General features: G+C 44.4%; 3 protein-coding genes and 1 pseudogene across 3 annotated transcripts in view; 2 read left to right on the top strand and 2 right to left on the bottom strand.

The window, feature by feature from the left end:
* Positions 1-19,310, top strand: part of LOC119401711 (cyclic AMP response element-binding protein A-like) — a 258,911-nt gene extending 239,601 nt beyond the window's left edge. The window contains exons 7-10 of the mRNA XM_037668640.2: positions 257-325; positions 2,443-2,539; positions 4,383-4,429; positions 6,734-19,310. Coding sequence (XP_037524568.1) covers positions 257-325; positions 2,443-2,539; positions 4,383-4,427 — 211 coding nt within the window. The 3' untranslated portion in view covers positions 4,428-4,429; positions 6,734-19,310. The remainder of the gene's footprint in view (positions 1-256; positions 326-2,442; positions 2,540-4,382; positions 4,430-6,733) is intronic.
* An 8,444-nt stretch (positions 19,311-27,754) lies between these two features.
* LOC119401710 (3-oxoacyl-[acyl-carrier-protein] reductase FabG-like) lies at positions 27,755-45,787 on the top strand (annotated as a pseudogene).
* A 539-nt stretch (positions 45,788-46,326) lies between these two features.
* On the bottom strand, positions 46,327-47,438 carry LOC119403144 (achaete-scute homolog 4). Its single transcript, XM_037670091.2, has 2 exons — positions 47,058-47,438; positions 46,327-46,523 (listed from the first exon to the last, which is right to left on the bottom strand). Exons 1-2 carry the CDS (start codon positions 47,271-47,273, stop codon positions 46,332-46,334), a joined length of 408 nt encoding a protein of 135 aa, XP_037526019.1. The 5' UTR covers positions 47,274-47,438; the 3' UTR covers positions 46,327-46,331.
* A 21,033-nt stretch (positions 47,439-68,471) lies between these two features.
* The window catches only part of LOC119403143 (uncharacterized), a 7,629-nt gene continuing 4,011 nt past the window's right edge, over positions 68,472-72,089 (bottom strand). The window contains exons 4-6 of the mRNA XM_037670090.2: positions 71,505-71,621; positions 69,731-69,843; positions 68,472-68,627 (exon numbers count right to left, since the gene is read on the bottom strand). Coding sequence (XP_037526018.1) covers positions 68,472-68,627; positions 69,731-69,843; positions 71,505-71,621 — 386 coding nt within the window. The remainder of the gene's footprint in view (positions 68,628-69,730; positions 69,844-71,504; positions 71,622-72,089) is intronic.

The raw sequence follows: 72,089 nt of genomic DNA, 5'->3' as shown, positions 1-72,089 counted from the left end.
AAAACGGCGAAATAGGCTTGTAACAAGGGCAAGTACACTTGTCATTAAATTGCTCCTAGAATGAGATATATTTCATGTTTGTCTGTTCTATGGATAGAAGGATGACATAAGGTGGAAGGAAATACACCTACTAAATGTTTCACTACTTCACTTTGGACAGTAATTTCAAAAAAAACCTTACCGAAAATGAAGTATACAATTTTCCTTGTTTCATCAAATCAGTGCAAATAATTTGTTTCCTTGTGTCCTTTCACAGGGTGGAGACGTTATTAAGTGAGAACCAAGAGTACAAGAAAAAGGTTGATGTCTTAGAGAGCAGCAACAGGTAAGCATGGAAAGCATTTACGATTCGTTTATTTATTTGCTGTATTGAAGATTACATAGAGCTCCAATGTATTACTACATTCCAAACTGCAGTGTACAAGACACTGAGTTTGAAAGGGCCAGTAGTACTATTTGTCTGTCCTGATACCTGTCATATGCAACAACATATGCAATCTCTCATATTCGCCGCGAGATCGGGCTACAGGTGGCAGCACCGTTGCCGCGCTAGTGTGGATAGGCGGGGTCCGGCGCGTATACAAACGCGCACAACAGCGCTTCGTTGTGAGCGATTTGACCGGATTTACAACAAAATGCGTTGACTGCAGCTTTCTGGTAATGTGTGCGCTCTTCATTCTCAAATTAATGCACGAAGCGCGCCGAACGTTACTATTACTTGTGAGAGAAGCGCATTCTGCCAACGAACGTGGTTGCTCGCCTTCGGCAACAGTCGGCGTTTTCGCAGTGGATGACGTTTTCTTGTTGGTTTCCTTGTACATGTTTAGCTTGTGTTCCACCTTCTACGCACTGCTGTAGTGCGACTGAATTAAGTATTTACTTCTTGTTCATCTGGATAGCCCCAACAAAAAGAAAGCCCGTATTCCTGCACGATGAGTTCAAATAGCACCATGTGCACTGCGTGATCAAATATTCATCCACATTTCTTATTCAGTTCTCCATGAAATGTAGGACAGTTGATAGATTTACTGAGGAAAGCCTGACAGCGCTTTAACGCTACGGAGACGTTTAACACGCACACGCTTGTTTTTATTCCAGTAACAGTACACAAAGGTAACTGTACAGCACGGAACTTTCTCCGACTGATTACTTGCACGACAGTAATGGAACTTAGGCCCGGTTATTTCACGGGACCAAAGTACGTTTTTTTCATGCGAATAATCTCCGTTGCCTTCCGTCAATCTACTATATAACAGCGCAACACAGGCGCTCAAGATAATGTAAAGAAAAAAAAGATGTGGTTTCGCGTGAAATTACTACGACATAAATGTAAAGTACGCCGTTTGGATTAATTTTGACCATCAGTACTCTTTAACGCGTACCTTAATCTAAGTAAACGGGTGTCTTTGTATACATTTCGCCAGAAGTTACATTTGCGCAAGGCAACTCAGTTTTGCGATTTCCGTGTCATTCCATTTTCTGTTCTGTTTAGGGGACAATTTAAGTACCGAAGTGTGGGTCGTGGCTTGACAGAAATATTTCTCTGCAGTGGGACCACGGCCGTACACAAGTAAAACTCGTCGCGTAACCTATGAACGAGAGTCCTGAAATTTACACCTAACCACAACGCGCAAGTGCATGAGAGCCTTTTTTTTTACCACCGAGCCGCTAAAAGGCTATATTCACGCGAGATTTAATACTTCTCAGCTTTAGGACAAAGCCAAGTGCACTTTGCAGCGCGCTTGGACCACAGAGCGGCACCTACACTGATATGACTCTCGTGAACGGACGGCACGACGAACACACTCAGCACTCTCGACAAGTGCACTCACCGATCTTATTACAGTACATATACAGCCGATTGAGGCCAAATGCTTCTTTACATCGTGTTAGGTATACCTACGAGTGGTTAAAGTTGCACTAACGCAACGAAACAAACTGCCTTTTGAGGACCTGCGTGACGTACCCTCACATGCAAACACAACGTGGCTAGCAGACGACGCATGGAGCAATCCACACTAGGCGCGGTTCAGCCAGAAGCCGCCAGGCGGCGAGTCCGCTCGATCTCGCGGCCAATAACAACACATCTGTCATATGTAACAATGTAATGTAGTATGTAATGCGTATGTAAAAATGAATGCAAGGAGATGTGTGATTTTCATAGTTTATCCTCGAATGCTCAAGGATAATTTATTGAGCAGAATGAGACAGTTAACTCGGGCACTAGTAGGTACTATAGGATCAATATCGCGGCCTGCATATGGTGGAGGTACAGTTAACTGAGGTCTTTTTTATATATGCAGGCAAGCAGGAATAATGATGATAATGACCACAGCAACGATCACCATTCAAAAAGGAACACAAATTGACTTTTCTGTGCAAGCAAGTTTTACTTGTGTGTTACTGGCATGGCTAATTCGTGTATTCCATTTTTCCTCGCAGGTCACTGCTGTCACAGTTACAACGGCTCCAGGTATTACTTGGGAACCAGACAGTAAAGTCAGAGAACCGATCGGCAGCGTCCCGGTCATCGACAGTCGTAAGTAGTGACACATTCATGATTATCATCAAAGTACCATTTGATTGAGGCACGCCGTAGTGGACGACTGCCGCATAAATACGGCCACCTTGGGTCTTTTAACGTGTGCCTAACTCTAAGTACACACCGGTAACTTTGCCCTTCGCCCTTTTAAATAAGGCCGCTGCGGCCAGGATCGAACTCACTACCTCCAGGTTAGCAATGCCATGGTCATAGTCGGCAGCAACAGCATTACCACTGGGTGATTTTGACGAATAATATCAGTTATCTACTGTGCCTCGAGTTGACTATTTCTTGAAAGTTGATTTCATAGAAGCGCATTAAATGACAGAGCTCCCGAAATACTACAAGCGGTATTGCGATTTCTCACATTTAGCTATCGTAGCATATGTATAAGTACATTTATGAAATTTCAGCCATTTAGCTAGGAAATATTGGGTTATAAACATAATGACTTAGATACTTTCAGTTTCATTGGCATTTTTAGGAGTATATCAAGCAACTTAATTTCAAGGAAAGCTCTTTGGCTACTGCTAACCTAGTTGCCAATCAATTTCAGCAAAATTTATCTGTTATTCTCTTATCTAGCAGTCCAACTGCCTTTCTTTCATGTATGCCTTTCAGAACACCAGCTTTTAAGCACAATGATCAATCTATATATCTAAACCATATTAGCGAACTAAATAAAAGTTCAGTAAACTAATTGTGAAGTAGCGCGATGAAATTATCCCTCCCACTGTGCATGTTTGTACGCCCATGAGGACCATTTAGCGCTCATACAACTCTTTTACGGATAACATCCATATGGTCAGCGTTCTTATCTTCGCAGTTTTAAATCATTCGAGGTTAGGTTAGTTTCTACTCGTGCGCAGAGCTAACACACTTCTTTTCAAAGCCAGGCAGCTTATACAGGGTGTTTCAGCTAATTTGCATGAAGTGTTAAAAAAACATATGCCCGACGCATTTCGAACTGGCCCAGTATTGTTCTGAGCCATCTGCAGCACGTCATATTTTTTCCAATCCGCCAAGCTCGGGTAATTAACAAGGATTTCTTAATTAACTTTTAAAATAGCAACTCTAGCGAAAAAGCCTTCAATGCAAAAGTTGCAACACTTGTTTAGAAACGTCAAATTATTTCATCTATGCTAGCATAACTGCCCTGTTTAATTTTCACAACCTTTCTTTAATGTATGCAAAATTTTACAAATACTTGGCGCAAGTTAGCTGAAACACCATCTATATGCGTTTATGAAACCTTGTCTTGGACTGCCAGGTTTCTGGTTATCCTGGAAAAGCTTTGATATGCAGTTGGTATTGCTCGCCTGGACGTTACAGTGATCGCATGTCGCGTGCTTGCATTATTGCATGTCGTCATAAGCTAGATGAAATATTTCACTCGGAAACCTCGTTTCCATGATCTCATGTTTAATGGGGAACATGCGTCCAAATCTAAAAAAGGTGTAGACTGTCTATATTTATCATAAGGGAAGCAAAAAACGATGGCACATTCGCAACACACAAAGAAAGAACTGCACACGACGAGGAGCTGAACTGAAAGCTGAAGGTTATTACATAGATCACAGTGCTTTCACATAGATCACAGACGCTAGGTGCATGGAAGGCCACACCATCATGTGCAGCCCATTTATGGTTAGACCAAGTTTGTCGAGCTCATATATTTGGCTGTAAAACAGAAGTGAAGAGAGCGATAAATTAACCACCAGTTCTGTCTGCAGCACTGTCATTTGTCATTACTATTCTTTGTTCCGAACTTCCCCAAAGCCATGTCACATGTGTGTGACACACGTGCTCAGAGTAACATATTGCTATGCGTTCGTTGCAGCAAATGGACTTCGAGACCGACGACGAGCCGGTGGACATAATTTAACTGTGAGTACTTGTCATCTGCCACGATAACAATCTATATAATTTAACAGCCCTGTAGCAAGACGAAAATTAATGCCTGCCTTTTAAGTAGGACTATCATTACGCTGCTTCCAGTGACGTGCACGGTCGTCTACTTGTCAAGTTCTCTGTGAAAAGAAAGCACAACGAAAAATATTATGGTTGCATTCATATATATGCGTGTATATAAACATGCATGCTACCTAATATTTTATCTTTAAAATGGCATATGGACATAACTGTTGGTGCTGTTAGTGAAAGTGCCAGAATCACGAAAGTGTAGTCTGTAGTGAAAGCTCGGCTCTTAGCGAAAGCTTCGGAACTGCGCATTTAACAACCCATCACATCAGTGATGTTATCAGTGTCCATCTATACTAGAATTTGCCAGCCCACATACAGTTCTTATGTGTAAGTTCATTGTCAAAGCGTTCGCACTAGATCAAAGTTCTCAGATTAGACATCGGTAAAAAGAATATAATATTTGGTCATATACTTACATGAAGCCAGTCCTCCAACTTCAACGGCTGAAGAACAGTGTGCATATTTATATATGTTTATACGAACTAGCTCAGCTTACACTGCTCCTAAGTAGCCTCAAGCTTTCATCTCTGCAAGCATGTTTAACATTATATATTCACTGCAGCTTACTAACGAAGATGAAGAAAGCTTCAAGTCGAACTACCTTCACCTCCCTCTCCTTGTGCTCGTTTGCAATCACTGTTTAATAATCAGCATAAGTTCGTACTAACAAACTCAGTTTACCCAGCATCTGTGTAGCTTCAATCTTTCATTTCTGCAAGTATGTTCAATATACCATGATTTCTATTTTAATGTAATGAGGAGGAATGAACTCTACATGCGATACTAAATGCCCTGCAGGATACACGGTGTCATTTTTAGTCTAGGTGGTATTACTTCACAACGCTGTCATACTTCACACGGGCTACCCACAGACAATGTCATATGAAGGTGCCAGTTTTCGGGACTTGTATGTGAAGTTTGAGTTTCCAACTGCATTATCATTGATTAGGTGTGATCTCGTCTTTCACTGCAGAGGACACCCTACCATTTTCAGTCGTGGTAATATTACCTGACGTAGCTGTCATACTTCACATAGGCTACCTACAGACGAAGTCAAATGAAGGTGTCAATTTCTTGAACTTCTATGTGAAGTTTGTTACAACTAAATTATCACAAGTTAGGTATGATGTCATGTTTTCTTGCACTGCAGAGGGCACCCTACCATTTTCAGCCTTGGTGGTATTGCTTGACATAGCTGTCATACTTCACACAGGCTACCCACAGACAATGTCATATAAAGGTGCCAGTTTTCGGAACTTGTATGTGAAGTTTGAGTTTTTCAACTGCGTTATCACAAATGAGGTGTGATCTCATGTCTTCTTTCACTGCAGAGGACACCTTACCATTTTCAGTCTTGGTAATATTACCTGACATAGCTGTCATACTTCACAGTCGGCTTCCTACAGACGAAGTCATATAAAGGTGGCAATTTCTTGAACTTCTATGTGAAGTTTGTTACAACTAAATTATCGTAAATTAGATATGATGTCTTGTCGTCTGGCACTGCAGAGGGCACCCTACCATTTTCAGCCTCGGTGGTTTGCTTGACATAGCTGGCATACTTCACACGGGCTATCCACAGACGATGTTATTTAAAGGTGTCAATTTTCGGAACTTGTACCTGAAGTTTTACTTTTACAACTACATTATCATAAATTAGGTGTGATGTCATGTCTTCTTACACTGCAGAAGACTCTTGGTGGTAAATCTTGACATAGCTGTCATACTTAACACGGGCTATCCACAGACGATGTCAAATAAAGGTGTCAATTTTCGGAACTTTTTTGTGAAGTTTGAGTTTGCAATTGCATCATTATGAATTAGCTGTGATGTTATTATTATTATATAAAGCCTCTTGAACCATTTTCAGTAACGGCAGTAATGAGCGACATAGCTGTGTCGTACTTCATATGTGCTACGTGCAAATGAGGTTGCATGAAGATGCCAATTTTTCAGAAACTTGTGAGAACTTTGAATGTCGTAAATTTCGCAATCACATTATCATAAATTAGGCTCGATGTTATGCACACCTATCATGTCTCACATTAACTTTTCAAAAATTTCATAAGGCAATGTGATATCGATGATCGGCCGCGTTATTAATGACAAGGCATTGAGGCATGTGTTGCAGATTATTAAGGGCCACTAACTGTTACACTCTTCGATCATGATTTGACTAACGCACTTCGTTTCTGCGCTTTCTTACAGCTCACAGTCGCCCCAGCCGTCAACTTCTGTTCTCCGCCGTGAACCGCTGGAATCCAAGCCAAGCCATTGTGAGAGTGCGACACACCTTCTTCATGAATGATGTGTTTGGACGCTAGGTTTTTTTTTTTTTCGCGGCTTTCGTGCTGGAACCAGCGGTGACGTACCAAGTGCCTTTCGTCGGAGAAGAGCCTTCCTACGCCGGCTACACTTCGCGTAGGGACTGTTTCTTTTCATCCACACATCGCTCGGGTTTATTGCAATTTGTTTTACCGTTCCGTGTACATTTTTCTCCTGTTTATTTCCTACGGTGTCTCGATGTTTCTATGGAGGCCGCCAACCTCGCTAATCTGGCTGCGCTAGTTTTGCGTATAGAGCTCTTGTCGGCTGCGAACTATGTTCGTGCACGACACCAGACGACATGCATGGACACGTCAACAGACGACGTGTACCAAATGCGAGCAGATGGTGTGCACTACAGCAAACGACACGCATGGGCACGTCGACAGACGAAGTGTACGAAGTGCGAGCAGACGATGTTTACCATGAGCTATCAGACGACACCGCTCGCGGAACCGTTTCTGCTTGTTGTAGCAGACGAAAAAAAAAAACCCAGGCAGTGCCAAAACAAAGATGAGAACAGAGCAGCGAAGTTATTTCTTTTCTTGTCACAGTCTCTCGCTATCAGTTACCATTTTTTTTACAATTCCCTCAAGTTACCAACATTTTCCTTCAGCGCTCAAGCGACACCTATGTTTAGAGGAAACTTCTCGATGAACGTTGGTTGAAAACGTCTCGTGGAGGTTATACAGTCCACGTGTTTAATTTTTTTTTTTTTTTGCAAAGCCGTTGCCTTGATGGCAATATTTCGTGGAATGCATTCCTTTTGTTTTTACTTCATGCGCGACACCCCCATCAAGGCAACAGTGTGGATCATTTTCAATATATATTGTTTTCTTTGTAAATAGCTGCATACGCCCTCATTGTTGCTAAGAACGCTAAAAGTAGTAAAGACGACCACCAAAGTTATCATCGGCGTTCTATTGCAAGATGATTGACGCCCCTTCCTGCAAATGTGCCTTTTTTCTCATTTTTTCTCGTTATCTTGTACCTAAATTGTCATTGCGAGTGTTTCACTTTTTTATGTTTTGTGCAATAGCTCGTAGAGCTAAATGAGACATTCTGAATATTATCGATGCCTCTTATTTTGAACATTTCATGTTCACCTTCCGGCATTATGTGTTATACTGTACTTTGTTTTTCCTTCCTTATGTCGCGATCATAAATGTTCAGCTTTTTTGTTAATGTTCTGGATTTTTTAGGGTTTTGGGAACACTTTTTTCTTCTTTCACGTCGTTGCTTGACTCTTTCTGTTCTCTTTACTTATGGCGATTATTTTTATTTCTCGGAGCTCACATTCCCGATTTTACGATTTTTTTATTGCGTGTCGAAAACATGCAGTAGGGTCCCCACATCTCCTTTGAGATGGCTGACTCCCGAAAAGCTAGTTCAATCAAATTCACATTTCTTTTTAAGACCGGCTCATCGAAGGAACAGTTCTCCAGAGCAGCTCAACAACGAAATCCTCATGTCACACATGCTCCCTTAACGCAGCAAAACCCCGCGCAGCGGTAGGGGGCGAAGCATTTGTGCTCAAGTTATTATTCCCTCTCTTGTAAAAATTCGGCATTAGGTTTCTGGCGATGGCCTCCAAAGAAGAGCATTTCTCGAAACGAATATTTTGCTTCCACTAGCCTCGGCCAAGTCGCTTGTTCTGGACCTTTTAAACTGTACTTTCCGGGATATGGCAATTCTTCTCGTGAAGTTACCCATTTAGATAGTACCTTTACTTGTTCACACGTGATGACGATAAGGTTTGCTGACGAGAGCACGTTCTGCCATGATATGCTGCAGCACTTTTCAAGAAACAAGAGAGGAACGGGATACTTTTTTCGACTAGTCCATAGCGCACAAAAAGAGAGAATCATTATCAAATATCACTTATATCACACACATGTGTTACTCTTCAACCTTGTTCTTTTTTTATTTCTGTGTGTTCATAGATTCCTTTAATCGCGCATTATTACGATGGAATGTTGCAATAGATGAGATCGTGTTGTTTCTCCCAGAGGACGCGTATGCGTGTGGCAAAGATCATTTCGACGTGGGCTCACATTTTTTACATGGCATTCGCACTTTTTTCACTTACTATTCTCTCCGTATACCTTTTTTTTTGCGAGATTTCTCTAGCTACGAAAGAGTGGACGCGAACTCGTTTCTGTTTGCGCATGCGCTGTATGATGTGCGAGGTGTTGAAGACAACAAGTGACGCTAACGTCAGCCAACAGGCTTCCATCGGAACATTTGTGTTCAGAAACGCGAACATTGCGTTCTGCAAAGATGGCGGAGTTGTTCGTCCCACCACTTCGAAAGATATCTCCCAGAGGCATCTATGAGATTTTGGTGCACGTGAGAATGTGAACTCCACCGGGAAAATCTCAACAAGGCATACAAAAAAATGTCCTGTGAAGTTCTGTGTGCTTCACGAGGTCGCATCGTGCTCAACTTTAAGGATCAAATGCCTCATCATTTGAAAGAAAAAATACCAAAAAAATGTTAGTGCTTGTAGTATTTATAATTTCGTATAAAAAATAGACTGGCAGCTATTTAACGATCACACATCAGTCGTCACATATTGTGGCCAGTGTATTATATAGGCTGCTCACAAATAATTTATTGTCATCGAGCGAAGAACATTGTAACATTGGTTTTCACTCCGTTAGCGTCGCTTGGTGCCTTCACTGTAATGAAGTCGTATGGTGATTTTCATTTTCTGTCGATTATCGGGCAAATCGATTTCTTTGTTTGAGTGATTGCGGTATATATTGTGAGTCATTCGTGAATGTGCCCTTCACAGTTGAACTTCTTTGTCAAAACCGCCATCTGTATCGAAATTTGTTTCATAGTGTAGCTAGGTTTCATACGTTCCTTCGAAGTATGCATCGTGATTAGGGAAATTTAACAATATGCGAACACTGTCGATTTCGAAAAGATGTCTCCATATGTACGCTACTGATTATGGCTTGAACTATACCTTCGTGAAACCGTGACATTCGATTTTGTATCACAAGCGCGTACGCACAGAACGGCCATTGTCATTTCTCGTTACATCATTTGCATCCATATGAATCTGTTACTCATTCCGTATATAAATTCTTATTCTAATACAGGAAGTTTGGATGTCGAGAGGCGAGATCAAAAATGTTTGACTGGGCTTGAAAAAATTTGCGTCCGCTACATACAGTGAATGCCTCGATGAAATCGCCAGCACTTCTGTACATAGAATAGCAACTGCAGCCATTTATCGATAGTACATCCTTGACACCTATACGAGTCTGCTAATCACCCATACATAAGATCTTATTCCAATATCGGAAGTTTGGTGGTTGAGAGGCGAGATCAGAAATGTTTGTTTTGGCTTGGAAAAAGCTTTGTGCACTACGTACACTGGATGCTTTGATGAAAGTGCCATCACATCTGTAAGATCTCGCATAGTCCAGCAATTCCATACTCTCCGTAAGACTCCCTCGAATGGTCTTCAAAATTTGATATATCAGTTTACTACGTCATTGTCCTCATTTATTCTCCACATCATTAAGAGCATGAAATATTTTTTTTAAATGGTAGTGATTTGTTAAACATTGGCTTAGCAAAGTAACTATGTCCGTTGTCGTGTCAGCCTATAGGATTCTCGAAATAGTTTGGAGGTTATCATGTCCACTGAAGGTGAGCATGCTCGTGAAAGCGTCTAACGCTCATTGTTGACAATGCACGGGAAGTGTGACCTTGCTATTGGAAAATTTTGCGTTATTATCAAATACCGTTTCAGCCAAGGTTAACAAAAAAAACGATTGTTTGTGGCTATGAAGTACTTCCATTCATTTTTTCTCCAAGTGGGTCCATTCGTGTTAAGCTTTTTTTTTGCTTTGGTCGGCTAGTCGTTGCGATTGATATATCGTTCTGAATTTCACCAAGAAAAAGAATATTTTAACAATTCAGTAAAATTGCTCCTGCCTCCAACATCTTCCAGGCTCTCTTTCGTAAAATGTAATCATTTGTTCCAAACCATGAGACCTGTTTATTGCTTTTTATCAAATTCATTGCAAAATGCATCCTGGCTTTCTTTCCTTTTTTTTTATTTCTTACCCTCTTTTTGTCGTTAACACCAGGCGGTACGACTGTAGCGACTACGTTGGTGACGTCGTTTTAGGAATTCCCTGCGCGTTCCTAATTTTCGTACCTTTTATTTGCTCATCAAGTCCGGCGCCACGTGCAATTATGTGACAACCTACACCTGCTTTGTAGCATTTCTCTTCTGACTGTTTCATTCGCACGCTCCCTTCGTGCAAATCACGTTTGAACTACACAGGATAATCCGCTGCGATTTCGATCCGGCGCTATTGTTTGTGAAAGTATCTAAGATTATATTTATACCTCGTGAGAATTCTGAAGCTCAGTAGCCGTTATGCAACGGCGGCTTGAAAAATTTCCCAGTTAACAACGTTTCGGATCGTTCAGAATCGTCACACTGTGATTATCGCGTTGATACGACACGGATAATGTTTTCATTATAGTTGTTGACCACAAATCTGAAACCACTGAATCGCACTTAAAATGTTAACACAAGGAAATTGTTGTAATCGTAATTTCAAGCTCTTGTCGTCAGCATCGACAGAACCTGTGATCAGAGCGCGTTGTTATATGAAATCTTTGGCGACGAACCTCTAGAAAGACATACATAGGACTTCTTATTCTTCTGATACTGTGGTTTCACTCTCGAATAACAGCCCATAAAATTTGCTAGTCTCGAAAGTGACATTTTTTGCTAGATGCGCTCCTCGACAGCACTTTGACATATTCCTCTATTTCTTTTACATGCACACACATCTCTCTTTCTCTCTCTCAATGTTAATTGCTCACTTCTACGAGTTTCATAAGACTCGTTTCCGTACGGGCAGGCTTATGCAATCGTGTGGCCATGCATATTTAGAAGGGTAGTTAATCGTGGTGTTCATGGTGACACACCTTTTTACGTTTCCTTTATCTCGCAAGTGCAATGTTTTTGTTTTTTCCGGATTTTGTGCAAATCGTGCATTTGATGCACGCATTACTCAGCGAAATACGCTGCTTTGTCGAAACAAGTGCCTTTCAGACTTTCGGAATTTGAAAAAAAAATGTACCGAAACGGGTGTAAATTGTGTAAACTACGAACCTCTGCGATTTAAAAAATTGACAAGCAACGTATGTTTAATGCAACACAACTGAACACTAGTTGCTCCAGACACCTTGCAGTCACGAGTCCAACCAGAATTTTTTGCCTTGAAGGAAATACAAAATTTTAAAGTGTTAATAAAATGTTACTTTGGTGGTGTCATCTCTGTTAAACTCAGTAAGTTGTCAGCTTTTGCTGACTTGGGGATGCTTAAAAAGTCTCGAAAGTGGCAATCCTGTTCCAAGTCATGATCAAATTTGCTAAAGTACCTTCATAAAAAATTCTTTCGCGCCACTTCAGTGTCGGCACTGTTTCCGAATGCATGAAGTGTTAATTTCAGCATTTCGAGAAAAAATTACATTTTCAAAGACGTACCGCCGATTCTTTCCCATATTGATAAAACTGCTGAAGCCTGAGCCGTAGTTTGTAGCATTGCTTATATTGTTGCGAGTAGGAAGGATTTCTCTCAGTAGTGGGCTGTCAGTCAGTGTGAGAGCTAAAGCTGACACTCCTAGAGCGAGCTTGCATTGTAAGCTTAGAAATTGTAAGGTCTTTAAACTTGTGTAGCTTACACTTAGAGGGTGTAAGATTAGAGAGCTTACACTCTCCAAAGATCACGAACTCGCTACAAAAGCCTGATATATTAGAACTGTATTCTAATATAGCATTGTCACTACGTTATTAAATTCTTGATGATAACCGCAGACTTCAGAGAGTCACTTCGCTTGAGTCTGACTGTTTTGTTTCTTTATATCACAAGGTTGCTTATTCCGGATTTGCTTTTCAAGATAGGTGGCAGATTCACATGGCATGATTCTGTAGAAAGAATGAAGTGTCAGTTATTCTGGAGAGTCTGAGAACACACTGAAATGCAGCTGAAGAGTGACTTTTGTCAAAGGGGTCTGGTCGGTAGCTTCGCGCCGTTAGACTTCAGCAACAACATTCTTTCAACTGTGGCATATTTGAATTAACATTACTTCAAACTCTATTAAGTGAACAACGAATGAAATCACAACGTACCTAATGAACGACATTGTCATAGGTACCTTTCATATCATTTGATGTCTCAGCGCCGATGACTTTGACAACAAGGCTTTGGCAAGTTGCTTTGCACTACATCAGCGCATCGACTTATCTAGGAACAATCGCGATAACTCTGTGCTTCCCTTGTCTCATCTCATTGACCAGCCTGTCGTTTGATATTTATTGTGACGACCCGTCATTAGACATAGCCCGGGAATACAGTAGAAACTTCCAAAACATATTCAAAATTTTCGTTATTCATTGAAATTCTCAGTCCTGTTGAGTAAACGTAGATACCTAGCTGGCACATTGTAGCAGCTGTTGCTTTGCACCGTAAAACCCAACGTAACTAGCCATGACGTACGAAAACATGCACTTGGTTAAAAATGCACTTCACTTAAATGCTGTACCATAGTTCGGGTTACTCCCCTATAAATGGACATATATTTATTATCACTATTGCGATATGAGGTCAATGTACTTACGTCTTATGCACTTCAATGCAGTTTTCGCTCTCTGATAGTACATTTGAAACGATAGCATTTACAGACCTCGTCGTCTTGGTGATCTCGATGGTGCCTTGGTGACTTCCCATGCGCATGTAAAAAAAGAGGCGGAAAATTTATAGCCTGCATATTTTCTCTAACATTTAGACGGGACATTTTTTTACGAAGACGGAGGACAATTTCTGTGCAATCTTTTTAATCGCCGATCCGTATATCTATTCTGAACGAAAATGTCTCCGCGTCACCTTTTATCTCACAGCTTTGACTCAGTGACCGCTCATGTATGTCGCGCATGTTTATTATGAACATCCTAAACTCTCGGCCCCGAAGTTCCCTGTAAAACTCGAACGACTGAAGCAGAAATTTCGCGCGCCTTAAGATTCCGCAAGAACTTCGCATGCATGTTGCTTTTTCTGCACGCCAGCATCCCCTAAGAACAAAGGGAGTTCTGGCTACACCTCGCTACAGGTGTTTGGTGTTTGCCTCCTGTTTGCCTCCCTCTTGCTGCAGTTTCCGTGCTTCTCCTGGTGATCTGCGTTCACCTTGCGCATGCTCAACAAACCCTCGCAGAGCTTACGGAAGTGATGCAGTATTCTGGATCAGTTCGTGTTGTCGTGTGTAGACTCTGTATGGGGATGCAATGAAATATCGTCCGCAGTATTAGCAAGGGTAGAAAATATAGTTGATTGGTGGACGAGGGTGTGTTTCAATCAGCAAAATGAGTCGCCAGCACTTCTTTCTGTTGTTACAGTGCACTATCTACCTCCAACGTTAGGCTTGCAATTAACACTTGACCCTTAGTTACCAGGTTACGGGTTCAGCTAACGAGCAGTACAGGTCTAATTATAGATTTATAGGAGTCGCCTGCGAAGGGCAACTGCAAGTGAAGTTTGAGTTTCGCTAAATTGGTTGTAAATTAAACGCAGCTTTTATTCCGTCTTTCTCACCACACCTTATACAAGCACTGTACTTGCTGTGGTAAGTAAACTTAAACTCAAATTAATATGAGGTCTCTCTCGAACAGTCTCGGCGAAGCATGCGTGACTGGTGATTATCTATTTTCCTTTAACAACAAACTTTAAACAGAACCTCAAGAGGTCATGAGACCGCTTTGTAGTGGGTTGACATGACAGTAATCCTGCAAATAGCCTCGGAGATTCCCAACACTCCACGCTAGTTTTAGGATCACAGAGACCGTGCCGTGGCACCTCGCTGGCTCTCAACTTTCCGAAAAAGAGAGCTAGTTGGAGAATAAACTTTGTTAAAAAGACGTGCGCCCAGGATTTCTAGTTGTCGATCATTTTAGGCATCCTGTAATCGAACTGTTTCCTACGGCTTTCGTATTTCAATATTCATGCTCTTTCCGAGGCTTTTTGTGCTGTATCAAAGAATATTTCGACCTCGAAACTTTGCACTGAGGCTGCCTATATCGACGCCTGTCTGAGACTAAGAGATCTATTCTGGTCATTGTCGGATTCCGCCATGTTGGCAAATCCGCCATCTTGTCAGCTCCGATTGGTTCAGAGGGTTGCTACGGCATCTATGAATGGCTCACAGAATTCGCCAATATGGCGGAATTCGACAGTGTCCAGTAGGCACCCTAGGCGTTCTATGCTATCAAAAAACTTCATTGCAGTTGGCCTTCGAATGGACTAGTGATTATAATTATCTATAACTATACCCCGGTGCCATGTGCAGTACATGACAACAGCTAATCAGCTGAGTACAGAAAACGTTGCTGTTGCCTTCAGAGTGCTTAAATAGCTTGTAGCCAGCTTATCTTACAGCCTTCATCGCAACATTCTGCACATTCTCATGTAGTCGAGACTGCGAAAGGAAGCTAGAATGAGCGAACTAGCATACTGTACAGGCGAGCCTTTTCTAAGCTCCGTAATGACGTCGGGTTTTGTACAGATTTCTGCAAATGTTATCGCCGACGTACTTTCTAGATTGCATTATATGATAGCATAGAGAAACGTGTACATACGGTTATAATGTTTCTTTTTCCGTCATGCCTATAACACCGTTGGGATAGATGTATTATCTGTATAGATATTAAACAGAGTTGTATCCGTATCATGACGTATAATAGAGAAAAAAAAAACGATATACATTATGTGCTAGCGTCGTGCAACATATCAAACTTTACAACATAGCTTTTTGAAGCTGTATACAGAAAGCTCATTGTACAGGTGGTTGTTTTCTCGAAGAAAGAAGTTTGCTGCTCTATTTTAACTAGCTTTTGTCTTTAGTTCGTAGTTCTAGGGCTTCCCGCTTGTGGCACTAGTTCTGTAACACTCGGAAGAGTTAAGCACTGCGCTGTAGTTTTTTTACGCTCCCAGAAGCTCGGCTGGCTCAGCCATGGCTCCTTGTGAGCTCTGAAACGTTGTGTGTACAGGCAGTTGCCCGCCCACCTCGAATTTTATCACTGTAACGACGAGTCGTGGACATTGATATAACTTCGTGTCTTATTTATTCTTTATTTTTCGCTCGAAATCCTCGATGCGTATATTGAAATCCCTGGAGCAATCTTTAGCCTCGTTATTACAGTTATTTTTTCCAAATGTCTCGCATAGGAATGGTTAGAATTGTAGACAGGGCACATTTCTACAGGGCCAGTTGTATTGGTGGCTGACTCTAACTGCTTCGGTGTATTATGCAAGCGCGCTTTCTAATGTCTTAGATGCAATTACAGAGCTACTTTTAGTGCTCTTACAGGCAACGTCATTGTTATATCGACAGTAAAACGTATTATTGAACCGCCATTGTTGTTCAACCCTCGTGAACTCGCGTCTACAGATCGTAGCTAGTCTTCTCTCGCTTTGGGCCTTCACACCGTACCTGTATACGACGTCACAGTCCAGTCGCTCTGACCTTTTTTGCAGCTGAGTGTTTCATAAACTGTAGTGGAGACTTTATTGTAAATGGTAATTTAGAAGGTCATTAGTTAAAACATGGCCATTTTGAGGAAGCCTAGCTCGGGAGAGCCTAGCCCAAGTTTCGTTTTAATTGCTGTTAAAACGATTGCACGTTTTGGGAAGTTTCTTTTGTCTCACAACGGCGATCGTCATCTGACTTTCTTGCGTTTTCCTTCTTGAAGACTCTGCTCATATTTCTATCAAGAATGCTTTTTCATGTCAGAATGCAAGCTGTTGGTGACCTCAGGGGGCTGGGCGCAATACTCATGACTATTGTTGTGGGACAAAAAATACACCCAATATGGGGCAATTTTAGAGTGTATTCGAATACGTACGAATCGTAAAAGCAATTTTATGAGACAACAGCCGGAATAATTTGCTGTTCAGAGATACTGTACAAATCTAGGGGCTCTAGGAAGCAGAATTCACATGTGAACCCCGGCCTGAAATATTTTTCTAATTCTCAAAAACCCGTAAGTTCCAAAAAAAATAAAGCACGAAGCTTGCAAGCCCGAAACTGCGCCGAAAAGAAATCTTGTAGACCGGCATCCGTTGCAGTTACTAAAGCAATCAAACTTTCGCATGGATTTATGTGAAATTGTTTAAATGCTTACGAGGACGTAGCAGAAGTGTAATTGAGAAATTAGTGGTATAAATAGAACGCCGTATAAAACATCAATGAATACCTTTGTCTTCTTTAGATGAATCATTAGGTGCAGTTTGCAAAATTTAATATCGTTTTTTTTTATCGCCGAGTTGGATTTGCTAACTTTAAATGAACTATTTTTGCATCGCTACTTCCAAACATATTTCGTTTTAAAAAATGATGGGCTCAATTAAAACATTAGTATTCCTAGAATCCCTAGACGTTAAGTGTTTCTTTTAAATAGAACTTCGTCAAATTTAGCGAAATTTCAATAAAACTTCCTCTCGGGCTAGTTGGTGTTGCATCCCAGACGTCCTCTGTGCACTGTCTTCTTCTCTTCTCAGCCAGTTCGTTCTTTTTCTTCCTGTTTGCGCTAAAAAAAATATGACGTCTGGGTTAGCGAAATTTGATTGCTGCAAAAAAAATTTGTAGATCCCGTGTACTTAGAAGCTCCCGAGTTAAAGTTACCTCTTTGGAAGGAAAAAAGAAGAGTGTATTTTACGAAAAAATAAAAGCAGTTTACATCGAAGACACACGAAATCACGACGCCTTTAATACGAGGCCATTGTTTTCACGGTGCTCTTTTTCACACACTTTTAAACGCGCCTATAACTTCTGTTTTATTTTCATAGTGCTCTATTTTTGTACTTTCGCATCATACAACACGATGACACGTAACAGCTGTGAACGCATGCTCTTAACTTGCAACAAGAACCCGTCTGGACACCCATTAAGAGAAGCTTGCATCTCATTTATTTTATATTTTTTGTTAAATACGGAAAATGAATACTTGTTGGCGTTTTCAGTCTTTTACCATGATTTCACGCTTCAGGTACTTATTGTCTGAAGCTCGACGATGGCGTTCTAATGTATTTTTAGTAAGTCGTGAATTCACGACAATGTTTTGAAGCCATTTACGAACCAGAACTGAACGGGATGCCTACAAAGTCGCCATGCGTTTCTGTAAATAGTTCGTTTCATTTCTTGTTGCTAGACGGCGCTGTCGGTTTGCATTTTTATTCGCTGGGCACTTATGCAATGTGTTGCATACGCCACTGGTAGCCAGTAGATCTGGTGTGCTTTGCTGGTCGCTTTTGTCTAGTGAAACAAAAATACAGATATATTTTAAATTTAAGAAGCTCCGTATTCTTCGCAGCCGAGTTCTCCAGACGGAGCATGTCTATGGGACATATGGTAATTGCGCTCAGGGATACACTTGCTGGTTTATTTAGAAATGTGGAGCTCAAGAGATATTTCTATCAGCACTGTGCAGAATAAATTGGTAATGCTTATTGAAGCCAGTGTTAGTTGGACCACCTTGCGCAGGATATGATCAATTGGACATCACTGGGAGAGGCTTTCGTCCTGCAGTGAACGTAAAGACGACGATGATTATGAGTCACAGTCTGGTGTCCATCGTCTACCAGTGACGTGAACACCTTGACGCTTCGGCAAAAGACAAACTTCACAGAACATGTCGAAATTTTGAAGTGTTGTCGGACAATGCTTGTGTTAAAGAACTCCGCTGCGAGAGTGGCACATGGGCTGTGAAAAGTGCCGTGGACAGCTACTCTCTGGTGCCTTCTTTCCAAAAAGTTGGCGCATAAATTCCGTTGCCCATTCAGCTGCCCATTCAGATGCAGCCGAATATAATGCCCGACTGTTGCTCGCGTTGTTTTTTTTTTATTCTCAGCGCGTTTTCTGACAGCGAACTCTGCTGTCTTTGCATTAATTTGTGCGTTGTCATCGTACCGACTAATCTTGTCTGGGAAAGCAGGTTGCGCGCCATGTTGTGCTTTCCTCAATCGTTAAACACGAGCCTACACATGCCCCGTCATGCCATTGCGAGTCATCGATTTTACATGTCACTTGAGTGTATGTGTATGTATGTACGAATATATGCATGAGTGTCTTGGTGTGTGTGACAGTGAGTGCATTTTGATGCAAATGAGAGTGTGTTGACCAATTCTCTATTACCTCTTTGGGGGACCAGCTTTTTTTTCTTTCTTCTCATATATCTTGTTGCCATTGCATCGACAGAGCGTTTATGTTTCCTATAGACGCGTTTGTTTCTCCGTTTTATTATTATTCTTTGTTATGCGCGAACTGTGCACGTTATTTTTTTCCTCTATCTCAAGTGGGATGTGCACAATTTTTTCCCAATGTGTGTGCATGATGAAATACATAAGAATATATATGAAATGATATGCCCGAACTGCGTTGTCCTGTCTTCTTTTGCAACTGCACACAATTTGCAACTGACTGCAAGTGTGAATCAAGCTTTTTCGTATAAAATTCTGGGCAGCACAGCACAGTGGGAAGAAACACGAGACGCATGTGAAGCACGACAGTGTTTGACAAAACCATAGGTAGACAACAAACTGAATGTGTGCAGACTCACTCGCGAATAATTATTTTTTGTAAGGCTCATTCGCACTCAGACTGATCAAAATTCTGCTTAGCCGATATCAGTCTGACTCAGGCGCACCAAATTCTATTCAGCCGGCCTCACTCCGAGTCGGCTCACTGAAAGTCTAGTAAGCTGGGCTCATTCAAACTTACAACTTGCGCTAGGTTAGGTTAGGTAACGTTAGGTTAGGATGCGTTACGTTACGTTAAGTTAGCCTAGGTTAGGTCGAGCTATGAGTCGCTCAGACCTATAGGTCACCCTCAGTCTGAGTGGGTCGTCTCACGGATGGGTATGCCTACTTTTGCGCGAGACACGTCAAAAACAACCCATTGCGTTGCTCCAATATCTGCCGTAAAATCATTTACATGGCGGCCGTGCGCAATTCGATTTCTATGTCTTAATTTTGACTAAAGAAAATATTATCTGCACCCGCTTTCTTTCTCAACTACAATGCTATCTCCTTGCCCCCTTAAGTTACGTCTATAGTTTATCGTTCCATATGGCTCGTTGAGTGATTTCCATGGAAAATCCCGGTGCTTCGGGTTAGGCAGCATTAGCGCCCTCTTCGGCGAGTCGTCAAAAAAACAGTTAAAGCGAGTACACGCACACACATCTATATATATATATATATATATATATATATATGAATTTATGCAGGACACGTAGCGCGTAGGCAAGATAACCGCTGGCCATTAAGAGTAACTGACTGCATTCCAAGAGAAGGCAAACGCGTGAGGGGGAGACAGAAAAGAAAGTTAGGTGGGCAGATGAGATTCAGCAAGCACAGGACCGGGTTGATTGGCGGAACACGGGAGAGGTCGTTGCCCTGCAACGGTCGTAGTTAGGTTGATGATATGGAAAATAAATAAATATATATATATATATATATATATATATATATATATATATATATATATATATATATATATATATATATATATATATATATTGTAAGCACATTTATCGTACTTCATCGTTCTCACTTGTACATAACCATCATCATCGCCATTGGGTTGGTTGGTTGCTGTTCTGAGCCGAGGCAGACATCGCGGAATAAACGCTGCTGCTGGCCCTGCCTGGTGAAGTCTTCCTGCGTCTTTCAGAGTGGTGGAGGTGCTGGGTAAAGGTAGATGAAAACACAACAATATCATCTAAATAACAGAGGCAGGTCTTCCATTTTAGGCCACGAAGAACAGTATCTATCATGCGCTCAAATGTTGCCGGAGCGTTGCACAGGCCAAATGGCATTACGTTAAATTCGTAGAGCCCATCCGGCGTAGCAAAGGCGGTTTTCTCTTTGTCAGCCTCATTCATAGGGATTTGCCAATACCCCGATCGTAGGTCAAGGCTGGAAAAATACTGCGCTCCTTGTAGTGTGTCCAAGGCGTCATCTATTCGAGGCATAGGATATACATCCTTGCGCGTGATCTTATTTAGCGCTCGATAATCAACGCAGAAACGAACGGAGCCATCTTTTTTCTTCACTAAGACGACCGGAGAAGCCCAGGAACTGGAAGATGGCCGTATTATCTTGCGTGATAGCATATCATCAACTTGTTCTTCAATGACATTTCTTTCCTATTGTGAGACACGATAAGGCCGACGGCGTATAACACCAGAACCATCCGTTTCAATGCGGTGTACGGCCACGGGAGTCTGACTCAGTGTCGTGGCACAGCTATCGAAGCAGGCCTTATGCTTAGCTAAAAGCGCCAATAACGCTGTGGATTGTGCAGAGGTTAGATCGGAGCCGATTACTGCTCGGAAAGGGGAAGAACTCGCACCTGACGTGGGTACTGACGATGAAGACGGGCAAAGTGCTGCAATGGAGGTCAGTGGAGATGCGTCTATCGTCGCTACAGTCATCCCCTTGGGCAACATCATAGATTCTGCAGTTGTGTTGCAAATGGGCAGAAGCGCGCGGCCATGGGACAACCGGAGGAGACAGGAGGCGACGAGAATTCCACGAGAGGTGCAGCGAGGAGCAGGGGCAACTAGGGCGTCACCATCGGCTACTTGGCTAGATGCAACAGCTACCACGTGTTCATGACCAGGGCGCAAAACACAGTCTTCAGCGACAGCCAAGTTGAAGATCAATGATGGCGGGGCTGACATAGATGCATCCGATGTATCCGTGATGTGAACGACGTGTTCTTTACATGATATGACAGCGGAGGCAGAATGTAGGAAGTCCCAACCCAGGATAAGTTCATGAACGCACGTGCGTAGCACAATCATCTCGATGTGGTGACGTATGCCGTCGATGAAAACGCGAGCCGTACACTGTCCATCAGGTTGGATGAGTACGTTATTTGCGCCACGCAACACAGGTCCCACATAAGGTGTTCTGACTTTACGGAGCCGCGAGCACAAGTCACTACGTATAACAGAAGTAGCGGCACCGGTATCAACAAGCGCTTGCACAGGAACACCTTCAATAGTCACTGACAACAGGTTAGCCGGGGAAACGGGAGGCATTTTTGATGATCGACGGGACGCAGTTTTCCCTCCAAAAACTGCAATCCTTAGTTTTCCGAATGTTGTTCAAGAGTGCGGGAGAGGGGGCGAAGCGGCGATGCCGAGTGGCGGTAGGGTGATGGAGAGCGTCGTCTGGAGGAGCGGTAGTCCTGATGTTGACGCGGGGACGCTGGAGGAGACGGAGACCGGTACTGCGTGAATGGGTAGGAGTCTGGACCATAATGATCGGGTCTTCGAAACCGGTCCCGCTCGAACTCAGCATAGCCTCGTCGTTCATCCTGCTGGCGGCGACGGCAGTAACGAGATATGTGGCCTCGGATACCGCAGTAAAAACAAACAGGACGGGACGGACGCCACTGGGGAGACGAGGGTGGAGCAGGTACCGCACCTCGCACAGAAGCCAAATGGCCACAAGTAATGTCAGCAGGCCCAGATGTGGCCGCAGCAGGCGGAATTGCAGCTATATCGGCATATGTGGGCATCAGTGTTTGAGCAACTGATGTTGTCGGTGTCGTCAGGGAGGCCACATCAGCGTATGTGGGCAGCGGGCGTGCTGGTGGAGCGACCGGCGCTGTCGGTGTTGTCATGGCCGCCAACTCCTGCTTCACAAAAATTAAGATTCCGCAGGTCGAACGGTGCGGGTGGAGTTGAGACGGCAGTGGACCGCTGCTGTTCCAGGTCTCGAAGTTCTTCACGGATGATGGCGCGGATAAGAGCTTTCAAATCAGAGGGAGGCATAAGGCGAGGATCGCTGTCTTGTTGAAGGCGGAGGGACTGCAATTGGTCAAGGCGTTGGCATGTGGAAATGATGTTTTCAACCGTAGTTGGATTGTTAACAGCCAAGGCGTTGAACGCAATCGTGCCAATCCCTTTAAGGATATGGCGAACGCGCTCGGCTTCCGTCATATCGCTGTTCGCACGGCGACAGAGGGCCAAAACATCCTCGATATATGAAGTGTATGTCTCGTGTGCAAGTTGAACCCGCGTAGCCAGCTTCTGTTTGGCGGTTTCGGAACGACCTGACGAGCATCCGAAGATTTGTCGCAGCTTGGTGGCAAAGGTCACCCAATCGACGAAGTCAGTTTCGTGGTTGAAATACCACGTTTTGGCAACGCCGGTCAGGTAGAATGGGAGATAGCTCAATTTCTCCGCTTCGGTCCACCGATTGGCTGAACCCACACGGTTGTAAAGGTCGAGCCAGTCCTCGACGTCGTCACCGCGGAGACCAGCGAATACGGGTGGTTCGCGCTGAGGGCTGGTGGCAGTGGACGAAGGGAGGGCAGCCGCAGGCATCGGCGCGGTAGGGTTAGGGCTAGGTGTTGGTTCCGTTGTCTGCATAGCTGTGGGGGTGGCCGGGCGCAAGCGGCGACCGGATCGTAGCTCCAGGTGGGACACGAACGTAGGAGGACGTCGGGATCTTGACCCACCTCCACCACTCTGAAAGACGCAGGAAGACTTCACCAGGCAGGGCCAGCAGCAGCGTTTATTCCGCGATGTCTGCCTCGGCTCAGAACAGCAACCAACCAACCCAATGGCGATGATGATGGTTATGTACAAGTGAGAACGATGAAGTACGATAAATGTGCTTACACTAATTTCACGGCATATAATACCGCGACACAAAGATCTACCGGCTACAGCCCTTTCTTCCTTGTGTATGGACGATCCGCATCATCAGTCTTCGACACGGCACTCTTCTTTGGTCCAGCTCCGTCCAGTACTCCTCTACCAGAAGAGTTCGCAGCTAGAGTCGCGCAATGCCGTGAAATTGCTCGGCGCAACACGGAAGCCACTCAAGAAGAACGAAAACGTCGCTGCGATAGCAAAAGACGCGACGTGACATTTCATTCCGGAGATAAGGTCTTACTATGGACCCCGACTCGAGCGTCAGGGCTCTGCGAGAAATTTCTTCACCGGTACGTTGGCCCATACACCGTTCTACGACGAACTTCCCCAGTGAACTATCTCGTCACCCCGCTTCAGTCCGTCACTGACCACCGTCGTCGCAGCACAGAAATTGTTCACGTGTCACGCATGAAGCCTTTCATTACTCGTTCAGCTGATCTTTGAGTTGCGGCCAGGCTGGCCGCTTCGAAGAGGGGGGGAAATTAGTGTAAGCACATTTATCGTACTTCATCGTTCTCACTTGTACATAACCATCATCATCGCCATTGGGTTGGTTGGTTGCTGTTCTGAGCCGAGGCAGACATCGCGGAATAAACGCTGCTGCTGGCCCTGCCTGGTGAAGTCTTCCTGCGTCTTTCAATATATATATATATGGAAGACAGAAGGATACTAAAGCCCGAAAACGATTTTACTCGTGTTCTTAAATTACAGTTTCACAATACCAAGATCAACACCTTAGAAGGAGACGCTTGGTAAGCTATAAAAAATGAGCTACAAGAAAACACATGTGGCGACGCTGTCTTGAAGATCCCGCACCAACTCGCTATGATGTCACGAATTTTGACGGCTCCTGCTTTGGCCTGCGCAATACTTTATCAGCAAAAATTGGGTTGCATTGCGTTCTGAAGCAGCCAGAGGGTTAACATAACACAGTAAGCACCAACTAGGCCAAACGCAAGTTCTCCTGTAATATAGCAAGATTCAGAATATTTTATCAAGCCTTAGAAAAATGACTGATCGGGCTAGCTGTATACATTACTAAAGAGTAGAAGCGCGAAAAAAGAAAGACGCCTGAAAACAAGGAACGCGGACAAGCGCTTTCTTCCAACAGCACCTGCATTTCTTCGCACGTTTAATATCTTTAATTTATCGCGACATCACAATTCGTGACGTCACATTTCCATTCAGGTGCTGACGTTTCGACGCGAAATTTGAAAACGAATCCTTGAGGGTCATTTTTTCTTCCCATAATTAGAGTATGGTGCCATATTGACGCCAATAGTGTTCTCATAGATTAACTAATCAGTCCAGACTTATTTAGTATTTCACGGCGGTGTCTCTTTAAACGTACGTATGCTACAAGGTAAGTTAAACAAAGTTTTGGATAACGCTATTGGCATGAAACGGCAGCACAGATTTTGTAAAAGCAATACGTGGCATACAGCGCCATCTTGGTGCCATAAGTGCACACTGAATAGTTTCCACATTCAGTAGTAAAAAAGAGGACATTTCAACAATTGGCTTTTTGGTATAAACGGAACGGAAATGAACAAAGCTGTTATGAAGGTCGCATAGTGCGCAATGCCATTTCGAGGATATATTTTCCGTATTTGTAAAATGAAATTTCTAAAAAAAAGAAAGGTCATTAATATACCATTTCGGTCGTACTAGTTTTAGGTGTTTTCGCATCTCGAGGCGCTCGCGTCTCGAGCCACGCCAAGTCCTTCTTCACTAATTACAGTAATAACATAATGACAGTAATGGCATAGTAACAGAACATAACACTAATGCAGTAATAACAAAAAGAACATAATCAATAATGCAGAGGTTCAAGATGCCTGCGTTACATAATTTAACAATGCGTCGGATTTTGACGGTGTCCACGAAAGGAACCCATGCACGAATACCCCATGGATGAATAACCCGTTGAGGTCTCTGAGCGCCTATTTGAAATGTTGGGATTTAGAGATTACTGACTCCCAACGAGTGGCAAGTGCATCATTCCGCCAAACTGCAATTTCTATCCTTTAATTTAAATGACAAAGATAGTAAAGCGGTAATATTCGAACAAAACGGGAACGGGATTTCAACCCCCCCCCCCTATTTTTTTTTTCACCCGTAGTATATGTACATATATTACATTCACGAAGTGGAAGTCTACGACAAGAATCGAGCACCTCCCCCCCCCCCCCTATAAATCCTGCATGTCTACGCCCCTGCCCGACAACACGTCATATCAGGATATAAAAAGAAACGTAACCGCAGTATCGCAAACACTCAACAGTGCAGAACCAAATGGTATTTGTGAGCGCTATCTCAGTTTAGAGAATATTTCCCGTCAAATTATGTAACATCAATCAACTCCGCTAGCAGTGCCGACATTATGTGAACCTACTCTTCAGAGAACACCTTGTGTGGGAACAGCAGTGCTAAGTCAGAGCGACTCAGGCAGCCACCTTTAAAGGACCCCTGACACCGAATTTGGAAACTCGAGGTGCTTGTGTTGTTTGATAGTCCTGCATGCGGGGGCACTTCTGACCGATTATGAGTGACGAGCGTTTCCTTTAAGATATTTTAATTTGGTTTTAAAGTAAGCCTGAGTGCTCATCTGAATTTTGAACTCCTATCAATATAACCACTAGTATGACGTAGTCGTAGGCCCCTTGTGACGTTGCAGAGGTAAAGCAAGTGTTGTCGACGTCACAGACAGAAATATGCGCGGTGCATGCACTGTGGTATATTGCGAAGCATGTTTGCTCTCCCACCTTCTCCTTCTTCGGTACGTGTCGGCAGGCAGCGTGAGCTCTCCGTGTGTGTGTTCTCCAACTGGCAGTTCAACAAGCGTGTGGCTGACGTCACCCAATACTGAGCGCATGTCATCACGCGTGCCCTGAGGCGCGACCGCCGCGGCGCGGCGCTAGTTTCTTATCCTCTTTCGGCGCGTGTTTTGAACCTACACTAAAAATGACCATAATTAACGCTGCCAGGATTAATTAGACATCACGTTGGAGCATTTACGGTGTCATTCCGTGGTTACAAGACATAGACCTACTTATTACAACATAAATGTCACAAACAAGAAATCGGCTGTCAGGGGCCCTTTAAACTGTCAATAGACAATGCCAAACAATGCTCAACCATGGCTGTCGTCACAGCGAAGGAATGAGCTCGGTGGACTTGGAGTTGTTGGCCCTACGTCGCTGCCTTCCGCTCGACGGGCGCTTAATGGGAATGTCCATCATTGTGTCAACAAAGCTGCAACCTACTGCTTAGCTCGTTTGTTTGTTTGTTTGTTTGTTTGTTTGTTTGTTTGTTTGTTTGTTTGTTTGTTTGTTTGTTTGTTTGTTTGTTTGTTTGTTTGTTTGTTTGTTTGTTTGTTTGTTTGTTTGTTTGTTTGTGATGATGATGGTCACTACGGCAGATTCGACAAGAGTCGGTGGCGGGCTAGCAGACGCACGAGCGCAAAGGAATTTCCTTTAATTCTGTCTAGCCTTGCACGTCACCTGGGGTTTGATTTGTTGTGCGAATAAAAATTATTAGTACCTGATTATTATTTTATTAGTTATAGTTGGAAGAAAATGGATACATCGCTGACTCCAAACAAAGTGGAATACACTTTTTCCAAGGATGGCTCCTTGGGTGTCGCCATAATCCCCTCTGGCCTGCGCTAAGTATGCACGACCCCTCCTCTCCCCGTCCCCCCAAAAATTGCACTGCCGCAGCAGCGACGTCAGCGTGCGTCAGCCTTCGTACTCCCATGCCACAGTCCACAAAGGAGGTGCTCCCGGCCCCTCTCTTCTGAAGAGGTCTATCTATTAGGAAAAATCCAAGTAACAAAGGCAGCAAATCCCCATTGGAAGTGCCTCGAAATTTCTAAAATCGCCTCGAAGTTTCGGAAGTTCCACAAAAACCACAGAAAGAACAAGAACGAATTGTCACGAAGACCAAGCTTGCTCTGCTGCAAAGCGCACAATGTTAGCTCGTAAATTTATCGCTTTTTGAACATGAGCTCGCTGGCTCTAAAGTCTAGATATTTTTCGGGAAAATCTAGAGGCTGTAAAGTCCCTAGATAGGCTGAACTATACCACCCCACAGATCCCACTCCCCCACTTCAACCCTCCCGCTTCAAAGGGGAGGCTCATAGCATTCATCCATCCATCCATCCATCCATGTTTTGCTCTGCCTGCCAAGTGCTCGTAGACTGTGCACTGCCGCAACGCTTCGCCGGTTCTCTCACGTGTTTACTTTCTGAGTAAGTAATTCGTTTGTACATTTCCTCTAACGCTTGCCAGATTTCGCCGCCGGCAATCTCTGCGTTTTGCCGCTTATTTCTTGCGAAGGAGCGATAACGTCGCGTGCGCAAAGGGGTGACGGCACTCCGCTGCTGACATTGTAAGCGACGCAAAAATGCACAAACACAAAACATGCGTGGCGCCGGTTTTATCAAGGCTAGCGTGGCGTATGCATGGGTGCAGCTGCACCGGCATCACTCTTGCTTGTCACGGAGACCGACATTCCATCTATCCTTCGTAGGGCGGCAGCCTTCCTGGTGTCCACTACAACGCTAGTGAGTTTTGCGAGTGAGTTTACTCATTTTGTAGTACTCCTACGGTAACCACTTGTGATTGACAGTCAGTTTTGCGAGGGTTATTTGGATAGTGACATTGACCTTAAGATGCTGTGCGGTGTCACGGAAAGCCCACGTATTGTTGTAAAAACTGAGTGCGTCTAGTCACTCCCACTTTTAAGGGGCAGCGTCTTGCGTATGTTTTTCTACCCAGCTAACAAAATGGTAACGGTTGGCTTTGACTTTAACCACCTACTTGTTTCGTTTACTTACTGACTAGATTTAGTTGTTCGTGTGAGCCTAGTTCCCTCGTACAGGTGCCACACGATGCACTGCTGATCGAGATTAAGCCCGATCGGAATCGAACTTTTCAACACTGATCGGCACCCCTTTGCAGCTTGCGTAAACAGGCCAATCACGATCAAGATATTCGATCCGGACCGGGTCCTATCGCAATCAAGAGCCCGTGCGACGCTGGCATAAGATTGAAACAGTCGAGGTAGTTGTGTGCAGTGCGAAGTGTCCAGTAATGTTCTGTTAGGTAAACACACTTGACAACAGTACTACATGTAGTGCACTATACATCACTTGGTAGCATCCTATTTCCGTCCTCGCCCGTTGTATTTGTTTGTGTTGCAAATTCGGGTTCAATGTTCGCTCGACACAGCGCAAGATGAAGGAGGTGTTATTGCCTTGTTACTCAAATTGAAAACACAGCACACCTTGTTTGTTTTGGCCGTGATGACATATTTACTAATGAGTGTGCAGGAACGGTAGTGGAGCTTGATATTGTCATGATAAACATTACTCTGTGTTTATTTGCATCAACACAGCACTACATTTTTTGTTGCATTTTAGTTATTTATTTGTTCCTCCTCTACTGTTTAACCTTCAGGTGTCAATAGCCAATAGTACACAGTCACAGTGTGACAAGTAAAATTTTCGTTATTTTTGCCTTCGTTATATTCAACCAGTTATGGTACACTGCTGTTGCTACAGATATGGTGCAATGTCAGTACAGCACAAAGCCTTTATTTTTACTACACCAAGGGCTCACTGCATGTTGTCAGCTTGGGTGGTAAGTTGCAGAGAGCAGAGACTTGAGATGAATTTCGTTTTATGAAACAATATGGCTTGCATTGTATGTCAGTTCAAGGGTTATGGCAGGCTGGCTACTGCTTAATACGCTACTAATACAAGGCCTTGTTACTAACGTGACTGACAAACCATTCGAATATGTGACTTGCAAGAAACCACCATAGTAGCTCAATAGTTACGGCATTACACTTCAGTAATGATTCCTTTCTTTTTGTTGCTTCATTTTATGCGCATTGCAGTGACAGATCTTGTTGCCATCATTAGTCTATACATAACTATTGACACTGCTATCGAATCAGGCCAGCACACTGCTTTTGCAAGAACGCAGGAAAGGAAGGCTTTATCTAAAACGTGTTGCCACGCGCCCTTATTTCTTTATTTTGATGTGATTGGGTTTTGCCCACAGAAGCTGCAAGCACCGCTTGGCACAGACCATGCAGCAATGTTTGGGAAGCTTCGCGATTGTTTCAAATTGTTCAGTTAAAATTACGCACAGGATGCAACTAGTCAAATTTATTTGGAAGCTTGCACGAGCGCTAGCGATAATGCTGGAAGGTTCGATCACTAATGTATAAAAGACTACGCATTCAGCTGACGATCAAATTACCAAAGGCCGACGACTGCAATCGCTGTTATCAGCGTACTGCGTGTATTGCTTGTACTTATCATTGCCCGGGCACAAGTTTGCCCCCATAAAAGCATTTCATCTTTACCGGCCGTGTTTGCTTTCTTCACTGCCTATTCAGGGACACTGATGCTTACATTTCAATAATGTCACACAAAACTGCATAACCAGGGATGCCAGAGAATAAATTGTTTTTTCACCATTGAAATGTAGAATAATTTTTATGAAGGGGTTTAGGTTCTTTTGCTCAGTTTCACATTGTTAATTAAAAAAAAGGAGACGACTTCCTGCGCCTGGGAGCCGAACATCAACCTACATTATGCGCGTCTATTAAGTTGAGTTAGAAAAATGGCTCTCCGCCAACCAACTCGCTTTGCATGCGTATGTACTTGTAATATGAGGGAACATGATTCCTGGTCATAGCTATAACTCTGCGTTTGCGTTTTCTTTTTTTTTTTTTCTGTAATCTAACGTCGGTTCCAATGTGGTAGTTTAGCACCTGAGGTGTTGTGCTGCAAAGCTTGAAGATGCGGTCTCATTTCCTAGCCACAGCAGCCACGTTTTGATGGTGGCAAAGTACAAAAACACCCGTTTGCTTGGATATAGGTGCACTTTGTGAACCATGGTTTGTTTGAGTAAATTTAGCCTCCCCCACTATGGGATTCCTCAATATCGTGTCACAGTTTTGGCACATGAAGCTTCAGAATTTCATAAATTTCCATTTGTTTTCTTTGGCTTTATTTGGCCTTTACCTCAGCTTGTCGATTGACCTTTTCACTAGGAACAGTCACCCCAATGTCATTGGCTCACAGTTTGAATCAAACTGAAAATTCTCGCGATTTTGATCTCGACCAGAGCAGTCACATTTCAATGAAAGTGAAATGCTAGATGCCCGTGTACTGTATGCTGTCGGTGCACATTGAAGACCACCAGATGGCCGAAATTTACAGAGCGCTCCACTACAACGTGCCTCATACTCATAAGTGGTTTTGGCATCTAAAACCCTACAAATTATGATTATTATAAGCTGTAAATCCGTTAGCTGCTAAGGCAAATAGCATGGCAAGTACGTTATGCAGAAGCCCATAAAGTGGAGGAAGGTTTAGAGGTGACGGCTCTTTCCAGAGGATACGAAGGGAAGAATTGTAATCAACCCATTCGTAGTGTGCAACTGCCAGACTTTTCTCTGTAGAATAAAAACTGGTTTTGTATTTGTGCACCACCGACGGGTATATTTTTTCCCTGTCACTATAAGCACTGCAGGAAAATTGTTGCGAAATCACACAAAAGTAGAACTCGATGGCATGTTGCTTGTGCTTTTGCCACCACTCTTTCAGGGACAATTGAAAGTTTGTAGTTCCTTGTGCGCACCTTCTTTAAATGCTGAAAACAAAAAATGTGCACTTAGAGGAGCCCATGAACCACACCACGGGCTTTACGAGAAAAACACATTGGTCAGAAACATGGAGCTGCGAACTTTGCAGCCAAGTTTTGTAGTTGTGCTCAATGTGTTTAGCTCACAAGTGGTACACAAATTTGAAACACCCGTCTTTTCAACGAGAGCGATGGGCGAGCTGGCCATTGGAGGTTTAGTCTCCGCAGTATGTTTCATTTGGGGCGTTCCTTCCTACTGCTACTGTTTCTCCCCTTCTGTCACCGTGTGGGATTCCGTAGAACTCATTTGGAAAAATACTGCTGCTGTGTACTGTATTTATATGGTTATTATTTACAGAATACCTTTGCTGCCTTGGAGGCATTATTGCAAGGGAGACAGTTTGAGAATGTGTTAAATAGTTGACAGTAATAAGCAATAAAGTACACAAGACTTAGTTAACGTCATAGTAAAACAAATAAGTTAACGTTATCACAGTCCACAGAAATCTCAAACAAACTTGTCAATAATACATTCTCACAAACACAGCCTGGAATTGAAATTGTGATTATCCGTCACTGAAACACATTTTTCTGGTCACGAGTTCCAGTCTCTCACAGTTTGTGAAATGAAGGATTTGGCATACAGCTTGTATTACAAATGTATTCATGCACCTTCTTTGAGTGGCCATAGCACGAGTTCTTTTCCATAAATAACAGTTTTGAGAATGTGCTTTGTGTTATATTTGTAACCAAACTACAAATGTAATGCCTTTTTTTTTTCTTTCTTTTGATGCATCAATTACACCTGCGTAGCAGGGGTTGTGGAGTGTATTATGAATGCATGGGAGGCACTGCGTCATGTCGCGTGCTGCCTGTCAGAGCGATTGATGGCAAATGAGACACCATTGTGTTCGTGTACACCGAGATGGCATTGAGCAACGATGATGAACAGAGAAGAGTACTCGCATTTGTTAGCCAGGGTCTGGCAGGATCCCATCTGGTCAGGGATAAACATAGTGACTGACTTAAGGTAACTTGTTCTTTTGCTAGTCGGTTAATACTTGAGGGAGTCACCGTAGTGTGAAATTAAACAAACCAAAAATAGACAGTACCAGATATCACGTGTGCTCGTGGTGTCAAGTAATGTCTCTCGTTTTGTGTTTAATTTTGCGCTACAGTGACTTCCTCAAATAGTGAACGACAACAGGAGACAAAGTGATTGGGATCATGGATCCTGGCCAGGAACTGAAACGTCTTTAAAATTGTGTTTTTACTTTTGTTGGCATATTCTGTTGCTATTGAGTACTTGGATCCACTCTGAATTTTTCTGGGTGCCATCTCCTTTCTTTTGCAATCTACCCTATGATTGCCCTGAAAAGCCTTGAGCTCACACTATAATGACAATACAATCTTTTTCTTAAGGATACATACTTTGCCTTCATATTATATTCACTATTATATAAACATGTAAGTTTGGTAGATTTGTTGACTCACTTACCTGGGAAATTTCTGGTAGACGAACATCTGCGTTTCGAACTTTGATCATAATTGCACCTTTTTTAGAGAAATCGAGTGCCTGCTCACGTTTCACCACATCTGCCCAGTATGAATGAAGTACAGTGCTGTAGGCGAGACACCATTCCAGTTGGGTGGCCCTGCCTGATAATTCGAAAGGCGTAACATCTTTCTTGTTAACAGCTCTTTTCTTAAGAATTCTTTTGGTGATATATTTCACAGAGCACTTGTCTTGAAGCATTTGTGAGACTTCGATAGGAAGTGGTTGAGAGCCCGTTTATGTGGCATTGCATTCTTTTGACAACAGCTCTGTTTTTCTCTTTGTTGTTTTTTTAAGTGCACTTGTTGAATGTTACAGCATTGTGACATTTACCCTAGCCTTAAGCTTTGGTCACTCATACTCCTGCTTTGTTCCGCAGGTGCGCTCCTAAAAAGAAATGCCACCCGAAGCAATCATCAACCTGTCTGGCAAGGTAGCCATCATAACGGGTAAGCAATGACCGCACAGCGAGCTTGCCGCAGCACCAGAGTGGCTATAAATTGGGGGCAATGGGGTTTATGTTCAGAGTTTCAAACATAAATCAAATACTTGACTTCCAAATAACATTTTGGATTTCTGTTTTGTTGGGTATCCTATATCTTGACGAAACATAATCAGGTCTTACCATTAAAGACACTGATCTGTATCCTCTTCAGAAAATATGGATGCGTTTGTGTAAGGATTTGATTTTGCTAGTTCTGACCAATAACGGCAAAGAAAAGGCTACAGGAATTGTGCTCTGCACGAATTTAATTCACTTGCAATGTGTTGTGTATTCTTAAGGATGGTTCACTATAGTAGTGACACTACATTTTTTTGAAGCTCAATGGGCTGCCAACAGCGGCATTGGCAAAAGAGCTTTTTTAATTTCTCGTAATGGTTGCAGCCATAGACTAAAACATTCAATTCTTTTCCTCCAAAAAGGCAATGCAATCGATTGCACAATCAATAGGTATTTAATTGCTCTGTAATTATCATGGCTCAGGGAATATGTTCAGTACTCACAGATTGAAACGCGGGTTTTTTTTGTTTTTTTTTTTTGTTTTTTTGTATAACGACTGCGATGAGCAATTGCCCGTGATAACCATGTTGCTGCAAACCTGGCCACTAAAGGTTATGTTGGATCTGATGTGAGTGATTGAGTCAAAATTACGTCGAAATGACACAAACTCTAAATGCTGGAAATGAAAGTATGTACATTACTTAGCCCTAAATTCTCACGTTTCAATCCTTGAGTATTGTACAAAACCATATACTATCATTTTAACCTATCACAGTCAAGTGCCCGCTGCCCTAATTGGAAATTTGATGCATTAATCAAGAGTCCCTCTTAATTCAGGCCTGTAGGAGATATGGTCAGCCATTCCTAGTGGCTATTATAAACCACGCTTACCATTTTTCACCTTGTGTATTTTTTATCTGAAAAACATAACTGGACACAATGGGAACGCACATTGTTATGCAACCAGGAATTGCTGCAGCATCTCACTTTTGTCTGTTCTTCATACTTTTCCGTTAGTCATACTTACTTTGAAGTACCAGTGTGTGTAGTCAAGGAAATAAGCGAAACTTTTTTTTGCCTTCTATTATTCCATTTTATATTCAATGTCTACGCATATGAAACATCTTTTTCTAGGATAAGTGTGTTTTTTTTTTTTTATGGCCACAATAACTTGGGAACGGAAAACAGCACAAAACACAGAACAAGAGGGGCAGCCAGAGCACTGTGTTTCCCTTGTTCTTTCATGTGCTGTTAACTCGTCTTGTTTTAGTTCTAAATAATGTGTACCAATTAGCCCAGAAGCAAGCTCTCGTTAAGTTATTTTATTTGGCAATACTGCCAATGCATTTTGGTGGCCAACGTAGGAGTGGTACATACAAAGGAAAAAGGGTGCTTTCAAAAGGCAAACATAAACACTTATATCAAGTTAAACTTGGCAGTAGTTAGCTATCTGGTGAAGACGCTTATGTTGTGACTGCGCTGGGCAGCATCACTATCAAAATAACACGAAACAAGCAAGAAAAAAACGGGGGCCTGTGAAATGTAAGAGTGGTTCATGATTTCAATAGGCATCAGTTGGATTACCCTTTGTAAAAATGTAAGTTGTGCATTTTGCTTGTAGTGATAGGAAGCAAACTTTGTGTTAACATTAGGTACAGCGCGCATTTAAGCGTGCATGTGACATCGTGTGGACACATGGCACGTTTTACGGAGATACAGATCTTAGGACGAAGCAAAAACAAGGTAGCCCGTGAAATTTTGGAAGCTCTTTACATAAAGAGGGGTAGTGAGTTATCTGGAAAGTGCTTTTTATTATGTTTTGCAAGTGAAAGCACACGTACGTTGCGCATGTGTTTACAAAAAGTAGATTGTAGATAGATATGCCTGTCATCTTTATGAAACATATAGTTGAACGTGAGCGCCCATCGTGTCTATGTGCTCTTGCGTGGTCTTGTTTTTGGCGCCCAAGTTTACTATTTAAACTATGGACAAGCAACAGCTGATGAAAACGATTCCACAAAGTCCACGTTTGCAGCTTCCTTTAAAGGGCCCCTAAACCACCCAGAGGTCGAAATTTAGTTGTGGTGTGACAGCTGTGCACAAGTCTGCAACGAACGCATAGCCGTGAGAATTTTTTGAAACGGTGCCGTAATAGCGGAGTTACACACGTTTGTTGATCGAAACACTGTGATCGCTCGTTTCACTTTCACTCGTCTGCTGGTCTCCTCTCCCAAAGCCCCCTTGCCCTCCTCACCGAGTGTCCCTCCCAATCTAATGTGACATACCGTCATCGCTGACACGCTCTTCAAAACGGCAGGCACTTCCATTTGCTGCGACTCTGTGAACTCCGTGCTTCTCGGCTAACCGAGAAGCACGGTTGCCGTGCTCGTACGAATTGTGCCGGTATGGACCCTGTGTTGCGCGCACGCCTTCAAAGGATCGCCAACATGATGGACCCATACGATGACACGTGTCGCATCTTTTCGTTTTTCCAGTTGGCGCTTTTGTAGCCAAGCACTGATGCATGAAATCCATCGCAAAACACTGTTGGATTCAGTCCGTGCATCTTATCAGACCGCAAGGCGTGACTGTGGTGTTACGCTAGCGATTTTGCAGTTGCGTTAAGGCCACAGTTGCCAGTTGGTAAGCGCGCACACGCGGGCAACACAACGAAGAGCGCGGGCAGCTGCTTGCAGACTAACCGGAAGTCGTAGGTTCTTGTTCGACCAATCGCAGCATTGCCTGCATACCGCATCACAGATTCAACATGCTGACGTCACCCACGTCACTAGGCAGACCAGAAGGGCCCGGAGAGGAGAAAAAATTGTTTCTTGGAATTTGTGGCGTGCCTGCAGGGCTTGTAGCGCTGCCACGTGTGGCATCATTGATCGTGGCGGCATTCTGCACACAATGCGCTTGTTTACTTGAAATGTTTGAAAAAATATCGGAGTTGGTTTAGGGGCCCTTTAAAAGCGCGTTCCAGTCCCTTATGTTTCTTGGAAAATGCAAGCATCTCATCGCAGGAGTGTTACCTTCACTCCGGAACCATGTCCCCAAGTGGTGTTTGGTTCCAGGGAGGTTAAGGAGCTCAGGGTCGGATCATCTTGCTGCAGCACACCTGTGCGATACATTGCCGTGTCTCGTGTGTTGATCATTATGAACGGGAAAGGTGTTGTATCGCTGCAGGTGCATCTTCGGGCATTGGCTGGAGTACGGCCAAGCTGTTTGCGAAGCTCGGAGCCCGGTTATCCCTAAACGGCCGGAAAGAGGACAAGCTCAAGCTCGTCGCAGAGGCGTGCCAGCAGTACATGCCGAAAGACGCCAAAGTACACACTCCGCATCTTTGCTGCCGAATTTATCAACTTTCACTGTCTTGAGAGACACTAAATAGAAAAGCGATCATTCTCATATTAGAGAATTACTCTTTCCCGATGCTAAAATTGCCACGCTTGCCACGAGAAGAAGCTTGGTAAGCGAGAAAACTCGCAAAAAGAAAATGGGGGTGGCGACGCCACCTTGCGATTCCCGCACCAAACACCGTGACATAGATTTTGGCGGTGTCTACTAGGTCCTGTGTAGTTCCTAATCGGTAAAAATGAAGTAGACCATGCTCTCAATGGGCCATAGATTTAACATACCAAGTTTCAGGAAGTTTCAACGAGCAGATGTCGTCAGAATACGAAAACACTTCGGAAGCCGTGACGTCACGCGTGGAGATTTCAGTACGAAATATCAAAATGAAACTTTGACCTCGATTTTCTCCTCTATTAATACACCTATGATGGTGAAATTAACACTAGAGTTCTGAGAGCATAATTTATCACTCTAAACCGATTGTTTGTTTCCCTTAGTGTCCCTTTAAACGGACACTAGTGTGAAAGAGTAAACGAGTTTGTACTGATAAATTATTCATTTAGAAGTATACTGCCACTGATTTAGCAATGATAGATTCATTAATAAATGGGAAATGAAGGTCAGAGTATCAAACTTCAGCACCTAAATATCAGTGACATCAAAGACTTTTGTACACTAATTTTTTGCATTTTGGCCATATCGTCTCAACCAAATTTCCCAAAACTTGTTATGTTAAATGTCTGGACTCCTTCGAATGCAATCTAAACCATTCTTTACCTATAAATATACAAATGTAGGCTTTAGTAAATGCCACCAAAATTTCTAACTTCACGGTGAGTTGCTGCAGGAACCTGAAAGTGGCATCGCCGCCCGTATTTCCTTTTTGCACATTTTCTCACTTACCAAGCATCTTCTCTGGGCAAAGATGGCATTTCTTGTACTGCATTGTGATAATGTGACTTAATAATAAGCAAAAAAGTGTTTTCATCTTTAGTGTTCCTTAAATGTCTTTCTTTTGGGGAGGGGGGGGGGGTTTACAATATACCAGATGTTTCAGATAACACAGGAACAAACTATTAAACACAGATTTTTCCAGAATAAAGGAACTTTGATAATGTGATTTAATAATAACCGAAAAAGTGTTTTCATCTTTAGTGTGCCTTTAAATGTCTTTCTTTTGGGGATGGGGGGTGTTTTTACAATATACCAGATGTTTCAGATAACACGGGAACAAATTATTAAACACAAATTTTTCTAGAATAAAGGAAATTTGTTCAAAAGTAACACTTTCATGTGTGGTAAATGTCTATAAATGTGCCAATCATTTTGTTGATAACTCAATGAACTTTCTAATTATTTACTCTACACCACATCATTAACATTTTTTGTTTGTAGCCTTTTTGTTGACAATGTACTTCCACATGGAATTAAATCCAAGTGGTGCAAATTTTGAGATATGTGTTGTGCCTCGCAAACTCAGACTACAATTCATGAATTGCAGTATGTGCTGTAAATTCACAAATTTTTAAAGTTAGATTGCATTCCATAATCAGTACGTGAAGTAAGCGTATTTAAAGAGTTTACGGCTGGCTTTTACAAGGCCACTCCTCCAGCTTATGCTGGGGCTGTGCTGCATATTCTGCACAGGCATAGCAATTCTTATTGCCCTAGGAAAAGAACATTTCTAACTGACATGTTGTTTTAAACACCATTATCCAATCGTTTCGAAATATCCTCGCTAAATTTTCCATTAACACTGTATTCACTAGGAAAGTTTATTGAAGTTAGCCAGTGCAGCTTGTTGATGGAGAAACTACTCTTTATTAGCACATCTAACCACCCTGAATCTGCTGAGATGTAATTTGCATGAATACATTAATTCTTTATTTTTGTGACATTCAGTTGACTTAGTTGGCATGAGGGACTGTGAATTCATTACCGAGTTATTATTGATATGCACAAAAAAAAATTTTTTTTTTTTCAGATTCTTCAAACTCCTGGCGACTTGAGAGACACTCAGCTAGCGGAAACTCTCGTTGAATCGACGAGTAAAAAGTTTGGTAAAATTGACATTCTGGTACGTCCCCAATTGATACTTTTTCTTTTCTTCTACCCGAGAAATGTAGTTGAAACTCAATATAGTGCACTAATATAACTAACTATTGAGTATATTCATGTAAATGTAAAATTTTCCTCACCTATGCTGGCATGTTGCAGATCCATACTTCTAACAAAGCCAGTTCAGCCACCACGTAACTCATTATTTACGATATCAGACACTTGTAATATCTCTTTGGAAATCTGTGGAGTTTTTAGATAAGCGTCAAATAGGCATATTTTGTGTCGCGATCTCCTTCGAGTTTGAAGGTTTAGGTTCAGTTGGGGAACCAGATGTATTGAGGATATTTTTGTTTGCAAATTTATTGCGCTTCCCACAAACATTTGTGAGATTCTGGTGTTATCAACTTGTGTGCTGTTCTTTCATTTTTACAGGTCAACTGTGCTGGCATAATCGCAAACGGGAGCATCGAAAACTCTTCTCTCGAACAGTACGACGAAATGTTTGCCATTAACGTTAGGTATGTCTCTCCAAATTTATCACTACTTTACTGCCTTCTGTGTCTCATTTTATTGCGATAGCAGTTATACGGACACTCTTGGTGGATTTTCACCATTGCTGTCATGTCCCGCATATGTGTGCATATCCATATAGTATACATAGAACTCACGAAGAAAAATATGTAGTCTTAAAGAAAATCTTTCTGAAGCGCGCAACCTGGGATTCCAACCCGCAACTCCTCGCTCGATGGCGCAACGCATCAAAGCACTCAGCCATAAACGCATGCATACACTCCAGCCTACTAACGGCGAGCTATTTACATACACCATTTACCATTGGGGGTATGCACATCTTGGAGGGGCTTCAAGATGGCAGAGGCTTGTTCACTGTCCCCCACAAGATGGCGCAAAGGGCCAAAAGGAGCGATTGAAAGGGCTTCGCCTTGCCGTCTTTCCTCCTACCGCATGGATATAGGAGCTGGAGGGCATCCGTGCTTTGACATACAGGGCGTGGTAGCCTGTACTTACGTGCTTATCTCTAGAGGATAGCTTTATACGTGCTGTGCTCCCATTGCACAGCTTGCATTAAAGCCTTAGAAAGCATGAAGGTCACTTCGCTCACTGCACGTTTGCTAAGAGAGTGAGCTGGTAACCTTTCTTCGTATAATATTTCAATTTATTGCTATTGCGTTCGTTGCTTCACCCTTGCAGCAAAACTGTGATTTTTTTCCACATACCTGACAACCCCTAGCTGAAGAGTAGAAACACTCTGCTGTAATGTGGGACTCTTGAATGTTTTAGCATCTCTTTAACCCCTTTCATGTTGTGGACAAGTTGGGTTCGGTAGCCCATTTCCAGCAAAAAGAACTACTGAGGAGAAACTCAGCTCGTCGACGATACTTTTCATTTTATGGCAATGTCATATACAAGCTGGTTTCATTTCTGTTTGTTGTGCTTCAAGTAAATGGCATCACACAACTCACGGGGCACCCTAGGAGGGTAAAAAGAAATATTGCCAGAACGGAAGCTCCCACGACCTCTTACACGCCAGCGCTCGCTGAAACTTTACCTTTGAAATAGATTTTTCGGTGGGTGCCCGCTTACAGATCAAGCGCTTTTGCTTTGCTAATGTACAGTGTTCACGGATTGAAGCATGATAGTTTTGGGCTAAGTAATGCACATACTTTCGTCTCCACCGTCTTCAGTTCGTGTAATATCAGTGTAATTTCACTTGAACACTCATATCCTAGCCATCATTACCTTTCGTGGCCAGATTAGTAGCAACATGATGCAGTTCTCTCGAACAGTTCTGTATAGAGTCTTTATGCTTAAAGTTTTGATGTCGCATTTGAGTTCTTGGACACTGTGTATGCTAACTAATTATAAAATAAGAGATTGTTCTTGCTAACAAAAGCTATAGTACCACTATACCTGGTGACGACCTAAGAAAACGTGAGCTCCGCCCACAGACAGTCATGCTAGCTCGTTTTCACTCGGTCTGCAAGTACTTTTCCTTGGCCAATGTTAGTACTCTGCTTATTAAAAGTTGAAGGTTCGTCATTACTACCTAGAACATTACATTAAACTGAGCACCAATGTCGGAATCCCTGACGAAATTTACCAGGACGTTCCAGTTCGTCGTTACTACCTAAAACGTTACATTTAACTGAGCACTGATGTCAGAATTCCCGATGAAATTTACCAGTAAGTTAAAGTTTCTGACTGAAAACAAGAGACACCGATGTGGGTCTGCATGGGAAAGTCAGCTATCTGAAACGCTCGAGAAGTGCTTGATGTCACGAAAATGTGCAAGAGCTATTGGACAGAGCTCTTATGCAAATTCTGTAGGGAGGAAAAGAAGTGGCTGTGGGCAGATCTGACACTTTTTCTTAGGTTGTATCCAAGTACACTCAAACCTCATTATAACAGTTACATATTAAACGAAAATAACTTGTTTATATCTGAAAAATCGTTATAAACATATATTCCTAACACTGTATGTATCACAAGACTATTCTTCATTTACTTCGTTATAACCGATATTTCGTTATATCCGTGTTCATTATATCAATGTTTCAGTGTATAGCTGAGTGCTGATTACATGAGCTCTACTGAAAATCGTCTAGACATTCATTCTTGACTCGAAGGCAACTATACGCCTACCAAGGGCAATGCATTTGTCACTCGTCTCAAAAACATTGATTCGCTTCTCTGCAGGTCTGTGTTCCACTTAATGTCACTGGCTGTGCCACATCTGATCCTCAGCAAAGGGAACGTTGTCAACGTGTCTAGTGTCACTGGCATCAGATCGGTATGCTCCAGTTCGTTCCTTCATTGTAATGCTGAAGCGTACTTCATCATTAAATGGATCGTTCAACAGTCTATACACATGAGGGATCATTAGAGGTGGCGTAGAGGGCTTCTAAATGTGTTCTACAAACATTCAGTCAATCTAATACTCTAGATTAACCTTGGAAACCTTCAACTGCTTGCTTGATTGCATGAGAGGACTTGACAAAAAAAAAATGCAGTTGGAAAGATGACATTCCGCACGCCAGAGCTCCCTTGACGTTCAGAATGATTTGGCAGAGGCTGTCTCTGCAATCTTGGAATGCTCAGCACTTCTCTGTCTCAAATGCTTCATCATAAGCCCTGAGATGACAATGCACAAATTTCACAAAAATTTGCCAGGATTATTGTGCAGTAGACACCAGGTATGTGCCATTGTTGCCAAGCGTACAGACACTTTTGGGGGTTCTAAGTATTATGATTGCATATTCTAATCCATAGTGAGTTAAAACTTCGCTCTCAAACTCTTGCCAAGTGATAATGTGCACATTCATATTTAAAGGCAGAAGTTCGGGCAGTGCGTAGTTAAAACAATTTGTCGGTTGACTTGGAAAGTGCCACAAGCTGCGTCTGCTTATAATAACTCGAGCTTGCCTTCTGGCATTGTCATAGGCGAGCTTACATCCAAAATTTGCATGCAACATTGAACATTGATGGGCAAGTCTTGAGCAAACTCCCTCAAAGATGGGCACAGTGCCTTTTGCAGTGTACTTGGTTTCCTTCTTCCTTTATTTTAAAGGCTGTCTTTCTGGGCTTCTTCCATTGACATTCTGCAACAGGTTACAGTGTCACATTTGTGACAAAAAATATGTATTGCAGTCTAATAGCATCTCAAAGTACTCGCTGTCATGAGAGAGGAGTGTGAAAAACCAGCACTCGTTAGCTCTGTTTAATGTTTGCTAGTATTGGCTAACTATTGGCAAATATCTTCGAGTGCTGCTAAATTTATTTATTCATGTTACCTTAAAGGCCCCCACGGGGAGGGGGCCTTTAAGGTTATGGGGGGGGGGGGGACAGTCATTAGTAAACATGATACATTTTAAGAAGGCCAACAACAATATAAAGTGCCACAGTTAAAAAAAACATCAATTTAAGCATGAGGCACAACAGAAAAAGAAGAGAACAAAAGAACAACAAAATGTTACTACAAGTTTTCAGCACAGTGAAGTAGATCCTGGAATATTTTTATGTCTGTTTCTGTTGCAATGTCTGACGGCAAGTTATTCCAATGAACGATCGTGTTAGGAACAAACGAGTTTGCATGAGACAACGAATGACACTTCGTGCATTTAACTTTGAAGGAATGATCGGATTGAGGAGTTATCGTAAATGCTAAAATCTGCCGAACTTAGCTCTCAGCTGTATCTTCATTCAGTCTCAAATTAACGATTGAGTTGCCTACTTTTTTTTTTCAGTTCCCAAATGTGCTGACCTACTGCATGTCCAAAAGTGCCGTTGATCAGCTAACCCATTGTTCGGCCCTAGGTAAGTTCAATTTCCTTTTCTGCAAGGTTGATCATTCACCCACACTGTTGAACAGTCTGTGCCTTTCAGTTGTGCAGTCTGGTTTGTTGAATGTTGCATAACCCTTGTGACACACAAATTGTGATGGACTCTCTACAAATGCGTGAAATTTACATAATATAATGCCAAGGTTGAGACGAAATTTTAAAACAAGTGAAAGTGTTTGAATAAAGTATAGTGTAACTTACAGCAGTTAATTGTAATTACAATATAAGTAATTATCTAATTATTGCACAGTCAGTGATGCTATATTTCTTCATAAACTGAATTCAACAACCTACTCAAATTACGTGTGATAGTTATCTGCTTACAGCGAGCATTCCTAAAGAGGTAAAATAAAATATTTTAAAATTTCTGCTGAAGCGTCCAACGTCTCATTAAACACAGTACTGTATATAACAAAACAACTTGTCTCTAGTTGAATGCCTCTACAGAGTGCTAAGAAAATAAGATAGGTTTTCACTTACACCTTCTGGAAAGGCCAGAATGTATAGTAAACAGGCTCCAACTTTTTTTCTTAAACCTCCCAAATGAGCTCGCTAATTCATACAGGAGACCACAGCAATCATATTTTGCGAATATCGAAGTGCTGCTCAGACTCCATTTCGAAAAACAATTCCCGGCGCCCCTTTCCTGTGCCTTTCCAGTCCTCTTTGCCCTCAAAAGTGATGTAACGCTGCCCGTAGGCAATGCTGCGTAGCAATGAATTCGTCGGTTGGTCCTCTGCTCTACAAAACGGCGCCTTGGCCCTGCAGTGTTGGGAATTTTGGCCGTGCAGTTGTCGTTCATGTCACGTGTTTATACTGCCAGTGCCTCGCGTCGCGCCTCTCTGACATGAGCGACACGTGGAGGAAGCCTTGCTCAGTCGTTGGCTGCGCACGAATGGTGTAATCACTGATGTCATGTTACGTTGCTGACGTAGACGTAGTCTTGACAATGGGCTATGCCTACCCCTCTGTGCAGCAGAGAAGGTCAGCGAGGCCGAGCGAGACTCAAACCAGCGGAAATGGTTGTTTTATCTCGTGTAACTTATTCACAAAATTATTGCGGCAGCATGTTCACATCATGCAACTGTGAAGTTATCGCATCACAAATTTTGGACCACGGGGTTGTTTACTGGCCCTTTAAGAACACTGCACCTTTCGACTCCACACTGAGTGTTGTTAACATAGGAATGGTGGTGCTGCACTACATGTATATTCAATGGTGGCTTACCTCTTTCAACAGAGCTGGCGAGCAAGCAAGTGAGGGTGAATGCTGTAAAGTGAGTTTTCCTGCACTTTTTGTCCTTGGTGCATTTTATGTTGCTTTGAAAGGTCTGTTGATGGGAGTGCATGTGTGCATGAACCACCTTTGTGTATATGGTCACAGTGCAACAAGGACTATGTGAAGTGACTGTTTTTATCTGCTTTTCATAGCGTTCTCTTGTGAACATGGTGGCATCGCGTCACAGACCTCTTTTAGGCGTGTTGTATTACTTGGATGACTCGGGCTCGAAGCTGTCAATATAGACTGCCTGTGATGCTGGCCGAAATTGGGGCAGTCATGGCCAAGCTTAACATTGTGTACTCTTCCTTCCAGCCCCGGCGTAGTGCTCACGGAGCTACAGAGGCGTGGAGGCATGACTGAAGAGTCCTATGCCGCGGTGAGTTGCGAGTTGGGTTGAGCGCTATGTGGCAGGATGCACGTAACCACAGAATCTAATCAAACAGGTGAGGTCGAATGGGAATACTATGCGCAAATTTGGAAGTGATTGATGCAACAACACGAGATGAAGCATCCTTTAAAAGACATTGCTCCTACAGTGGACGAAACAGTAGGCAATAGGCAGGCAATGATGGTGATGGATGCACATTGTCAAGAATAAAACGGCAAACAGTGGATCTGAGTGGAGAAATACCCTTTTCATTGTTTCCAATACCATCATCATATCTTTCTCCGCTGCCGCGCAGGAGCAGTACTACAATAAGACGGCGACTTGGACGAGTTGGTATCAGTTCATACTGCAGTGTAACAGTAAAACTGATAGTTGGGCATGCTGGTTCATAATTATACTGAAATTTCAGCATGCACAAAAGGCAAGGACACAGTGTAGGGAACAAATGGGTCGCTTAGGGTTCCCTAAGTGCTGGTTTGTCCCCTACGCTGTATCCTCATCTTTAGAGGCACTGAAATTTTGCGATGAATTCAGTGTAACAGTGCAGTGTGCGTTGTTCTTCACCATTCAGTCCGTTTGTTTTATTGCGGTACGTTGTTACACTGAAGTATCAGCATAAACTAATAAAGCGCATTTGCTTTATCTTTCATCCCTTTCTTAGTTCCTGGAACACTCGAAGACGACTCATCCGTTAGGCCGAGTTGGGAACCCCGACGAAGTAGCCAAAGCCATTGCGTTTTCTGGCATCGGACGCCGCTTCGTTCATCACAGGAGTCACGCTACCAGTGGATGGTGGCCGGCACACAACTTGCGCTCGATAACGCTCCTCTTTGTGAACATACCAGAGGCTGGCTTTCCTCCTTCCTCGACTGTGATTGCCGTGGGAAAACCACTACTGTTGCTACAAGGGGCATCTGTGGACACATTTCCAAGCCGTTTGTTCTCCTAGTTTGTTGTTTCGCTTATTTAAGTGCTCCGCTTAATTCAAATGAATATATGTAGTTCGCAAACATGTGCGTTGGGTTCTTTCCTTGACAACCTGGAAACAGTTGATTCAATTGAGATTGAAACAATTGTGTTAAACATGCCGTGCTATGCCTGTATTATGATCAGAAGCACGTAGGCTGTTTCCCTACAACTACAAATTATATTATGTTCTCTTTAACCATTCGTAACTAACAGCTCCTGCCTAGGCCTGCTGTAGTTGATAATGTAGTAAAGAATTGTTGAGTTTTACGCACCACGTGCATGATCCAGAGCCAATCAAAGCATTGCCCATCATGTTGTGGTTATATGCATGGTACGCAAAGCTGATGGCTTCCATAGGCGTTACAAGTCTGAAACTTTATTCACGCACAGAAGTGTACCATGTTTTTTAGTAATGACCAACTGATATTTTGTGCATTAAGATGACTCATTGCTGACTGTGAGGTAGCAAACATAGTGCACGACACAGGAAGTTATCTTTGACACACACAACACACACTTTCTCTGTACAACTCTCATCATGCCAAACCGTCCACCACGTGTAGCACGTTCCAGTGAAATGGCGTCGTTGCTATCGCTGGCATCGGCTGTTCTCGCCATCTTCGTCGTCGTCGTCATCATCAATCAGTCCCAGCAGCCTTTGCAGGTGCCTGATGTAGCTGATGGCGTAGCGCAGAGTCTCGACTTTGCTCATCCGACGATCCTTGTCTCGTGGCGGTAGGGGCAGTCGACTACGCAGTCGTTCAAAGCCGTCGTTCACAGTGCCGAACCTGGAATGACAAGAGCTGTCAGGAAATGGCTAGATTGAAGAAGCAGTTAGGAGGTTGAATTCAACAAATACTAGTAGCTCATATAAAGTAGCCAGGGTTGCCTGAATGCCAGCTTGTGGTGCCTCTAGATGTCACCAATCACCACTTGAGCGTTACGGCCACCATTTGTCCACCATGCTGTGCTAGCACCATTAGATTGCACACGTCAACTTCTATGATATTCGGGTGTCATGTCACCTGAGGTACAGTTGCTACTGTACTGGTGACACCTGTCAAGTGGTGTACTTCAAGGCAGCTGCTGTTGCTGCCTTGAAGAAAACACCGCTTGACGAAATGTTGGCTCAAGTGACACCCAGTGTTCAAGGATTTTTTCATATGTTCCCTTGAAATTGGGCCTTATATAGCTAAAAGCTGTAATTACTGCTTTTTACTGGCAACGTGCCCATGACTGCTGGTAGCCCAGAACAAATCTAGCAGCTGGCCACGTATGGACTAGCTATGCCCTCTTCGAGAGTCACTCCATCAGTTCTCACCCGCTGGCGTTCCCGCTCATTCCGGCGCCGTATGAAGGTGGGCTCGAGCCAGTAGTCGTACGGCGAGTACGGAACCGGTAATGGGATCTTGCACTCGGGGGCGAACGGATCAGTAGAGCCTCCCTGCAGATGCGGGCACATTGTAATCAGTGTTCCATACTTAAATCTGTGTTCACCGGTCGCTGTACCGGAGCGGCATACACGAAACATTATCGAGTACTATGACCAAACGTCAACCTGCAAAATGTTTGTGACATTCCTTCCTTCTGCGTTAAGCAAAGGTGCTAAACCCCTAAAACCTAGAAAAAAGTTTCACCCTATTAACTCTTTCGTGACCATGGGAAAATTGACCACATTTTGCATGTTCTCGTAATTGATTTTTGTTATGAATAATGTAGATGCAGCGTAATATTACATATCAATGTAAAGTTAAATGACTATATTTTAATATTATTACTACGAAAAATTCGTATGAAGGTATAATATGCAAGAATATTTGTGAAAAGCAAGATTTATTGAACATAGCATAGAACATTTTAATGTTATGCTCCCAACGTGAAAAAAAAAAACAATCTGATATACAAATGTTTGCTCGTCATTTGTTTACATTAGAGCGAGCGAAGTTTGAATGATCTATCTCAAAAAGTGTATGGGTTACCATTTTTTTTTTTTTTTTTGTCTTCCCAGTGAAAACTGCATTATTCCATCAGGTGGAACGGTTATAACTTTTCGCTCTACAAATTTTCCAAGCACAGCAATACAATAAACATAATTAGGAAGAGGAATAAATTTCTAATGAGCCATAGGCATTTTAGCAAATTATGCTAATTAGCAGCACAGGAAGAAATCCAGATACCAAAAGGAAGCACTGAACACTGCACCAAAACATCCTAAAGCATGGCTTCACCGCACACAGTAAAAATATTCTAAACTTCTAAGCTACACAAAAGTGTCAGCACAAAGTGTCTGGCATTATCGAAATAGGTGGAACCATGTCTGAAAGCTCTAAGAAAATAAAAAAAAATTTCATTTTTCTAAGGTTGGTGTGCCGCTGGGCAAAACGAGCGTTACAGGTGGAATTTGGCGCTCGTCAAGTTCCTTGTCCTCTTGGCACTTTTTGTATTTTCTCCGCTCTGTCAGTCGTAGGACTTGTTTGAACGTACTGTAGTGGAGCAGATGCACGACCGAGTATGCGCCTGTGAAGGAGGACGAGAAACGACCCGCGTTCTGATTGCGCGAGAGCCTGTGCCGCGTTTTTGCCAGCCTTGCACTGTGTTAGCGTACAGTCCCTTTTCGTCGCGACCTCATTACACCAATAAACCTCATCACATTTGGTGGAGGTGCTGGGTAGTGACTGCGTCAGTGATGTTGTCCGATGGTCGCTCGGCCAACTTGCGAGAGCGGAGCTCCAGGTCTGGTTGGGAATCTCGGCAACCTCCACCAAATGTGATGAGGTTTATTGGTGTCGCGGTACTTGTTTTGGGGAGGTGTAGTCGTGGAAGCTCGACGATGCCCGTATAGATCAGCAGGCAAATGAAATTCACCATCGCTGCGGCCGCGACCATTTCCTAAGAACCATCATGCTCGGCATAAGCACTGCATGCTTTACAGGATTTGCAAGCACGCATACTCATTTTTGTTAGCGCAAATCCTGTTCATTACAGCCGCTGTGAAAAAGATGCCCGAAACGCTGATTTTCCTTATGACACGTCTCGCTTCCACTGCGCACCACTACTCTGAGGTCACGGCCGGGTAGCCTTCTTGGGCTGGACATTACTCTGTGCTGGTTGAAGGTTTTGTCAGCAAATCTTTGCCATATACTGTTGAGACACTACAAATGAAAGATATAATAGTGCCAACATCCTCACGGCATTTCAGTCGAGACTAAAAAAATCGATGTGCCAGAAAGCGCAACGTACTGGTCAACACCTGACTACGACCCGGGCTCGTTTTTAAAGACGATAGTCTTTCTTGGGGAACTTAAACGCAGAAATTTTGGTCTGTCTTTCTGTCTGTCTGTCTTTCTGTTTGTCGGCACGTCACCCGATTCAGCCAACCGGCCAAAGTTGAACCACTTGCTTACCGCCCACCCATCTTGAACTGGTACGGCTGTTCATACTTGTGAACGTTGTCGATCAAAAAGTAAATATTACGCATATCTGAAGCGTAACATCATTAGGTAAGTATTAGGTGGTGTGTTCCTTTAATAGAAAATACATAGATAAGCAATTTTATATGCGTTTAACGTTGAGACAGTAACGCGTTTATTAAAAGATTGCCACAGCTGAAGCGATCAGCCGTCCAAGCCGAGCAAGCGCGAGCGCCAACAACAACCGTCTTCGTCTTCTTCTTTCGCAGGCGTTCTTGTCTGCGCCCTACCATGTTACAAATCATTCCCCCGCGGAAAAGGAGCCATCCTGGCGACCTAAGGAACAGGTACAACTGGTGGGTCATAATGCGGCTTCAATCGATCGACGTGAACAGTCTCGCGGCCGCGACGACGGCATTCCGTAGATGATTGAACAGGCTCAATCATATAATTAACTGGGGATGCTTGACGTAGGACGCGGTAGGGGCCTTCGTACTTAGGCAGTAGCTTTGTGGAAAGGCCAGGAGCGGAGGAGGGAACGCGAAGCCACACCAACGTTCCAGGCGAATACGACTGAGGAGGCAGGTTTTCGTCGTGACGGTCCTTCTGGCCCTACTCGCCCTACAATGTTACAACCCTAGTTTCTTAAGGTGCGCTGAAAATGCGACTGCGCTGAAACTTGTCTTCCCCCGTGCCCTCTGCACAAGCTCATGTTGTGTTTCGGTTTCGGTTCAGTATTGCATTGTACGAATGACAGGGGGCGCCGCTCTGGCATTCCTGTTTTACCCAGGCGACGTGTAAGTAAGAGAGTTTGTGGAGAGTACTCGTTGAGTGCGGACGTTTCTTCTCCTTCGGCGCATCGCGCCAAACAGCGTGTTCGGGCTGGCCGGCGTCCCCATCGGTCGCGTTGGTCACCGCCGGTCTTCGCCTGCCGCTGCGCCGGTACTACCAGCCCGCAACACGGCACTCATGTTTCCTGACGTATTGCCAGATGGCGTCCATATCTCACGCAGCGCCTCTTCTATCGTCTTTAGACGACATTTGCAGCGAAGCACGCAGATACGCGGCCAATTTTTGTTTTTTTTATCATCCGAACTATATTTCCACGATATGACATCATCCCCAGAGTCACTTCTGCTAGAAACAGCAGAAAAATCGCTTGCGGACGCACCAGAATCCTCCAAAGAACATTTCTGAGAGGGTCTCGCTACCGTTTCGTCTGTACTTTCGCGAACGAAGCAAGCGAAACCGCCATCTTTGAGTCGCTGTTGAAAATCGCTGCCGCTTGGGAAAAAACTAACTACGCAGGAAACGAAACATTAGTGCTTACAGAGTGTGCTAGATGGTGCAACTATTTGATAGGAGCGCCCGTATTTTTTAATTCTCGCTCGGCGCGTTCGGGTCACCGGTTTCCCACGTTTTATAGGCGCGGTAACGAAAAAGTTACTGCATTACCAGCGATTCCATTATGATGGTAGCGCATTAGTCAACCAAACAAACAAGATCGTTTCTCAATTGCCGAAAAAATTCGTCCTGGTCCGGGTATCGAACCCGGGGCCAACGCCTTTCCGGGGCAGTCGCTCTAGATGGCTTGCACGTGACGTTATGGACGCAGCTTCTGTATGTCGGCACTCCACGATGGCGGCTTTGAGGACAAACAGGTTGCAGTTAACCTACTTCAATGTAACCTGCTTCAATGTGATGACGACAAGGCAGGAACGCCTCTGTGCGTGAATAAAGAACGGACCTGCATGTGATGCTTTAGTAACATTAATGTGGCATCGCAAACATCGCGTCTCCTCATGCTGGTACTTCAACACGGCGGTTTCGGTGAAGTCAATGCAAGCCATCTGTTGATTGATATCTGCATCTGAGAAGCTTTCTTTCTGAGAAATCCATATGAATTTCCTTGTGGCTTCGTGCTACAAACGGGTGGTGTCTATTTCCCTTTCTTACCCTTCCGCCACCTTGCCGGATTCCGCAGAACTGATTCGCAAGCCTTGTGTCGTGTGCATCCACTTTTTGAGGATTCACTCCGTCCGGTTGACTTTCTTTACCGCGCGTACACGCTTCCCAACAAGCGCTTGGCCTTTGCGTCCACCGCTGCTTTTACGCGCGTCCGTCGCTGCGCGGATCAACGGACCTGCCCTCCACCATTTTCCTTGATCCGGTAGGCGCGCTCCTCCGAGCTTACGTACCCACAGGCAAGGTATATGTAGCTGCGCCGCGCGGTGCACGAGCCGCTCCCACACAGAAACGACTCCTGCACCGCACGGAAGTGACGTCATGCGTTTTCCGGTTAGGCGCGCCGTTTGAATATGCCGTGAATTCGCCGAGTCGGCAAGCGAGTATGCCCCCCCATCGGCCTCCCGTCAGCCGGACTTGCTGCTGCTGCGCTGCTGGTGGTCCTGTCTGCAGGCCCTTTGATATTGGATGTTTGATGATCATATGCAGCTGGCTGCATCGGTTTCTCCGGCATCCGCGTCAGGAATGTTGATTTGCACGGCTTATCAAGGCTCCGATGACAGGACGTGGTCTCAGAACTGAGTCACTGGGCGCCTAGATTTCGCGAACGGCTCGTGGTGACGTACTATATCGCGATGAAAAGAAACGCGAACTGCGTAAAGCGTGGCTTCGGAGCAGTCGAACTTCAGCATGCTTTCAAATATTGCTGGGCGAATCTGTGCTTTCGGCCGGCGTCACAGTAGCGCTAGAATATTGCTCCGGCTGGCGCTGTCGCATTGCGTGTGTGTTCCGAGTGCAAGGCATGACTGGTAGATGATAACCATAACAAATAATGAAGGACAGGTTTCCTGCCATCATTTTTTTTAGCAGCTAGCAGTCACTGTTTCTCTTCGCTTCTTGTAGCAACGCCGAATATGCAACACGAAATCTTATGTCTCTCAGTGTACCGTTGGTACCGTCACCGCGCGCCTCACGAAGTAATCGGCAGACTAAGTCGCTTCAAAATACTGAAGTGTCGACATGATGCTTTAGGCTACACTGTACTCTAGGCGATCAGCACTTGATAAACGATGCCCAATGGCAACAGCTGACTGCGTTAGCCCACCTACCTACAAAACGGTGCCGCACAGTTTGTCTGCATTGCTGAATAACACGGCCGGTGACAGCACAGCATGATTGACCTAGCAACGGATGAACGGCCGCTACGTGTTCGCACTTTGCGAAAAACCTGCAGTGCAGGAGCATTGGCCATCGGAGATCACAGGCTTAGTAAAAACACTTCGCAGCCGCACGGGGATTTTTTGTGCGTCCGGACATTCACACGAACTGTGCAACAACATTTATTTCATCGTCAACCTTACCCTTCGCGACAAGCACAATGAGGTACTCGGTTGCAAGGACACTTTCACCCTTGACAACACCACGTTTGGACATCGCAAACTAGGAAATGCAGTACTTCCAACAGCAACGCAAAAATCCGCAGAACATCAAACTCTGCCGCACATCAATTTTCTCGCGGCTGCTATGTTTGCCTGCTGTTACTGTTACCTTTCGCAGCGCCCCCTGGATTTAAGGTGGTTGCGATATGTCAGCAACAAATATACATTACATAAATCGTCAAACACGTTTTGTTTAATATTTTTGTAGGTTTAACACATTATAAAGTCATAATCTGTCTATTTGAGTTGTTTTAAGTTAACTTTAAAGAGGTGACGTCACTTCCGTGCGGTGCAGGAGCCACTTCTGTGTGGGATCGGCTCCTGCACCGCGCGGCGCACGAGACGCTGCCATATGTAAACTGGTAGCGTAACTTCCGTAGAAGCCCACGTGTCAAGCCGGTGGCTAGTTGTTGCAACAGTCGCCATCTATGTGAGGAGGGGACAAACAGAATTTAAAAAAAGAAAAAGATGACGTCACAACCGGAAGCGGAAATGACGTCACGTTTTAACGCGATGGGCGCGAAATTATGAAATTTTTTGACAGGGCTCCGCTTCTTACTTTTTTTTTTATAGCTGCACGTTCTTTTTCTTATCACTATGACGGCTCCATAATGGAAGCCTGCAAGATAACGGGAAGACGAAAAAGACAGATTTTGCCTGGCGTTAAAGTGTTGCTCTTGCATCCGTAGACAGCGCAGCGTTTCTTCGCGTAGCGTGGCGGACTCATTGTCCCGAAGGGCGACAGCACGCCGGCCGTGCGCTGGCAAAACACAGTCACTGAAACGGTTCCCGATGGCTGCGATGGGTTATATTGCCTTCTGACAAGTACCACGACTAGAAAACAACGCTTATGCGAGGAAATCACCTACGGAGGACAGGCACAAACCTACTGCGCAAAAACGAGCGAAGCCATTTGCATCTGAAAATGCGCAAAACCGTTGGCCCATGTTACCAGACTGCCTGCATGTGCCCGCTGTTTCTGATAATAAACGAAAAAAATTGGCCACTCAACCACATACCCAAGACTAAAGTTTGATTAAAGTAATTTATTAATTTATTCGTGACAAATAAAATGAAAACTAATGAAAATAAACGTTTAATTATTTTTTGTTTTCATTATTTGTCCCCCCCTCACCTAGTAGCGCTTTAATCGTCACGCTGGTGCTGATGTTCGTCGCAATAGGTTTCCGACCACTTTTCGTTCCGACTTTCGCGACCTATTTAGATTGACCTTGCCCACAGGGGCGCCCTTCCCTGCTGAAAACCTTATCATGAAAGACGAAGACGGACGTGACACACACATGCGCTAAATTGCAGCAAACTTTATTATGAGCCAGCAACCACAGTGCATACCGTAGACAACGTTTTCGCATAGATCATACTATATATATGCGCTATTTGCAAAAATCTTGCATACCATTATGCAAATAGGATAGGTCTAGATAAAGTTAACTCGAGAAACTATCGAAGCAGGAATCCTTGATAGGCTCGGGGATACCTGCGTTTCAAAACCATCAACTGCCCTTTCCCACAAAAAGTTACCCGTGTTTTTTTTTTTTCCTTTTTTTAAAGCAGCGGAGCTGTTTATGCCGGCCGTAATCTGTCCCACGCGAACAAAAACCTCGGGCGAGTAAGCGTCAATGGAATTGGGCAAGCCCCACTACCGAATACAGCAGGTGAGAGCGTTAGACGAAAATGTGAGAGAAAGAAAGCCATAGAAAGAGAAAAATAGAGGGAAATAAAGACATGAAAAGATCGAAAGAGAGAGAAACAGAAACTAGAAAGAGATGAGCAAAACAGAGCAAGACAGAAAGAGCGAAACAAGCAGAGAGAGAGGAGGAGATAAAAAGTGGAAGGGATAAATAGAGGAAGATAGGGAAGAAAGAGAAAAATAAAAAGCAAGGGAGACCATGCAGCTCCGCTCTTCCTTGGCAACCCTAGTGCGAAACTGCCTTTCCTCTTTTCTTGCAAAGAGCGCATGTATGATCTATGCGAAAAGGTAACATTGTTTTCATTGACGTCACCGTGGTCGCCATCTTGGAGTACTAGCTGTTTGAAATGCTGCGTGAACTCTTACTCGAACGCGCGGAGAAAGAAACGGTGACATTAGATTAGTGCCGGTGCCCCCTCGCGTTCCTTTGTGTTCCCCCTTGGCGCGGCTGGCGAACAGAAGAAAGCGGGGAGAGCACAAAAGAACGCGGGGACCGAACGGATGTGTGTGCTCCCCCGCACTGACACACTCTAATGAGATAAAAAAGTCACGGTGGCCGCCATATTGAGGTACACAGCGCAGAGAACCTGTCTGTGACGTCACGTGAAAACTATGTATATTGACCGCGGCCGTGATCGGCACACTCATAAGCGTGCGCACGTTTACACCGGAAAGGGGGGGTACCAAAGGCAGGTCATTGTGAAAAGCACTTCATCGCTACATTTTCATGTTTGCATTCATTGCGAAGCTTATATTCTTTCTGACTCTACCAACTGAGTGTGTGTGTGGGGGGGGGGGGGGGGGAGCTGCGAAGAACCTTACCCCCTCTAATGAATCCCGCGCACGCCTATGGGCACACCAGTCAGTATATTGTATACACTAGCCTTCTGGTGGCGAGGGGCCGCGGGGGGAGGGGGGGGGGCATATGCACGCATCTGCTGACGCGACAGAGGAGGCTTGGAAACAGGGGATAGACTGTAGGCATGCTTGCTGTTTTATCTGCAAATAAGAAAATTGGCTATAAATGTGCCGAAATAGATGTTCATAGTAGCCAGAAAGGAGTCATGCGGCCAACTGGAAATATTTGTCGCCAGACGGGGTTGTAAAGTAGCGCGCACCTATTAGATTTGCTGTATGTGTACAATAACTCTAGCACCAATCAAAGACGCCAATTTGGCGCAATGTAGCCCCCAGCGGCAACCCCTCCCCAGTTTGGCCTCCGAGCACCTTGTTCAGCGCAACTTTAGAAATTTTGTGTCGACTACCTTTATTATGCCTGACGCTCGGGCTTCTATTTATGTCAGACTGAGAGTATACTCAGAGGTTTGGTGCTACACCTTGTCCGACGAAGAGTCGTCCGAGTCGGAGTTGACCGAGAAGTCGGGCGACGGGACGCCGGCCACGGCGGGCGGCAGGTCTTGTAGCTCGATCGACGTCGTCGAAGTCATCTCCGGGACGGTGCCACCGCAGAAGAAAGCCGGGAACACGGCCACGGTTTCTGCCGCCGGCTGCTGCTGGTACAACGTGACCGGCTGGTCCACGTGCTGATGCATCTGGGGAACCGCGATATACGGCATCGGCACCACCGGGGTCAGGGTCGTGTACTCGCTGCCCGCCGAGAGCTTATTGCTCGGGACGGGACACGGTGACGCCGCGTCGTCCATCATGCTGCATGAAATAGATGGCTTGCATTGAAATCACTGAAACCGGAAGCGTCGGCAGGATTTTGTCTTGGGGTGTGCAAAGCGGTGTTGCATGGCGGCTGGGGGAGGGGGAGAGTACTGGTGTAGCTTGGGTGGGGGCAAGTGCTGGTGTGGCTTGAGGGGGGCAAGTGCCCCTTTTGCACCCCCCCTGCCGACGCCCATGACTGAAACCGCTTCGTTGGAGCACCAGCATGGGAGGACGCCACGTTTGCGATGTCGCATTAAAAGGGCCGTCACGTGGTCACCCACCAATTTGCGATTTTCGGAGAAAAATAGAAGTAGAGATTCTGTCGTGCCTATGCATACATGAAATAGAACTTTTTGTTGGGCTAGTTGGTACATGCTTACTGAAAAACCAAAAAGACGCGTACCATCAAGGAAAAAAGTAAGGACAGGACAGAAAGGGCGTCACTCGCAACTAACTTTATTCCCAGAACATCAGCATCATATATAACCACAGCGACCCTGCGCGCGCACATCGCCTCACAAGCTCGTCAAAAACCCGCGATAACAAGATTAACTAATCGAAAAATGAATCGATGAAACTAAATTCACCCCCACGCAGAGCAACAGATGTGTCACTAACACAGCATTCTTTCTTCTTTCTAATATAGTATGCTTCCGTAATTTCACGCGCTAAGACATCGTTACTCTTTCCAAGAACGGAAACACTGGCAAACCCAGGCTCACACTTGCAGGAACCACAATGCACAGGCAAATGTGCTGAAAGTTTATTTTTCACCGAAAGTTCGTGCTCCCTCATCCTGTCGTTTATGCACCGGCCTGTTTGGCCGATATATACCCTACCGCAACTAAGCGGGATCTCGTACACCACGCCAACCGAGCAGGCGACAAAAGGCCTTACGTGCCTCTTCCCACACGGGGAGGGCCTCGGTGCAGAAGAAATGCGTGGGCACAGGCTAGCCAACTTGCGGGGCGCCATATGTTGCACATATGTTGGGCATATTGCCCACGTTCACGCAAGGCACTTCTTCCTTATGATGCCTCGCATTCGAAACTTGTCAAGAGGGCCGTTGCTTCCATGTGCCTGGAAGGAGCGCTGGTGAAATCTTGTCCTCATCTAATGCAGGAAAGTTTCAATAATCAGGTCACGAGGCTGTATTCAGCCGGCTACCCTGGTTCTGTCGTTGTTGCAGTCTCGGAAACCCTCCTTCAGAAACTGAAGGGATCGAGAAGAAATAGGCAGCCGATGGAAAAAAGGCCCATGGTTATGCCATATGTGCACAAGGTTGCTCACAACCTTAAGAATGTGGCCAACAGGTACAAGGTACCCTTGGTGTTCTCGGCGCCCCGCAAGTTGGCTAGCCTGTGCCCACGCATTTCTTCTGCACCGAGGCCCTCCCCGTGTGGGAAGAGGCACGTAAGGCCTTTTGTCGCCTGCTCGGTTGGCGTGGTGTACGAGATCCCGCTTAGTTGCGGTAGGGTATATATCGGCCAAACAGGCCGGTGCATAAACGACAGGATGAGGGAGCACGAACTTTCGGTGAAAAATAAACTTTCAGCACATTTGCCTGTGCATTGTGGTTCCTGCAAGTGTGAGCCTGGGTTTGCCAGTGTTTCCGTTCTTGGAAAGAGTAACGATGTCTTAGCGCGTGAAATTATGGAAGCATACTATATTAGAAAGAAGAAAGAATGCTGTGTTAGTGACACATCTGTTGCTCTGCGTGGGGGTGAATTTAGTTTCATCGATTCATTTTTCGATTGGTTAATCTTGTTATCGCGGGTTTTTGACGAGCTTGTGAGGCGATGTGCGCGCGCAGGGTCGCTGTGGTTATATATGATGCTGATGTTCTGGGAATAAAGTTAGTTGCGAGTGACGCCCTTTCTGTCCTGTCCTTACTTTTTTCCTTGATGGTACGCGTCTTTTTGGTTTTTCAGTAAGCATACATGAAAAGTGAACTGTAAAAGAATATTTCAGCGCAAGATAAGCCCTAGGACTCGTCGGCTATAAACCCCGCCCACCGCCGGCGACCGCTATATATTGTCATGGCGTGTGTGACGTCATGTGCTGCACGGAGCGGAGCCGTCGTCTTCTACCAAAGTTTCAGCCGTTGCAAATCGTTCAATTTCAATGTCAAGCTGAACAAAGCTGAAATAGCTCGATTGCACGCTCAGCTGATCACGGAGCAAAATCGTTCGCCGGAATGCAGACGCTCGCACAGCAAGCGGCTTATTACGTCACGGCTTGCGAGTGCGCCAGTGTTTCCCGACTCTCAGGGCGCCGCTCGCATCTTTATAAAAGTTTTCCATTGTAAGTTTAGTGCTCGCCAAATGCTCTAAAACTTGGTCAGTTTATTTGTGAACGCACTATTGAATTAACCCACGTAACAGAGTTCCCGCCGCGTCGTTATGACATTGAAGCAGGTGTACTGCAACATGTTTGTCATCGAAGCGGCCATCGTGGAGTGCCAGTATGTACAGGGTCGACCACATCTAAGCTGAACACCTCATTAGTATTCAAACCGGTAAAACTAGTACGTTTCTTATACTTCACGAGTGCAATGCCCGTTATAGAACGTCTAATCATGGTGTCGACAAACACCATGGGCGTCCGGAGGGGGGTGCAAGGGGGGGCGGCTGCCCCCCCCCCTCTTAAATTTCGGATAATATCTTTCTATGCAGTAGCAATAAGCTGCACACGTTCGTTAGCACACAAATGGTCCGCATATCCGTGTGAAACGGCCTTCAGGATTGCCAGCCAGCTTTGCACGTTATTACATATTATTGACTAACCTTGCCGGTCAAGTCACGGTAGTGAACCCCCCCCCCCCCCCCCATGGATGCACCCCCCTGGAAAAATTTCTGCGGACGCCCTTGACAAACACAGTAATGATTTTCCGAATTATGTATTAAACAACAGCTTCAATGAGGTCTTGAATACTAATGAGGTGTTCAGCTTAAATGTGGGCGACTCTGTACGTTCAGAAGCTGCGTCTATGACGTCACGTGCAATACTGTCTTTGCAGAAAGGTGTGTGAACGGGCTATCTTGGTATTCCATGATTGCATAAACATCGTGGAAGGAGAAAAAAAGCTACGAGGGACTGACCAGGACTGGCGCCAACTAACTTCTATTACAAGGAGCATGAAAAAGAAAACAAGATATCACACACGTGATCACATCGAAATTCTGTGCGAGAAGTCAGGGATAAACAAGAACCAAGAAAACAGCAAAAAATCAAGCGGAATTATGACGAGGTAACACGTGTAGAATTATCCAGGTGATGAATTTCTCTGTCGGTGAGAACAATGGAAGGCTTGCTGAGGCAGTTATGCGATAGTTGCAGATTCAGTAATTATACGCGTATTCTCCTGTTTATGACTGGCTAGAATTTTTTAATGATAGGGGTACAGTACACAACAGCTGTATAGCAGTCAACTTGGCAAGTGAAATGTTTAGATATCAGTGGCATTTTCTCCCGCCTCAAAGGGCAGCTGAATATGAGCCTGTGCCTATGGGCGCGCACTGTGAACTGACGTCATGATTGGGAAAGATAAAACAGCGCAAGAAAGAGAAGACACACCGTCATGAATGCGAGCGGCGCTGGTTTACAGGTCTAGGTTTACATGCGCAGAATTACCCTATAAAGTGGACGGGGGGACCACCTTTTCAACGGAGAGAAAGATCACCTCCTTTCTGGACTGTTGCACGGGAATGAGGAAGCTGACATCACAGCCTCGGCAGTGCATTTTTCGGGGGCCCAGAGGGGGTTATGGCGGCACCCAGGGAGCAAGGCGCATAGCTCAAATGCTCAATGGACCTGAATGTATGAATGGTATGAGCGTCCCGGTTATAACGGGGCGATGACGTGAGCTTTTGACACTGTGGAGCATATCAAACTAATAAATTTGCTTAAGAACGTAGGTTTACCACATTACTTCGTACACATAAACGGCAGAGAATTTTATTGCTCAAAATCAGGTTTGTCTTCTAATTAAGATATAAGCAAACTAGAGGTCTCCCTCAATGGTTAGTATTGTCATCATTACTCTAATATTTTACTACGTACTGTTCCTATACAACAGGGTGTGCAGGTGTATACATATGCCGACAACATCGCATTTTTCGCTACAGCTGTAGATATACATACACTGTATCAAAGTCTACAGACGTATATGAATACACTGAAAACGTGGTTGGAGGGCATTAATTTATCACTGAATATCAGAAAAAGCGCAATCGTAATTTTCCCTCTAAGTGCTCCTGTTCAGATTTCGTTGCTTTATCGACAAGTTGTTATCCCGGGGGTGGAGTCAGTTAGGTATTTAGGGGTCACTTATACAAAAAAACGTAATTGGAGTCCGCATATACAAAATATGGAAGCTAAAGGAGTGTGCGGTAGGGATGCTTCATAGACACAGCAGTGAGCGTTCATACTTGCGTCATTATGATTTATTGTATGTTTATTCGCCCGATATTAAAGTTCGGCTGCGTCTTGTTTTCTGGTGCACCTGCTTAGAAACTTCGGCCACTGGTTCTTCTAGAACGCGAATCACGACGTCTACGCCATGGGCTTCCTAAATATGTCGTAAATAATGTTTTATATAAAGAATCGCGCCTGCCTTCTCTTCTTACACGATTCCACGTCCTAACAGACTCCCTTCTGAAGATACCTTCTAAATATATATGCGTCACCACAGAGGAGGTCGCAGTCTGCCGACGTCATTCTTTAACCATCAGTGGTCTACGTTACGGTATTCACAAGTCATTTTCGCAGAGAAACGCTTGGAAACATTACAAGCGTGCCTCAGTGAAGTAATTATACTAAACAGATCTACACAAACAATTAGAATAAAATTTGACGATATATTTCCCAAGAATTGCGAACATTTGCCCAATAGATACTTAAAATGACATTTTGGAGGACCATTTGTCAAATTTAGAAACAAACATCGTGACTGATGCTTGTTTGTGAAGAAAAGGCTGGAGTGGGCATCGCATCATTATCTCTGGATTGGTCTTTTTCAATTCGATTACCTGACTTTACGCCTATTTATCAATTGGAATTAGTTTCAGTTGTCCTAGCGTAACGCAAATTATCCCTATCTATATCAGAAACACTCATTCTGACAGAGTGTCAAATACCTTAGAAGTATTTTATTTTCTTATCCCAAGACATTTACGTCTTATTCGATTGGCGTGGGTACCCGGCCACAAAGGTTTAACCCTCAATGAATATGCGGATGCAATAGCAGTAGCATCACACGATGATCCCATAATTTCTATATTGCTGACGTTGGCGTTTGTCTCTGCAGCGCGATTCGAAAAGTTTGCCGCGTCGGATAACTTCGCTAAGTCTATTCTTTGTCACCATCTGAGTTTCCTCATCTTAATTATCCTTGGAAAACTCGATGGTGCTCCACTAGAAGGGCAGAAATATCAATTACCAGACTGGAACTTTTACCTGCGCAGGTGTGGTCTGGTGCAGTCACTTTTATGCCTCTATTGCAGTGACAGTGAATCTCTGAGTCATTTCTTTTTAACGTGCAGATTTTTGTTTACAAATCAAAGATAAAGATTTCTTGACGAACCCTTCCGAAGGATGGGCTTAAATTTATCACTTCCGGTGGTTCTTTCCTTTCGTGCCACCGAAATGGGCGTTAGCCGCAGGAATGTTTGCGATGCCGTATGTGATTTCCTACGGGAAACAAAACGAATTGAATGTTAAGGTTATCCAATTTCATATTATTTTTCAACCATATTTGTTCTTCGTTATTATTTTTGTCTCCTTGATTATACCAATGAGTTATTTAGTCAACTATCTATTTCTGAACATATTTACAATATAAAACAATTGCATTTCTAAGCGGAACCGCCCGTTTCATGGCCGATCCCCCGCGCAGGGTTGTGGGTTGCGCCAGGTTACTAAGAAACAACCAACCATCTAACCGGCAAGGACAAAGAAAACGGTTGGCAACCCTCTGCGCACGGTGTTAGTATTGGAACTGTGTGGAACTGTGACCGTTAGTATTAGTTGGTATTGGCACTGTGACAGTTAGTATTAGCTTTTATTTGAATTGTGGCCGTTAGTATTTGCATAGTGACTGTTTGTATTCGTTATTATTTTATTTGTGACTTAGCATTACTTAGTATTTGTATTATGACTGTTAGCATTTGAATTGTGACTGTACGTGCAGGTGTTGCGTGCTTTCAGCTCTGTTATATATGCACCTTTCTGGAAATGTACCAAGGAGGTCCTAAACGAATCAAATCAAATCAGACCAAACAAGATCCCAAGAAGAATGGTATATAAATAGGCTTGTTCCTCTTCCCGAATTTCTCGCCGCCGCGGTGGTGTGGTTTACGGTGCTCGGCTGCTGACCCGAAAGTCGCGGGTTCGAACCCGGCCGCTGCGGTCGCAATTTGACGGAGGCGAAATGCCAGAAGCCCATGTGCTGTGCGATGTCAGGGCACGTTAAATAGCCCGAGGTGAGATGAATTACCTGGAGCCCACGGCGCGCCTCATAATCATATATATCGTGGTTTTGCCTTAAAAACTCTGAATTTATTATTATATTATCTTCCCGAATTTATACACTACAACACTTCTTTGTAACATCTTCTTATATCTAATGTCCGAAGAAGTAGCCTTGTACCGGTTACAGATATTGTTGATATGCCTTTACGATTATGATGCGGTGTTAACCGGTTTAGTAAATTGCAACGGCACGCGTTCTAGAAAATCATGTTGCACTATTCTTGAACACATAATGCATCTGAACTGTGCTGTTTGATGTACAGTTACACTGTGCGTACATGAGCACCTGTCGGGTGCTGTTTTTCAGCTCCTTTTTATACCTTTCTGTAAATGTACCATTGAGAACTATAAATAAATGAAATCAAATCAAACGAGACATCAATTTGAACGTTATATAAATGACATTTTCATTTTCCCGCATGTATACACTACAGCATTATTTCTCTTTAATGTTTTCGTAAATATAATATAGCGTAACTGTAATCCTGCTGTGATTATAGTTAGTTCTTTGTCTTTAGATCATAACGCAACGTAAATCCATTCAATGCGGTAAGGGTGTGTGTTCTAAAAACAAAAAAAAAGAAAGAATACACTGGCGCTCTGTGCTCAGGACTGCAATATATCCAAGCCGTGCTTGCCGATGCACATTTGAACGTTGAATTTGTGAGGTACTGTCTGCATTTAGCTCGACTTTGCACCTTTCTAGAAATATATCTAGGGGAACTAATTTAATCAAATTAAACCGTAGAGCTAAATTAATCGAATCGCACAAAATGAGAAATCAATGAGTACGGCATAGAAAGTTGCTCACCTGAGCGCCTCCCTGCCACTCTGCTACGATCCCGAGTAACCCGGACTCCTGCAAGCGGTGCCGTTGCGAGCGTGCGACACCGACATCGTTTGCCCGCCTGCACCTGTCCGTTGAATAAACCGGAGCAGCGCATTCACTCGGACGGTGCCCGACCGCCTCCGAAGCGTAGCGGACCCGATGCGGAGGGTAAAGTATAAATGAAACAAAATGGCTCCAAAACAACTCAAAATCATTCAAGCACACACGCACACACACAAAGAGTGCCAAGAGCTTCCGAAACTGAAACTAAAAGTGGTGTCTACTCACCTGCGGCATCTACCGGATCACCTCTCGCTCCGAAGTCTCCGATTGGATGATTCGGGGAGGCGGGGTCGGTGACGTAACGCGCGAAGCAACGACGTCCGATGCCTCGTGGGTGGTATTTAAAAGGCCCTCCCTGATCACGAAGGTGTTGGAAGCGATCGTACTTCTGCTGGCAGTTCCTTGAAGCTGCTTTTACTTCGAACATCCGTCATATATTTCGCGAAATATAGTACACGATGGTTATAACGAATTAATGATAGGGCTTACACTTATTATTTGCATTTATTGTTTCGTATTTGTTATCTGACAGGCCTAGTAAAACCAGTTTTAAAGACTTTTTGTCTGCCTGAAATCGCGCACATTAGCGCACGTGCGATATGAGCTTCAAGAACAAAAACAAAAGGAAATATTCACACATCTGTAACTTTAGTAATAAAGACCAAGCGTTGTTAAAGTATGCATTTTCGGAACACTTTATGGTGTAACTGCAAGCAATCAGTTGTTTTTTCAAACTATTGCAAAAAAAATCAATTTCTCTACTAAAGCGTTCCGTGTGCCATTACAATAATTCCATGCTTTTGTAAGATTCTTACGGAAATATATGAAAACTATATGGACTTTATATTGATTCCATAGGGAAACTTATGGAATTATTGGAATGGCATAAAAATGTTTCAGTGGGTTTGCTTAGAGTGTTAAAGTGGAACATGAATGGCAACACTTCTCTTCAACTGCTCCATTACTTTTTTTTTCTGCGCGTGTGACTTACCGCAGAGTGTTTCAAATGTATTTTACGAAGTTCCGTGAAGACTTGTATTGTAAACGGATTCAATGAACTGCACCTGTTGTCTCCATCGCTTCATGCATGGCCGCCAATTCGAGACGTTGATGTGGCATTTGCCTATATTATGAACAGTGGGATTGTGGCTTATGTTCGGGTGGTATTATACGTTCTTGAAACAAACTTATGAAAATGGGAAACATTTTCATTCACACATTTATATGAGATGAAGCTACAAGTGAAACTAACACGGATTTCTCAGTTGAAAAATTCGTCCTAGAGCTGGATGAAGCTATGAAATTTAAAACAAAATCATGCAGGATACGCCAGTCAACCACTAGGCTTTCAGGCGAGTTTCTGCATAGTTTCTGCACTTCAGCATAGTTCCCAATATATCGTTACCCAATTTGTAACCAAGAAGCCACTCTCAGCAGGGAAATGCTCACTTTGATTAACAAAAAAAAAAATTAAAAGACATCCCTGTTCACCGAAAATGGCGTTGCCATCCGCCACCCTCTTCGCACCTGGGTTTCAAACTGTGCTATGACCGTCGACGCAGGGTTCTCAATTATTCAGCGGGAAACAGCAGCTCCGGCGTACCCGGATTGCCGGGATCGCATTCCGGCGCTGATCGCACACGGTGACAGGTTTATACAGAGAGCTACCGCTACGCGCTAATGCACTCGGTCATCGCGGATCCTGCATCTCCGCTTATGTCAAAAACCGTGCAGCATTGCGAAGGCTATTCGGCTGGAGGAAGCCATACCCGAGTTAAGGTAGCAGCGCTGCACTGTTCTAATTATATACTCGAAGCACGCGTCTCCTGCCGGCGAGAACGACAAGCACGCCGAGCTGTGAAGCGAGAAGCGTCAGGTCCGTATGCATTGTCCACAATTTGAGAAAGAAAAAAAAATATGCTTAGTTGTTTCCAAATTTTAGGGTAAATGTTGCAGCTCACTGAAAGAAACACGGTGTGCTATAAAGAGGATGTATGGCCGGCGATAAGGGCTTCAGGCAAGGGACCTTTTTTTTTGGCAAAGGCTTCTTCTCATCCTTGGAGCGTTAGTTTTAAAGTGGGTTAGTAGTTGACGTCATGTGACGTACTATCGTTGTCGATACCTGCGACACGACACCACGTAACTTGACGTCAACGACTAAGCTTTCATTTAAAACTATGGCACACCAAGTTGACAAGGCACCTTTGACAAGAGAGAGAAAAAAGCTTTTATTTATGCAAGAATAAGAGGTGTTCCTCTTATTAGTTCAGGACCCCACTGGCTCGCGCCACTTCAAGTGCCCTCTGGATCAGCCGACGCTGCTCCTGCAGCTAGATCTGGTCAGCGCAGTCTCCCAGGAGGAATGTGAGGGTGAAGGAGTAGGGGGGGGGGAGCCCGGTGGGTGTGGACATTCCCAGGTGCAGTGACACACTGTGGGCTTCGCTCCGTGCACAGTAGGGGCAGTATGAGGCATATTGGCTATATAGGGTGGAAGAGATGAAGAATGAAAAGGCGGGGCAATGAATTAGTCTGAAGCTGCCGCCACGCAACAGCTTCCTATCGGATGAGTGATTTGTGTGGTGGTAGAAATCATAGTTGAAATCAAGAAGAAGAAATGGATATGGGCCGGGCACGTAGCACGTCGGCAGGATAACCGGTGGTCATTAAGGGTAACTGACTGGATTCCAAGAGATGGCAAACGCGTGAGGGGGAGACAGAAAATTAGGTGGGTAGATGAGATTAAGAAGTTTGCAGGTATTACGTGGCAGCAGAAAGCACAGGACCGGGTTGATTGGCGGAACATGGGAGAGGCCTTTGCCCTGCAGTGGGCGTAGACTGGCTGATGATGATGATGATGATGAGAAAGAGAGTTGCACCTGTCGAACCGTAGGCCAGCATGCCCTCACTCCTGTTCACACAACCTCTGTATAGCAGTATGCGAAGTTTAGGGTTACAGAATCGGAAGCAGTGGAACACCGCATTAACGACCTATCGTGCATTATATGTCACTCACTTAGGGACAATCTTCCACAGAGCCTGCCTGATCAGTGCTGCCAAATGACACCGCTTGTGGTGGCACATCTTGAGATTGTTCTGTGCCTCGGATCTGATCGGTTCGCCACGTCTTCAGGGCGTATTTAATGGCGTGTGAACTGCTACGTCACAATATATATATATATATATATATATATATATATATATATATATATATATATATATATATATATATATATATATATATATATATATATATATATATATATATATATATATGTTAATAATTGCATAAACGCGCGTCGGGGATGGGGGTGTATTAAAAGCGGATGCCCGTCTGCGGTCCTTTCTGTCTCCTTCCTCCATCCCCTGCCCCCCCCCCCCCCCCTTTTTTTTTTTTGCGCTTACTCTCGGATTCGCGCATTTCCTTCGCTTTTGTTGTACAGCGGTGGGTAGCGGTGCCGGATCTTGGAGTGGACAATGCAACGGCGACATCGTGTTTGCGCGCTCGACCTGTTTCGCGTGCGAAGCTGTAGTCGCGGTATCCTGTGTAAGTTGCTACTAAATGACGATGACTTGAATACATATCACTAGCGGAACTAAAGTGCGGACAAAAGAAAGATGCACACAGGAGGACCGCTAGTTTGGAACACAAAGAAAAGGAAAAGCGGTCGTGCTGTGAGCTTCGTTCTTTAGTTCGTTTTAACTCCGCCAGTGATATGTATTCAAGTCAAAACCAAATCACCCAAATTTCAGCTTTAATTGACGACGACTAGGCCGCACTCTTGTGTGACGTCAGCATTCAGTGCCGGACACCTTTATCAAAAAAACATTATCCATCTTCGCGACTTTTACCAATCAATCGATAGTAGATTGATCGAACTCTATTGCAGTTCATCATCATAGAGAACCTGGAAGGTATGACTAAGTATAGGCGACAGTCGAGATGACGGCTGGATTGTAATCTCAGGTACCCCTTCATGCGTGTGTGTCGTAAAGACTTCGGGGGCGGGAGGGAAGGGGTTGTAATCCCTTACCCCCTACCCCCGCCACTTCCACTCTACACTCTAAGAAAAAAAAGAGTATGCGTGACTCCTTTCGGGTAGTCCTTACTTGCCACGTGTATGACTCTCTTTAAAGAGGCACGTTAACTCCCTTGTAGGCCACATGACTCTCTGAAGAGAGTATAATGACCACCAAAGAGAGTTCACGTGCCTCTTTAAAGAGAGTCATATACGGGCAAGTCAGAACTGCCCGAAAGGAGTCAAAGGACTCTTTTTTTTTTCTTACAGTGTAGAGAGTACCGCATCCGTTTAAAGGGACACCGAAGTCAGTGGCGTAGCCGGGGGGGGGGGGGCACACCGGGCCCGTGCCCCCCCACCCCCGAATTTTTTTTTTTTGCCATGGCATACAGAGCTCAAAATGACACTCGATTACATTTGCCTGCCCGACCCTCACTTCAGACCAAGGAGGTGCCCCCCCCCACCCCGAAAAAAATTTCTGGCTACGCCCCTGACCGAAGTGAAACAGTAAATTAGTTTGGACTGATAAATTACACTCTAGAAACCCTAGTTCCGTTAATTTCGCCTCCATAAGTCTGTTAATAGCTGAGAAAATCAATGTCAGAAGTCTCACTTTTAAATTTCCCGCTGCTATCTCCGATAGTGACGTCAGGGATTTGAGAGTCGTTTTTCGTATTGTGGCCACATTGACTCAACGAAGTTTCCTGAAACTTGGTGTGTTGAGTCTCTGGCTCTCTCAGAAGACAATGTACCTCATTTTTGCCGATTAAGAACTACGTAGGCCCTAGCAGACGCCGTCAAAATCTGTGACCTCACGGCGACTAGTGCAGTAACATCAAGGTGGCGTCGCCCCCTGCGTTTTCTTTTTGCGCGTTTTCTCGCTCACAAAGCGTCTTCTCGCGCCAAGCGTGGCGATTTTGATATTGTGAAAGAGCAATTTACCAATACGAGAAAAATTGTGTTCCTCTTCAGTGTCCCTTTAAAGCCAGCAGAGAGAGAGAACGATAGAAGCGATTCGTTGGAATTTTCTTTTATTTCTTTGCCGTCCGACGATATACGTTAATACCATACATATGCGGGCATTAGTACGCGCGTCATTTGCCCGCGCTACTCGTCTTGGAGCGAGTGGAGTCGTGAGAGCCCTTGCGACGCACCACCATGGCGGGCGGGGGTCCCGGCAGCAGCACGGTCTGCACCATTCCCTCCCGGGGACCCTCGGACGCAGCCGCGGCCTCCGCGCTCCCGGCGACCTGCGAATGCCCCAAATAACAGTGTCGTTGTTCGAAATGCGCCGCTAAACGTACAGTGCATTATAAAGGCGAAGCTTGCCCCCCCCCCCCCCCCCCCCCCACTGGAGAATCCTGCGCATGCCGATGTTCCTATACGAATCGAATCAATTACGCCGATTTTACACGAACTGGCAAAGGTTGTAAACGAATGTGCGTGCGTTACTTAGACCTGACGCATTTCATGCCGTGAGCAGTGCATCACGTTTTAGGTGTACGATGCGATTACGAGGCACGCCGCATGGTGACGGACTCCGGATTGATTTCGACCACCTGTTTTTTTGCTTGTTTTTTTTTTTCGCTAACGTGCACCTAAATCTAAGCGCACGGGTGTTCTGTGCATGTCGCCCCCATCGAAATGCGGACGACGTGGCCCGGAATCGCACCCGTGCCCTCGGGCTCAGAATCTGGACACCTTACGTGCTAATCTACCACGACGGGTTTAAAACGCGTTATTCCATTGTAAATGTTTGTGAAAGTACGAGTAGTGTCGGCATGATTTTGTCTTGCACACTTACTTCGAGACCCAAGCCATCTTTAGCAACCACGAAGTTAGCGGCCCGAGATAGGGCTCTCGAGATATCACTTGCCAAAACTACCGCATTTTCATGATTCTAACCCGCACTTATTTCTGCTAAATGTAGCCCTATTTGTGTGCGCGTTACGATCAGCCTCAAATGCGAAATCGACGTCAGGTTTTTTTGTTTTTTTTTTTCGATTTTCATACTGCAAAATTAGCAGCGCGTTACAATGGGGACCGCGTTAGAATCGCGCAAATACGTTGTTCTACATGGTAATTTTTTTATCACGTTTCATTTTTCCATGACTGCACACGTAGGTGAAACCTTAGCGTGCCAAATGAACCGGACAGACCTTAAAGCTAAACCAGTTTGAACAAATTGTTGTTCTCTGCGAATTATGTGTCCTCTTTCCAGTTCGTTATAAGGAGGTTATTTTACACGGGCATTAGCAGCCGTAAGTTTCGCGCGTTCGGTATAGAGGTGTATTCGCATTATCAGTGGTTCACTTTCTCTTTTTTTCGGATCCGGCTGCATAGCGACGCTCACCACGACGGGGTACTTGTTGTACATGATCTTGAAGACGACGCCGATGGCCAGCAGCATGAGCGAGATGACGAACAGGGCGATCAGGTACAGCGTGAAATCCTGCTTGCCGGCGACTGCGAGCAAAAGCAGTGATGGTGTGGTAAGTGTATCAGTGTACCAGCGTACCGTCTCGTAAGTCGTATGCTTATCAATGCTCAGTCATTGTGAAACATCATCAGTCATCAGTTAAAAGCTGCATGACAAGGTAAGCTGCATATTTGAAAACGCACTTCGACTATACCTTTTTTTTTAGGGGCGAAGCTCCTTAGGGTGTGGGTCGTTCCCTCCTCTGTAGTAGTAGTAGTATGTAGCCAGCTCTAGTTTAATGAATTGCTCACTCGATGGCATTTTATGTATTTCTTAGAGTTGCTGTTTAAAGATGACAGATGGCGCTTGTATAATGCGAATGGCGCATGTCATTGGATGCCTGCGATCGTAAAAGGCGCTCGCTCTTGGCGCGCTTTCTCTTTCGCTCGGAGTCGCCGGATGGAGGCAGACAAGGCGCTCGCTCTTGGCGCGCTTTCTATTTCGCTCGGGAGCGGACACTTTCCTTGCATTTCACCGATCACAAAGCGGGGATAATGAAAAGACCACGTAAACCAACAGTACAATAAAAGTTTGATGTTTAATATATACACGGTGCTTCACACTCTTTATATGATGTACTGGGCGAATTTCACGGAAGAGTTTCACGGTTTACCGATGTTTCTCTCCGGAGCTTCGCCCCACTCATCATCATTCACCCCGTGGACATGCTGTGATTTTTTCTCCTAACCCGATTACGATCATAAGGGTGCGAAAATTGCTGAGCTGATCTTTTAACAAACCCGCTGAGTGCAACTACTAGTCGTCTAGGTTGCGGGAGCTATAACCGTTTTGCTCTATGGATATGAACTGTCCTGTACGTTGTCGGATTCAGTCGCATTGTCCAATTCCGCAATGGCACGCGGCCTTTTTAGCCAATCAGGAACGTCGTATAGCAGCCCTCTTGGCCAATTAGACATGGCAAGATGGCGAATTCGACAAGGTGTCGCAATTCGACAATCTCCAGAATTGCGGTTCGGTCGGAAATCCGATGGTGGCGACGAGGATCAGAATAATTCTTTCTAATTGCGTGCATTTCTTTCTGCCGGGTTGGCGACAAATGTAATCTGCAATTTCTATAGGGTATGTAATCACATTTTACTGCGCTGATGCATGCTATCTCTCAGTTACTTGGTGACGATTTCTAACGCCATCCCCCATGAATCGGTTTGGTGACGAAATGGTAGTCTATAGTCTGCATGAGCTGCAAATTAGTTTTTACTATTTGGTATTTTTCTGTAATAGTAACTAGGTATGCTATCTTTCTTAATTTCCGCTCCGCTGAGGTGGAAACAGCGACTCCCCCCCCCCCTCCCCCCTGTTATTTTTCCTGAGTACATGCTAAAAACGAACGTACTATAGTCGGCTACAACTTGAGAAGTCGGCGGCATTTGGTCCTCACAAGCGGATGCGTACAAACCCGCACCAATGGGCGCATACTAAAGGCTGACGTCATGACATGGACGGCCGCTGACACCGCCTTCGGAGAAAATTGCCGAGGGCATTAGAGGAACCATTTCTTTAGTCACGGAGGCGATCGGCTGCCGCACTTAAGTTGTGTCCGACGTGACTGAGCGATTAAATCCCATTTGACTCAGTTTGTTTTGCTATCGAGTTTCGGTTTCCAGCGCGAGCGTCCGGGCCAACTCACAGCAGAGCCGCTCGTCGCTGAAGTCGCCGCAGTTGTCCTTGCCGTCGCACTTGAATCCGCTCCAGACGCAGCGGTCGTTAGAGCAGCGGGACATCCCCTTGGCGCAGCCGCTGGACTCTGCGTAAGAACGGTGAAGCAGTGTAGCACTGAGCGATGCACGTCGCCATAATGGCAGCGCTTGATTGAGCACGGAAGCGTGCCATATTGTTCGATGTTCAAGGCTCACCAAACTGCGATATCCGTCCCTGTCTTATGTTGTAATCTAGTGCATTGCTGCCTGCTGTTGAGGGCCTTCAGGTACATGCAAGTTGTTCTTCGCAGTTTAGCCCCTGGAAGACCAACCACGCAGCTACCTGGCTAGCTATCATGTCCTGCATTGGCGACATGAAAAGACAGTACCTACCTGACAATGTCCTATAGAGCGCCTATTATGCTGCCCAATCGGAACACCATTCAGTCAATCCACCAATCGTCCGCTAATTTCCCGTGACACCTGCTGAAGTTAATACCATAGGATTGCGTACAGGAGGGGGGGAAGGAGGCAGAGTGGCTCCCCCGCCCCCACTATTCCTCTAGGGCGTCAAA

This window comes from Rhipicephalus sanguineus, chromosome 8 (assembly GCF_013339695.2).
Source record: "Rhipicephalus sanguineus isolate Rsan-2018 chromosome 8, BIME_Rsan_1.4, whole genome shotgun sequence".
In the NCBI taxonomy this organism is placed as follows: domain Eukaryota; kingdom Metazoa; phylum Arthropoda; class Arachnida; order Ixodida; family Ixodidae; genus Rhipicephalus; species Rhipicephalus sanguineus.
The sequence above is the reverse complement of the archived record's forward strand: the minus strand, read 5'-3'. Positions and strand labels throughout refer to the sequence as shown.

Bases quoted from the DNA above. Each gene is read 5' to 3' on its own strand.
- LOC119403144 (XM_037670091.2), bottom strand. From the start codon at position 47,273: ATGTTTCGTGTATGCCGCTCCGGTACAGCGACCGGTGAACACAGATTT. The intron at 46,524-47,057 runs ACTGATGGAGTG...TCCAGGTTCGGC, and splicing joins GGGAACGCCAGCGGGTGAGA to ACTGTGAACGACGGCTTTGA.